Source organism: Triticum aestivum, chromosome 6D (genome assembly GCF_018294505.1).
Source record: "Triticum aestivum cultivar Chinese Spring chromosome 6D, IWGSC CS RefSeq v2.1, whole genome shotgun sequence".
In the NCBI taxonomy this organism is placed as follows: domain Eukaryota; kingdom Viridiplantae; phylum Streptophyta; class Magnoliopsida; order Poales; family Poaceae; genus Triticum; species Triticum aestivum.
The window spans coordinates 40,420,847-40,492,103 of NC_057811.1; the positions used below are offsets into that span (position 1 = coordinate 40,420,847).

Sequence of the window (71,257 nt, forward strand, 5' to 3'; positions counted from 1 at the left end):
TCCCATTCGTTTGTTTCGAAGAGTTTTGTTTCACAACACGGTTTTCTGATACTTCCCTTGGAAAAATCTATGATCATCAAGTCCCCCGGAAATAAGCAAATTGCTCAGGGTTACTGCCAAGGAGTGGTCATTGAGTTCGAAGGACTACCATTCCACGCGAATCTCATCGTGTTGGAAAGTAAAGGACTGGATGTCATTTTAGGAATGGACTGGTTAACCACCAACAAAGGATTCATCGACTGTTTCAATCGGACAGTGATTCTCACTCACCATCACGGCAAGACTATAAGAGTTTCCGCTCAAGAAAGGCCATGATCACAGAAACCAAAACTGAACAAGATGGACATCGCAGAATTAAGAAAAGTACCAGTGGTATGCGAGTTCCCTGATGTGTTCCCGGAAGAACTACCAGGCATGCCACCAGACCGAGAGATCGAATTCAGCATCGAACTAGCACCTGGCACCGCTCCCATTTATAAGAAGCCGTATAGAATGGCACCCTCAGAATTGGTGGAGTTAAAGAAGCAGATAAAGGAATTGTTGGACAAAGGATTTATTCGAGCCAGCTCCTCACCATGGGGTTCGCCTGTGTTGTTCGCCAAAAAGAAGGATGGGACTTTAAGGCTGTGCATAGACTATCGAGCCCTCAATATGGTCACCATCAAAAACAAATATCCGATGCCACGAATAAATGATTTATTTGACCAGCTCGCACAGGCCAAGGTATTCTCGAAAATTGATTTGAGATCGGGATATCACCAATTGAAGGTACGGATGGAAGATATTCCCAAGACAGCTTTCACTTCCAGATATGGGTTATACGAGTTTAAAGTGATGCCTTTTGGACTAACAAACGCACCCGCATATTTCGTCCACCTCATGAACAAAGTATTCATGAAATTCATGGACAAATTTGTGGTGGTATTCATTGACGACATTCTGGTTTACTCAAGGACACCAGAAGAACATGCTGAGCACCTCAGAATTGTTTTGGGAGAATTGAGGAAACATCAGTTGTACGCCAAATTTAGCAAATGCGAATTTTGGCTAAGACAAGTTGGTTTCTTGGGCCATATATTGAACCAAGAAGGCGTGGCCGTAGACCCAGAAAAAGTCAAGGCCATACTGGACTGGAAGCCACCCGCGAATGTTACAGATGTGCGGAGTTTCCTAGGAATGGCCGGATATTACAGGAGGTTTATTGAAGGATTCTCCACTGTGGCAAAACCTATAACACAGTTACTCAAGAAGGACAAGAAATTTGTATGGACAGAAGCATGCGAGCAGAGCTTCCAAGAACTCAAGAAAAAGCTGACAACTGCACCAGTCTTAACTGTGATAGACATACACAAGAGCTTTGAGGTGTATTGTGACGCGTCCCGAAAAGGTCTTGGATGTGTGCTAATGCAAGATGGCAAAGTTGTCGCATATGCCTCCAGGCAGCTGCGAAAACATGAGGAAAATTACCCAACACATGACCCGGAGCTAGCAGCAGTTATACATGCACTCAAGGAGTGGAGGCACTTTCTGTTGGGAAATCGCTGTGAAATATATACAGACCATAAGAGCCTCAAATATATTTTCACACAGCCAGAGCTGAATTTACGCCAACGACACTGGTTGGAACTGGTCAAGGACTATGACGTCGGTATTCACTACCACCCAGGGAAAGCAAATGTAGTGGCCGATGCCCTTAGTCGAAACCCCAGCCCGGACAGTGACGGTCAGCAAAGTTTGAGGCCTGAGTTTCAGCGAGAGTTCACTCGGCTCAACATGATATTAGTCTCTGAGGGCACCATATCGAACCTGGAGATACAACCCACCCTAGTGGAACAAATCAAGAAGGCTCAACAGGGACATCCCAGTATCGAAGGCATAAAGAAGAAAATGAACCTCAGCAAGACTTCAGAATTCGTCACGGACAGTGAAGGAACATTATGGTACCGGGACAGGCTTTGCGTACCTAACATTGAGGAACTCAAGCAACAGATCTTGACGGAAAGCCACACCGCCCCATACTCGATCCATCTTGGAGGAACCAAAATGTACAAGGACATCCAGGAAAGATTTTGGTGGCACGGTATGAAAAGAGATATAGCCACATCCATTGCTTGTTGCGATTCATGTCAGCGCATCAAGGCCGAGCACCAAAAGCCAGCAGGGCTACTCCAGCCTAACAGGATACCGGAGTGGAAATGGGATGAAATCGGAATGGACTTCATTGTCGGATTACCCCGATCACAGTGTGGAAATGACGCCATCTAGGTCATCACAGACCGACTAACCAAGGTTGCTCACTTCATTCCCGTGAGGACTACCTACTCCACACAAAGACTGGCAAAACTCTATCTCTCTCGTATAGTTTGCTTGCACGGAGTACCAAAGACTATAATATCAGACCGAGGCACCCAATTCGTCTCCAAATTTTGGGATCACCTACAACAAGCTCTGGGCACGCAACTAGCTTTCAGTACAGCATACCACCCTCAGACTGATGGACAGACGGAACGTGTGAACCAGATCCTAGAGGATATGCTAAGAGCCTGCGTACTCACCTATGGATCCAGTTGGGAAGAGAGTTTGCCGTATGCCGAATTTGCTTACAACAACAGTTACCAAGCCAGCTTGAAAATGGCACCCTTTGAAGCGTTGTACGGGCGAAGGTGTCGTACCCCATTGAATTGGTCAGAAACCGGTGACAGCCGTATCTTCGGCCCAGACATGCTCAAAGAGGCCGAGGAGAAAGTTAAGCAAATCAGGGACAGACTCAAGACAGCACAGAGCCGCCAAAAGAGCTACTATGATCAGAAGCACTGTGAGGTCAGCTTCGAACCCAGTGATTCCGTATACCTCCGAGTATCTCCTATGAGGGGTCTGCAACGGTTCAAAATTAAGGGGAAGCTAGCCCCAAGGTTTATTGGACCATTTTGTGTAAAGGCATGAAGAGGCACGGTGGCCTACCAACTAGACCTCCCCAAGGAGCTGTCAGACGTCCATGACGTGTTCCACGTCTCACAGTTAAGAAAATGTGTGAGCAATCCAGAAAAACATGTACCTCATGAGGACATTGATATGCAACCAGATCTCACCTACAGAGAAAGGCCAGTAAAGGTTTTAGAAGAGTCTGAACGGAGGACCCGTCAGAAAACGACAAGATTTTTCAGGGTTCAGTGGAGCAACCACACTGAGAATGAAGCCACATGGGAGAGGGAAGATTTCCTCCGAGCAGAGTATCCATATCTATTTGAGGATCAGCCGAAATCTCGAGGACGAGATTTTTCCTAAGGGGGTAGGTGTTGTGACACCCAAGTTTTATTTGGATTTTTCAAAAAAAAAGATTTCTATTTGACTTGAGGGGAGCAATTGAAATTTTTCTTTAAGAGAACTCTCCCTCTCATATATGTTTCCTTATGGCAAAAGTTTTGTTTGGATTCACCCAAGATCTGCCTTTGGTCTTGGAAGTTCCTACTTTTCATTTGGACTCAAAACAAAATGTTTTTTCATTTGGGAAAATAACTTCTAAAAATCTTTTTAAATTTGCACTATGGCTTTTGGAAAGTCCTTTACCACTTTCAACTTCCCCTTCTTACCATGACATTTGTACAAATCCTCTCCCCAAATCCTTCCCTCACCTTTGGATCATGTTTTACACCTAATCCAGCAAGTTGAACCTCCCCATGTGATTATTCCCATTCAAATTTCATTCAAACAAATTTCTGCCTTCTATTCTACCACTTGGAGATTTACAAAGGAAATCCATTTTCTGTTTGGACTTTTACCACCAAACTTCTTTCCCCTCCTAGTCCTTTGAACCCTCAACCTGGAACCATGAAGATCCACTAGTCTTCAGTTCAAAAATTTCAAACTACACCTGCTGCAAGTTTGGACCAGATTTGGCAAATTTGGTGAAATTCATTCAAAACCTTCTCCAAAAATTCCAAGTAAATTCAGGCAGCCCCTGGGTGCTTTGAGTGATCATCTCACCAAGTTACAGCTCTAGAAAAATTTATCTCATAGCCAAAACCTTCTGTCGAACACCTGCAGTGCACTGTCTTTGTCAAAGTTCAGAAAATTCAGAGATTCAGTCCAGTGCTCACTGTCGTTTTCTTCAGAGATGGACATCGATCTCGCCAGTGCCAGCGCGTCGCCTTGCTCCTCGTCCTCGCCCCCTTGTTCCTGCACCGCACGAGTGCCTGGCACCTTGCGGGCGTCGGCGACGAGCAGCAGAAGGTGCGCCACCCCGTGACCAACGCCGGCGGCGGCTTTGCGGGCGCCAGCGGGAGACACGGCACCGACGACGCCACCCAGCGCCGCCCAAACCACCGGAGCTCGCCGCGTGGCCTTCCACTCCCCCGAACGCGCTGCCGCTCTTGTCGTGAACCGCAGGGCGCGGAGCGCGCTCTCTGCCGCCGTTGAGCCCGTGCGGTCACCTCACCGTGGACCGACGCCATTACGCCAAGACCGACCCCGTTTAGCTGCAAATCTAGTCCAGTAACATCCACTGATGCTGCTCGACCGCTCAAACCCCCTGCCAACCCACTGCTTCGCCGTAATCGCTCGCCGGAGATTCACCGTTCACGGCCATCCCGTCGATCTGCCTATAAATAGGGGGCCCAAGCTTCAACACGAGCACCCACCAGCCCTGCACTCCCCCTAGAGCACGCCTAGCCACTGGAAGAGCCCCGAGGAGGTCTCCTCCCTCGACTCCGGCCGCCGCGACCCGCCACGGGATCCAGCCCGATTCGCCCCCGTGTGTGCTCCTCCGCCTCCATTCTCTTGCCAGTAGCTTCACCATGCATCCCTCTTTCTGACCCGTGCCTCAATTTGTAGCTTGCAGCCCTCCACCGGAGTTCCCCATCCTCACCCGAGCCACCGTCCGCCGGAGAAAGTGTCGCCGTCGACATAGTGCTCCCCATTGGACGAGTCCACCACCCACCGACGCGGAAGAGGACGCTGAAGCTCTTGGTACCCTCCATTTCTCCTAACTCGCCGTGGTTCGACGCCGGCGTCCACCGCAGTCTTCGGGCGCCGGCGAGCTTTTCAAACCTGACATGTGGACCCCGCATGTCAGCCTCTGTTCTTTTATTCGCGAACCGTTTTCTATTGGCGCCTTCGGGCAAAATACGTTTCCTCCTTTGCGCTTGCGCATTCCCAGCCGAAGCGTTTTCTGTTTTCTCAGTTAAAACCCTGGAACTTTTCTGTTTCATTACAGATAAGTCCCTGGACAGAAACCTTTATAACTTTTTAATAAAAAGGTATTTTTGAGTGATTCTTTTTCTGACAATCTTCAAATTTTGTCTAGTTTTTTATTGCATTTATTTGAAAAATAATTGGAAAAGTTTCTGTGTATGTGTTGGTTTTCACGTTAGTGCCCGTTTCGTGATTTGCCGTAGGTTCCGGGAGGGGTGACGGAGCCGCGTACTTCGCCGAGCTAGACTCCGACTTCTCCGAACCAGGAAAGCATGTTCATGTGAAAGTTCGTGCGTGGCATATGAGTGTCGGTAAGATGTCTCGTTGCTTGTAAGGCGACGACCTTCTTGTTCCAAAGTTTCGATGATCTCTGATGAGAGATGGCCTAATCATGTGGTGACATGAAGGGCAGCAAGGTGGTACTGTTGTAGCATGCCAGCCTTGCGTCATCCGACTTTCTTCGACGTTAACGTGGTTGGAGCCACGTTATCGATCTTTTCCCGCATGTTCCAAAGTTGCGATGATCTCTGATGAGAGATGGCCTAATCATGTGGTGACATGAAGGGCAGCAAGGTGGTACTGTTGCAGCATGCCAGCCTTGCGTCATCCGACTTTTCCGACGTTAACATGGTTGGAGCCGTGTTACTGTCCCTTCCCCTTTCCGTGCTACCACATGTCTCATTGCCAGGATGCGGTTTAGTAAGTTGGTAACCTCTTTCCGTGTACACACCAAACAGAGAGGCCGGGATGATGGTACCTTGGCCCAGGATTAAAGCCAGTCATTCGGTCAGGGGGCATGGGTGTTTCCGGTTGGGACCGAGAGGGGGGCACCCCCTTAGAGCGCGCGTATATAAATTTGATCCCATGCTACACGAGGTTGTAGCCTCCCCGTCTCAAGGTTTTTCTTGAACGTCGCCGAGGGTGATCCCTGGCTTCGGATGGTTGAATTGGGTGTGTACTGGTTAGACGTGTTTCCTCCAAAACACCGCAGATGGAACTAGTCCCCGTGACTACTGAAATCTGTTGGCTGTGGTTAAGTACAAACTCTGCAGAGTCAATTCTTTCCAAATCATCGTATCCATGATCAGTAGTGTAAACATTACATCCATATCTATCCGTGTGAAAAAAACTTGTCCCCGGTGAGCAAGCTCAAGTGGAAAAATTTCAGATTTTATTGTTATTCCAGTGGATGGACTAACTTTATTTTGTGTCTCATGCTTGTGAGAATTTATGTCTCCGAACTGTTGTAATAATGAGATGTGATATAAGCCCTTTAGGTGACGTCGCGCAGACGTCCGGCTGTGGCGTGTACTCGTTTCTCACTTTCGATATAAGCCCTTTATGTGATGTCGCTCAGACGTCCGACTGCGGCATGCACTGTCTTTACTTTCTGTTATAAGCCCTTTATGTGGTGTCGCCCCGACGCCCGACTGTGGCATTACTATTCTGCATTTTCCTCTCGAGGAGTCTTTTAGACACTCATTTGGCACCCGCGTTATTATTCCGCATTTTCCGCTCGAGGAGTCTTTCAGACACTCGTTTGGCACCAGTATTACTATTCTGCAGTTTCCGCTCGAGGCGTCATTCAGACCCTCGCTTGGCACCCAGTATTTATTTATGCCTAATCGCACTGGTTAACTTATTCATGTGTTTCATGTTTACATTTGTTATACCTTATGTCCGAACTGTCTTGCGAGTACTTTCATAGTACTCACCTGGCTTGTTGATTTGGCCAGATGTTGACGAAGGCGATCTCTTGGATGAAGAGTTTGATAGCGCGTCCGATGCCTAGAGGAGTCCCATTCAGTCCTGCGCGATCCCGGATATTGGTCACTTATGTTGTTTACGCTTCCGCCACCCGCAATAAGTCTCCTCGAGCCTCACTCCGACGCTAGATGAGTTGTAGTCTTCTGGAATCATATCACTCGCTTCGCGATGATATTTCCACCACCGTTATTATCGTGAGTTAGAAGTTTGCCACCCTATCCGCCGTATTGTTTTATCGGCGTGCCTGTAATAAATTATTGGGCAGTCTCTGCTCAACCTTGTGTTATATTTAGTACTCCTGGTATTTTTCTTCTGTGACCAAGATTATTGTCTACCAGTGAGAAGGAATTCTTCTTCGCTGGTCCGTAAAAGGGATTGGTCTCTCAATAATTATTTTATTGAAAAACCGGTCGTGACAAGTGGCATCTTCTTAACCACATCATATAAATGAAACTCTACTGAAGGAGGTGATTCCTTAGGATAATAGTAGAAGTTTTGCACAAAAGTATTGGTGAGTAAGAGATACTGTTTGTGTTGGTCGCGGAGGAAGTCGGTGAGGCCTGCATTCTCAGCCAATTCATAAAAATCATCATAAATCCCGGCTACTCTCAAGAAATCATTGGAAGGCCATTCACACGGCCGAACCTCCGCGGTGCGAGGCAAATTATATTTGGGCCTCTGTGCCTCTTCACTTTGCTTTTCCTTCGAGCTTCGGCTCGATGAACCCCTCAAAAATCTCTTCATTGTTTTCTGAAAATTTCTGAAATTTTTAGTAACTTCAAATAAAAGTGAACCAAACTCAACAAAATTGATAGCAAGTACTCCTACAAGTGCCTAGAGACTATATCATGCATTAGAACTACTTGGAACCATATAAATTTGACATGCAAGCTCAAGAACATGGTCACCTTGGCAGCACAAATTTACAATGAATAAAGCACTAGAACAAAAACTAATTGGACCAATGGAGGACTCACATACCAAGGAACAATCTCCCCAAGCAGTTTTCTGAGAGGTGCTTTGAGCAAGGAGATCGAAAATCGCAGCAAAATGAGCTAGAACTCATGCTTGAGCTGGATGGTGATTTTTTTGGGAGGAAGAAGAAGTGTGTGGGTGCAGGAATAAGTGGAGGGGAGCCACCATGGGCCCACGAGGCAGGGGGCGCGCCCTGTAGGGGTGGGCGCGCCCTGGACCCTCGTGGCCAGGTGCTTGCTCCCCCTGATGTGTTCTCAGTGCCAGATATTCTCAAATATTCCAGAAAATATCATATTCCATTTTCAGGGCATTTGGAGAACTTTTATTTTCGGGGTATTTTTATATTGCACGGATAATTCAGAAAATAGACAGGAAAATACTATTTTTACTTTATTTCAACTAAATAACAGAAAGTAAAAGGAGGGTACAGAAGGTTGTGCTTCTAACTTCATCCATCTCATGCTCATCAAAAGGAATCCACTAACAAGGTTGATCAAGTCTTGTTAACAAACTCATTCTGAATAACATGGAACCGGAGAAATTTTGAATAACACTGTGTTACCTCAACGGGGATCGATGGAATTTTTCCAATAGAGTTGATACTATGAACTTGAGGTTGTTTCCTCGGAAAGTGTACCGTATGCTCATTACCATTAACATGAAAAGTGACATTGCCTTTGTTGCAATCAATAACAGCCCCTGCAGTATTCAAAAAAGGTCTTCCAAGAATAATAGACATACTATCGTCCTCGGGAATATCAAGAATAACAAAGTCCGTTAAAATAGTAACGTTTGCAACCACAATAGGCACATCCTCACAAATACCGACAGGTATGGTAGTTGATTTATCAGCCATTTGCAAAGATATTTCAGTAGGTGTCAACTTATTCAAATCAAGTCTACGATATAAAGAGAGAGGCATAACACTAACAACGGCTCCAAGATCACATAAAGCAGTTTTAACATAGTTTCTTTTAATGGAGCATGGTAAAGTTGGTACTCCTGGATCTCCAAGTTTCTTAGGTATTCCACCCCTAAAAGTATAATTAGCAAGCATGGTGGAAATTTCAGCTTCCGGTATCTTTCTCTTATTAGTAACAATTTCTTTCATATACTTAGCATAAGGATTCATTTTGAGCATATCAGTTAATCGCATACACAAAAAGATAGGTCTAATCATTTCAGCAAAGCGCTCAAAATCCTCATCATCCTTTTTCTTGGATGGTTTGGGAGGAAAAGGCATGGGTTTCTGAACCCATGGTTCTCTTTCTTTACCATGTTTCCTAGCAACAAAGTCTCTCTTATCATAACGTTGATTCTTTGATTGTGGGTTATCAAGATCAACAGCAGGTTCAATCTCTACATCATTATCATTACTAGGTTCAGCATCATCATGAACATCTTCATTAATATTATCACTAGATTCATGTTCGTTACCAGATTGTGTTCAGCATCAGAGATAGAAATATCATTTGGATTCTCAGGTGTTTCAGCAATAGGTTCACTAGAAGTATGCGAAGTCCTATCATTTTTCTTTTTCTTCTTTTTAGAAGGACTAGGTGCATCAATATTATTTCTCTGAGAATCTTGCTCAATTCTCTTAGGATGGCCTTCAGGATACAAAGGTTCCTGAGTCATTTTACCAGTTCTAGTAGCCACTCTAACAGCATAATCATTATTCTTACTATTTAATTCATTGAGCAAATCATTATGAGCTTTAAGTACTTGTTCTACTTGAGTGGTGACCATAGAAGCATGTTTAGTAATGAGTTTAAGTTCACCTAACTCTAGACATATAATCACCCAAGTGTTCAATCATATAAGCATTTTGTTTTAATTGTCTACCAAAATAAGCATTAAAATCTTCTTGCTTAACCATAAAGTTATCAAACTCATCCAGACATTGGCTAGCAAACTTAGTAGGAGGGATTTCAGCTTTATCATATCTATAGAGAGAATTTACCTTTACTACCTGTGTCGGGTTATCAAGACCATGAGTTTCTTCAATAGGTGATGGATTAAGATCATATGTTTCTTCAACAGGCGGTAAATTAAGACCATGTATTTCTTCAATAGGAGGTAAATTCTTAACATCTTCAGCTTTAATATCCTTTTCTTTCATAGATTTCTTTGCCTCTTGCATATCTTCAGGACTGAGAAATAGAACACCTCTTTTCTTCGGAGTTGGTTTAGGAATAGGCTCAGGAATTGGCTCAGGAAGTGTCCAATTATTTTCATTTGTCAACATATTATTCAATAGAATTTCAGCTTCATCTGGTGTTCTTTCCCTGAAAACAGAACCAGCACAACTATCCAGGTAATCTCTGGAAGCATCGGTTAGTCCATTATAAAAGATATCGAGTATTTCAGTTTTTTAAGAGGATGACCAAGCAAAGCATTAAGCAATTGGAGAAGCCTCCCCCAAGCTTGTGGGAGACTCTCTTCTTCAATTTGCACAAAATTATATATTTCCCTTAAAGTAGCTTGTTTCTTATGAGCGGGGAAATATTTAGCAGAGAAGTAATAAATCATATCCTGGGGACTACGCACACAACCAGGATCACGAGAATTAAACCATATCTTAGCATCACCCTTTGATGAGAACGGAAATATTTTAAGGATATAAAGGTAGCGGGTTCTCTCATCATTAGTGAACAGGGTGGCTATATCATTTAATTTAGTAAGATGTGCCACAACAGTTTCAGATTCATAGCCATAAAAAGGATCAGATTCAACCAAAGTAATTATATCAGGATCAACAGAGAATTCATAATCCTTATCAGTAACACAGATAGGTGAAGTAGCAAAAGCAGGGTCAGGTTTCATTCTAGCATTAAGAGATCGCTGCTTCCATTTAGCTAATAATTTCTTAAGATCACTTCTATCATTGCAAGCAAGAATGGCTCTAGCAGATTCTTCATCCAAAACATAACCCTTGGGAACAACAGGCAATTCATATTTATTAGGGGGAGAGTCTTTATCATCACTATCTTCAATATTATCGGTTTCAATAATTTCATTCTCTCTAGCCCTAGCAAGTTGTTCATCAAGAAATTCACCAAGTGGCACAGTAGTATCAAGCATAGAAGTAGTTTCATCATAAGTATCATGCATAACAGAAGTGGCATCATCAATAACATGCGACATATCAGAATGAATAGCAGAAGCAGGTTTAGGTGTCGCAAGCTTACTCAAAACAGAAGGTGAACAATAGCAAAAGTAATATTTTTGGGTTTTGTAGTGATTGTAACAGTAGCAACGGAAAAGTAAATAAGCGAAGAACAATATGTGAAAAGCTCGTAGGCATTGGATCGGTGATGGAAAATTATGCCGGATGCGGTTCATCATGTAACAGTCATAACATAGGGTGACACAGAACTAGCTCCAATTCATCAATGTAATGTAGGCATGTATTCCGAATATAGTCATACGTGCTTATGGAAAAGAACTTGCATGACATCTTTTGTCCTACCCTCCCGTGGCAGCAGGGTCCTAATGGAAACTAAGGGATATTAAGGCCTCCTTTTAATAGAGTACCGGACCAAAGCATTAACACATAGTGAATACATGAACTCCTCAAACTACGGTCATCACCGGGAGTGGTCCCGATTATTGTCACTTCGGGGTTGCCGGATCATAACACATAGTAGGTGACTATAGACTTGCAAGATAGGATCAAGAACTCACATATATTCATGAAAACATAATAGGTTCAGATCTGAAATCATGGCACTCGGGCCCTAGTGACAAGCATTAAGCATAGCAAAGTCATAGCAACATCAATCTCAGAACATAGTGGATACTAGGGATCAAACCCTAACAAAACTAACTCGATTACATGATAGATCTCATCCAACCCATCACCGTCCAGCAAGCCTATGATGGAATTACTCACGCACGGCGGTGAGCATCATGAAATTGGTGATGGAGGATGGTCGATGTTTATGACGGCGACGGATTCCCCTCTCCGGAGCCCCGAACGGACTCCAGATCAACCCTCCCGAGAGGTTTTAGGGCTTGGCGGCGGCTCCGTATTGTGAAACGTGATGAATCCTTCTCTCTGATTTTTTTTCTCCCCGAAAGTGAATATATGGAGTTGGAGTTGAGGTCGGTGGAGCGTCAGGGGGCCCACGAGGCAGGGGGCGCGCCCCCCACCCTCGTGGACAGGGTGTGGGCCCCCTGACGTGGATTTTTCTTCCAGTATTTTTAATATTTTCCAAAAAGATATTCCGTGGAGTTTCAGGTCATTCCGAGAACTTTTGTTTCTGCACATAAATAACACCATGGAAAGTCTGCTGAAAACAGCGTCAGACCAGGTTAGTTCCATTCAAATCATGCAAGTTAGAGTCCAAAACAAGGGCAAAAGTGTTTGGAAAAGTAGATACGACGGAGACGTATCACTCTTAATCTCAGTCCTGAATCCTTCCTGATCCTCATATCTTCTGCAACAGGGTGTGCATCATTATGGTCAGGGATCTTGGGCTTCAAATTTCTTAAAACAAGTGAATCATCTTCCTCATCATCAGCAGCTTCAGGCACTGGGGCCTTGTTCTTCTCCTCAGCAGGGATGTTCCTGGTGCTCCTCTTGGGTGCAGACTTTTGAGCTGGAGCTTTGGGAGCAGACTTGGGCTTAGATGGAGCAGCCCGTGACCTGATTGCATCTCCCATAAGATTTTGAGCTTTGGGTGCTGGTGCAGCATCCTCTTCCTCTTCATCATCATCTCTCATCATGGAGGGCTTCCCAATAACTCTGGCAATGGTCTTCTTGACCCTTTCTTTCCTCTTCTTGCCTTCACCTCCTTCTTTGGGTTCAAGAGTGAAGTCCATTGTCTCTTGAGTAGAGGCTCTGGCCTTAGACATAGGAACTCTTCTTGCTGGAGCCTTTGTTTTCATTTCAGGCTTTGTTGCAGCAGTTGTGCCATACTCCTTGTTTAGCACTTTTTTCCTTGAAGTGGCCTCATCCTCAACAGCCACATAATCCTCATCCTCAGAATCTGAGGTTCTCTTCTTCCTTGTCCTGGTGGCTGCCTTTGGCAAGTTACTAGGTGTGCTCCTACTGCCCTCATCATAGCTGCTGGAGGGACTAGTGCCCTCACTCAACTGAACCTGCTCTTAAGACTTGTTCTGGCTGTCACTTTGATCAGACATCTCTTCTAACTAACTGACAGCAGACCATGTGAACAGATGTAGATGAGGTAGAGTGGATGAGTATCACAAAGTGTAGAGTTTTTGCAAAACAGATGACTTAAAAACTTAGTTTTAGTTCTTCACAGAAAGCATTTCGGATCTACCGATTTGTAAACTCGGTGATACCGAAGCAGCTTTTGGAACCTAAACTAGTGAGCTCGGTCAGACCGAGTCACAGTTCGGTGGCACCGAGACTGCTAGGGTTTCACACAGAATCGAACTCGGTCACACCGATTTGCAATTTTTGGTCAGACCGAAAACGCATGTGCAATGGCCTAAGCCGAATCGGTGAGACCGATTTCTACCACTCGGTCGGTCTGAGATGAGTTCGGCGGAAACCTAACCCTAAATTTCCAAATCTAATCTAATCTATGGGATGTTTTTAGTGGATAGAGTGATTTCATACGTGGCAAGAATCATGGCAAAGCAATGTGCTAAGAATTAGAGTTAAGGAATAGCACAAAGATCAAGTTCGTACCCTAGTTCGGCGGTGAACTTGCTACAGCGGCAATGGCGGGGCAGATTGCCGTTGACGACGGTGGAGACCAGCGGCAGGAGGTTGCTGGCGGCGAGAGGACGATCCGGAGACCCGAGGAGGCAGTGCAGGTCACGCGCGGGTGAAAGGTTTTGGAAAAAATTACAAAATTTGACCCGTGAGTATATATAACCTGACCCTATCCGTGTGACCGAGTGGAACAACTCGGTGGCACCGAGATGCAAAACTGCGAGCAGTTACTGCAACTCGGTGTGACTGAAGAGTTCTAATCGGTTGCACCGAGATTGAAAACCTAGATCAACTTAGTGATCTTGGTATGACCGAAAAGGATGAATGGGTCAGACCGAAATGCACAAAGAGGTTTTGCAAGTTTAAATCTATGACGAATCGGGGACTCCGAGTGCTCCTCACATAGAGTGGTTCGAATCTGACTTGATCAAACTTTGTGATGTAGAATGAATAGAGTTTGAGACGAGGAAAGCATAGATAGCTAGAGGGAGTTCTTAGGCATTCTTGTCCATCCATTTGGCAAAAGAGAAAAAGCCAATCAATCAAAGCAACAAATGGATGTCCTCGAATGAGTAAAATATGCATTCAACATGACAATAAAATGACAAATGAAATATGTGACAAAGCATGAACAAACACTCTAGCATCTATCAAGCAATTTGGCGATGACTAGGTCATCTATATATGAGTATATTGACTTAGGAGTCAAATGAGAACATTTGATCATAGGTCATACTCATCGTTTAAACACAAGTGGGGTTACCACTTTTACATAAAGCATTGTTGTGCTCACACCATTAGAGTTGCTTTAGCTCAATTCTTAGAGTAAAGCACCCCCTAGATGTGATACCCCTAAGACGGATGAACTAACCTTGGGTTTTGTCGATGATGAATTCATGTAGGTGTTGAAGATGTGGACGCTCAATGTTGACGTAGATCATTCGGAGCAATCCATTGGAGTGAGTTGCACTTTCAATACCTACACGGGTTAGCCCCACTAGGAACAAACAAGGATATCCATAGACATAGAGTGATGTACACACAAGATGATGTCCATGAAAGCATTAGGTTACCTTGTCCCTTGTCTTACCAACAAGAGGGTTTGTGACTCCTTGAACTAGTGCAAGAGATGGAAGTTGTTTGCACTTGTCCTTGCCAAAATGATAAGAGTGAAATATGTTGCCAGAGTCACCCTCAAGAACTCTCTAGTTCTTCTTCTTCGGGATCCCCACCATCTTGATGTAAATCCTTGGAGTTGTAGTCGTACTTGATGAAGTGGAACTCGATGTAGTCTTGAGAACCCACTTGACCAAGGCCTTAGGTGCTTCTTCAAATGCATCAATCTCCTCTTGAAGCTTGTCCTTGCCTTTTTGCTTCTGGTCTTGTGGTGGAAGATCATCTTGAGCTTGTGTTCCTAGGAAAGAAGTAGGATCATACTTCTCTTGTTGAGGAACAAACTTCGTCTTGGGGTATTGATCTTCTTCCCACTCAACTCCATTGGCATTGAACTTTCATTCAAAACCAACACCTTGATTCTTCCGGTGTGTTCCTTGCTTGCGTACAATTTCCTCAAATTGCTTACTTCCGGCAAGACTCTTGTAAACACCCTTCTCTATAATTCCCTTCAATAAGCTATTTTCTTTCTCAAGTGTAACTTGGCTAAGATAATCATTAGTGGAATCAAGAGAACTACTAGAACCAACAATATTGGATTTTGCATGATTGTTGTTACTACTAAAGGAAGAACCATTCTTGTTCTTGTTGCTAGATTTAACTTGTGGCATGTAAGTAGACAAGAGTAAACGCTTGGCTGTAAGAAGAACTTTTCTTGCGAAGATCATCATTGATTGCCTTTAAAAACTCATGCTCTTGCTCAAGGTTGAGCTTTTCAAAGCGTAGCTTCTCATGAGTCTTTAAAAGTTCTCGATGATCTTCCAAGGTAGTTTCATGAGCTAACTTAAGAGTGTTTAGTTCTTTAGTTAGATGCTCAATCTCCTTCTTATCATCATCATTTGTTTTATCTTGATCATCATGATTAATAGCAAGTTCATCATAGTTTTCATTACTAGAGTTGTCGACAAGTAAATCATCATCTCCTAGCAAATCATCTTCATCACTATTGAAATCAACATACTCGGGGTGTGTTACCTTTGGACCTTTGGCCATGAAGCATCTCTCAATTCCTTCATTTGGTGAGTCAGATATGTCGTAGGAGTTGGTTGACACAAGTGCTAGACTGGCAACACCTTCATCTGGAGTATATTCGGAGTCGGAGTGATAACTTCTTTCGGAGTGATGGTCGGATTCGGAACCGGATACCCATTCACCAACATGAGCTTGATGTCTTCTTTTTGTGTAGCTCCTTGATGACTTGTCCTTCCTTTCCGAATCATTTCTTCTCCGAGAGGGTCTTCGTTCATAACGATCATCTCTACTCCTTCTCTCTCTTGGTGGTGATTCTTCTCTCCTACTCCTTCTTTTGGGAGAATCTTCTCTTCTTTTGTAGGGAGCCGTACACTCATTGGAATAGTGTCCGGGTCTTCCACAAATGTAGCAATTACGCTCATGACTAGAGGATCTTTTGTCATTGTAGGACCTGGACTTGGAGCTTCTTTCCTTGCTTCTACTCTTGTAGAATTTGTTGAAGTTCTTCACCATTAGACTCAACTCTTCATTGAAGGTTTGCTTCTCACTTGATGATGTGGGAGCTTCACATGAGGCTTTGTAAGCACCACTTGACTTGTTGTGGAGCTCTTCCTTATCCTTGAGTGACATCTCATGAGCAACAATTCTTCCAATGACTTCCGTTGGCTTGAGATCTTTGTAGTTGCGCATCATTTGGATCAATGTGCACACGGTATCATATTTTCCATCCAAGGCTCTTAGGATCTTCTTGATGATGAATCTATTGGTCATCTCTTCACTTCCTAAGCCGACAATCTCATTTGTGATGAGAGCAAGCCTAGAGTACATTTCAGTGACACCTTCACCATCCTTCATTTTGAACTTGTCAAGTTGACTTTGAAGCACATCCAATTTGGATTCCTTGACGGAGTCGGTACCTTCGTGCATATCAATCAAAGTATCCCAAATTTCCTTTGCATTCTCAAGACGGCTGATTTTATTGAATTCTTCGGGACACAATCCGTTGAAGAGAATATCACACGCTTGAGCATTGTATTGCAGCATCTTCAACTCTTCTGCGGTAGCTTCACGGTTCGGTTCTCTCCCATCAAAGAATTCACTTTGCAAGCCAATACACACAATAGCCCAAACGGCGGGGTTATGTCCAAGAATATGCATTTTCATCTTATGCTTCCAACTAGCAAAATTTGTACCATCAAAGTAAGGACCTCTATGGTGGTAATTTCCCTCGCTAGACGCCATACTCTCCTAGGTTGTGAAACCAAGGCTATGACCACCAAAAGCTATGGAAATCAAAGCAAATGGAGACCAAAGCTCTGATACCACTTGTAGGATCGGAAGTATGTCTAGAGGGGGGTGATTAGACTACTTGACCAAATAAAAATCTAGCCTTTTCCCAATTTTAAGTCTTGGTGGATTTTAGCAACTTTGCACAAGTCAAGTAATCAACCTACACATGCAATTCTAAGATTATAGCAGCGGAATGTAAAACAATTGCATATGAAGGTAAAGGGATGAGTTTGGAGGGAGCAAACGCAATGTAGACACGGAGATTTTTTATCCGTGGTTTCGATAGGTGGTGCTATCGTACATCCACGTTGATGGAGACTTCAACCCACGAAGGGTAACGGTTGCGCGAGTCCACAGAGGGCTCCACCCACGAAGGGTCCACGAAGAAGCAACCTTGTCTATCCCACCATGGCCGTCGCCCACGAAGGACTTGCCTCACTCGAGTAGATCTTCACGAAGTAGGCGATCTCCTTGCCCTTACAAACTCCTTGGTTCAACTCCACAATCTTGACGGAGGCTCCCAAGTGACACCTAGCCAATCTAGGAGACACCACTCTCCAAAAGGTAATGAATGGTGTGTTGATGATGAACTCCTTGCTCTTGTGCTTTAAATGATAGTCTCCCCAACACTCAACTCTCTCTCATAGGTTTGGATTTTGTGGAAAGATGATTTGAGTGGAAAGTAACTTGGGGAAGGCTAGAGATCAAGATTTATGTGGTTGGAGTGGAATATCTTGACCTCAACACAAGTGTAGGTGGTTCTCTCTCAGAAAATGTATGTTGGAAGTGTAGGCATGTTCTGATGGCTATCTCCACGAATGAAGAGTGGGTGGAGGGGTATATATAGCCTCCACACAAAATCTAACCGTTACACACAATTTACCAAACTCGATGGGACCGATTCAGAGAACTCGGTCAGACCGATTCAGTTCAAAATGTGAACGTTAGGATTTTCGGTGGGACCGACATGTCAACTCGGTGGGACCGATTTCGTTAGGGTTAGGGCATAACGTAATCTCGGTGAGACCGATTACACAAACTCGGTGAGACCGATTTTGGTAATAGACTAACCAGAGAGTTGGTCAGGCACTACTAGGAAAATGGCTATAGCTAATATGGACATTAATGGCGCACCATGTATGTGGTGCGCCACTGCTATATAGGTGAGACCGATTACACAAACTCGGTGAGACCGATTTTGGTAATAGACTAACCAGAGAGTTGGTCAGACACTACTAGGAAAAGGGCATATAGCAGTGGTGCACCAGATACAGGTGCGCCATTAATGTCCTCATTACTAATGGCGCACCTGGTGGCCGGTGCGCCATTACTAGTTTTGAAAAAAAAAAGATAAAAAAATTGTTAGCAGTGGCGCACCAAGGGATAGTGCGCCACTAGTTTTAACTAGTAATGGCGCACTATCCACTGGTGCGCCACACACTACTAACCACTACTAACATGTTTTTATATTTTTTTCAAAACTAGTAATGGCGCACCACACACTAGGTGCGTCATTAGTAACCCTCGTTACTAATGGCGCATTCTTAGGTGGTGCGCCATTACTAACTTTCTGAGTCCTACAAAAAATTCACCAAATGCACCCCCCCCCCCCGTGGACCGCCTTTTCAGTTTCAAAAAAAATAAAAGAAAATGATAGAAATGTCAAAAAATAAAAGAAAATAAGATTCCCATGTGATATGTGGTCTAGTTGTTAGCAAAATTTACAAACATGAATTTTCGACTTTTTTGCAAAATCTCTCGAGAATTTGTAAAATGGGCATAACTTTTGCATACGACCTCCGATGAAAAAGTTTTTTATATGAAAAATCATCTACTCGAAAAGTTATATCCGAATTCAATCGGGGGAACCCCGTTGAAGATTTTTAGAATCCTCAAAAACCTAACAGAAAAAAGTTACGGGGCTTTCAAGATCTGGAGAGGCAAAAAAATTCAAAAAAACAAACTCAGTAATGGCACACCTGCCCATGGTGCGCCATTACTATCTTCCCACCTTCAAAATTCAAACTATATCAAAAAAATATAAAAAAGTTAGTAATGGCGCACCTGCCCAAGGTGCGCCATTACTATCTTCCCGCCTTCAAAATTCAAAATTAATTAAAAAAAATTAAAAAAATTAGTAATGGCGCACGTGCCCACGGTGCGCCATTACTATGCCGTATATATGGCTGGGCGGGGTCCTCTCCTCCTTACCTCTTCATTTTTCTCCTCCACTCCACCTCTCCTCCACTCCATCTCCTCCTCTCCTCCACTCCATCCCCCCTCCTCTCCTCCACCATACTCCCCTCCTCCTCTCCGGCGACCTCCTCCTCCTCTCCGGCGACCTCCTCCTCCCTCCTCTCCTCCCCTCCCCTCACGGTTTCTCCTCCCTCCTCTCTAGTGAGCTCCTCCTCCCTCCTCTCCGGTGATCTCCTCCTCCCTCCTCTCCGGTGATCTCCTCCTCCCTCCTCTCCGGTGACCTCCTCCTTCTCCTCTCCGACGATGTAGGCGAGCTCCTCTCCGATGACCTCCTCCTCCTCCCTCCTCTCCTCCTCGCGGTCTCACCTCGGCCCTCCTCTCCGGCGAACTCCACTCCGGCAAAAGAACGTACAAGATCCAAAAACGAGAACAAAATTTGAAAAAATATCGTGCAAAATAAATGAGAAAAAAAACAAGCAAAGAAAAGGGCAAAAAAATCGCGATCCAAATTCAAAATTCAGAAATAGCAATGGCACACGATGGGGGTTAGACGGTGCGCCACTACTATTTCCCCGCCTTCAAAATTCAAAAAAAAATCAAAAAATTTCAAAAAAAAAGTTACCAGTGGCGCACCTGTAGCAATAGTAATGGCGCACTCCAAGGTGCGCCACTGTTACCTGCAGTACTAATGGCGCACCAGAGGTGTGCCATTAGTACTTGTTACTAGTGGCGTGGTGATAGTGGCACACCTATAGTGCGCCATTAATGGCAAAAACAGGTGCACCACGAATTAGCCTTTTCCTAGTAGTGAGGCAAACTCGGTGGGACCGATTCGCTCATCTTAGTTGGACCGAAACGTTACGAAAGGGAAACAGAGAGTTTGCATTGCAATCTCAGTGGGACCGATCGCTCACCTCGGTTTTACCGAAACATTACGAAGGGAAACAGAGAGATTACAATCCCATCTCGGTGAGACCGAGATCCCTATCGGTGAGACCGAAAAGACTAGGGTTTGTGGCAGTGGCTATGTCAAGTGAACTCGGTGGCGCCGGATAGATCAAATCGTTGGGGCCGAGTTTGACTTTTGGTTTGGGACATAAATGGATATGAGAAAGTAGTTGAGGGCTTTGGAGCATATCACTAAGCATTTTGAGCAAGAAACTCATTAAGCAACACCTCACCCCCTCTTAATAGTATTGGCTTTTCCTATGGACTCAATGTGATCTTGGATCACTAAAAGTAAAATGTAGAGTCTTGTGCTTTGAGCTTGAGCCAATCCTTTTGTCCTTCGCATTTTGAGGGGTCCACTTTCTTAACCCATGCCATGCCAATCATTGAGCTTTCCTGAAATGTTTATCTTGAAATAGCATTAGCTCAATGAGCTATATGTTGTTGGGAATTACCAACCCAGGGATAGTTGCACTTTCGACTGCTTTCTCCTACTCTTGTTCGAAGGCCTCCCAACTTTGTTTTCATAGACAGGTGGTTTGATTTCACAAGCATTCATCTTCTGCCACTCACTCCTATCTCTGCAAGGCTTGATAATTGGCTTGTATGCTAACTTGAATGCTTCTATACTGTACCAGGAGTGCACCAAACTCTCTGGGTCAATTCTGTCATGTCAACAGCATGCAATTGTATGGTGGCATGGAACTCCACTAAGATCCCACCTTTTGCATGTACAACTCTCTTCCTTGAGGTCAACAATGTATGTCTTGCTCCTGTTGTCAACCTGGAAGATGCCATCACCAGCCCCTGAAACCATGCATGTAGCTGCCAGCTCAATATTCCTTTCAATTCTTTTTCTTATTTTTGGGCATACAGAACCAGGCCAGTTCTCTGCCTCTTTTCTTTTGTTGTAGAATCTGACCATGAGCTGGTGTAGCGCTCCGACCTCAGACGGTCAAATCTCTATGCATAAGTGTCATCCCTGGATCAGTAATAGTTACACACACAGTACTTGAAGGCTTTATAACAGAGTGCAATCACACACTTATTACATCGAATGTCTCAAAAGAGAACTTATTACAATAATATGGCTTAAGGCCTTCTAAATATGATAACAGCGGAAGGCTTGGAAGATAAAGCGAGTCCATCAACTCCAACGACATAGCTGAGTGCGCGACAAATGACCTAGCGCACCTTACTCTTCGTCTGAAAAGTCTACAACATGGTATGTTGCAGCCCGAAACGGGTCAGCACATGGAATATGCTGGCAAAATAACACAATAGAGCAACGAACAGAATAAATGCTATCACTACATGCATATATGGCTGGTGGAGGCTCCATGGTTATAATGTTTTTGCGTAAAGCCAATTTTTTCCTACAACAAAGGAATAATATTTTGTTTAACTATCATGGTAGTTGATAAACATTGAGAATGGTAACCCCATCTCAATCCCAATTAAACAGTAGTTAACAACCCAACAAATTAATTTAGAGTTGATGAGATCAACATGATAATTCAAGAACCAGATACTCAAGATGTCCATAACCGGGGACACGGCTAATCATGATTAGTTTGTACACTCTGCAGAGGTTTGCGCACTTTTCCCCACAAGACTCGATCTCCTCCGTTGGATCTCTTGCACTACATGGTGTTTGAGAAACGGATGACCGAGACATAGTCTTTCAGAGGCATTAACTCTTTACTCTGGGTAGACAGTTACACCTACTTTCCCCTACATCTGCAAGCCTACCACTGAAAGAGGTCATGCAACATACTCAACTATGCTAGAGCCCATAATAGCTTGTGGCTGCACACAGAAGTTTCTAGCATGAATAATCTTATGATCCCTTTGACCCTGGGTGGCGAACCATAGGATGCTCACACGGGTACCCCGGGATCTCCTAGGACAACACTGGTATAACCCCAGGTGCCCGAAACCAATCCACCCAGATGTGTATTTAAGTAGCCACCTTAAGTTAACCATTAATTAACAATCTCACATCTGTCATGGATCACTCAACCAAACCACGTCTACGAGCATAGCATAGCAATATAGGCATAACGTATAAGTAACTCCCAAGGTTTGGTATAAAAGGGCAATAGGTTCTACCTCATCATCTACTTCCCAATACCCACAAGTTAATCACATCCTAATCATGCAGTGTTTGAGGATTGTAACTAATGCATAAAAACTGGGTAATAAAGGGTATGATCAATGTGTTACTTGCCTTGCTTGCGATCCACAAACCCTAGAGACTCGTAGTAGCACGCTTCGCACTCCAGAAATTCTATCGCAAACAAACAATAGCATACATAAGCACTCAAGCATAGATGCAAGGGTAAAACTCAAATAAGAAGATCCAATCTAAAAGTTCAACTGAAGAGTTTCGATTTGCAAAAAGAATCAATCAAATCAGAGCTACGGAACTGAAACTACGGTCAAAAGAAAATCGAATTCAAATCTACTTGAAACCAAATTTTAAATTGTCAAAACCCTGTTCAAGTTGATTAGCTAGAAAAAGGGGCTCGAGACGAAGATTTTGGCGTTGGTTTCACTGGATTTGGACGAACGGTTAAAAAGTTGCGAGGGTTTGAAGATCAGGGGCTAATCTGCGATAAAAATAATCGCGGATAGGTCCCTGGCTGGAAAAAAACTACGGCGTGAACGTTCTCTACAGAGGCAAACGAACGAATTCGTTCATTAAAATGAACTAACGAACGAACGTTCATAAAATAATCTAAACCGAGAAAACCGAACCGATCTAATAAAAAACCGATCTAGTGTCTTTAAAAAAATCCGAACGGTTATACCTAAAACCGAAAAAATGGCGGCGACGAAGTCAACGGCGGCGGCTCCGGCGCGGGTCAGCGGGGCGACGGGCGATGGCGTGGGCGTCGACGGCGCGGCGCGGGGGCGGCGGTGGCAGCGGGCGGCGCGCGGCGGCGGCGGCGGCTTGGGACGAGGAGGAGAGGGCGGCGGTATTTAAGGGGAGGGGGCGCGCGGTGGCTTGGGGCAGGGGGCGCGCGGCGCAGCTCGGAGCTGGACTCCGGCCGATGTCCGACGCGAGCACGGCAGCGGAGGCGGTGGCGCAGCGGGCCGGCTGGGCCTTCGGCCTAGTGCGGGCCGGGAAACCTTTTTTAAAAAAAAATTCCGCCGAAAGAAAAATCCTAAATAAATATAAAAAAATTCTAAAATGTCAAAAATAATTTTCACCATCTAAATAAAATATTTAGAACAAAGTGAACATTATTCTGGCCCAAAAAATGCAACTTTGAAAAATGCATAATTTTTTTCTAATTCAAATAAAATAGCAATAAAACCATTTATTTGATTTTAATATTTTTCCTCCAATATTTCTTTTTATTTTGGAGAAGTCATTTTATCTCCTCTCTTTTATTTTAATATTGGAAATATTTTGGAGAGAAAAATAATTAAAACCAAAATGATCCTCTTTTTTCAAATTTGAGAAAATTCAAACATGAAAATAAACGAAATCCCCAACTCTCTCCGTGGGTCCTTGAGTTGCTTAGGATTTCTAGGATCACAAACGAAATGCAAATAAAATATGATATGCATCAAATTGAAAATTTGGGATGTTACAGCTGGGTTTTGATTTTCTCAATCATTGATCTGAGATGCATCTTGTCGGTGTCAAAACCGGCGGATCTCGGGTAGGGGGTCCCGAACTGTGCGTCTAAGGCTGATGGTAACAGCAGGCGGGGGACACAATGTTTACCCAGGTTTAGGCCCTCTCGATGGAGGTAATACCCTACTTCCTGCTTGATTGATCTTGATGATATGAGTATTACAAGAGTTGATCTACCACGAGATCGTAGAGGCTAAACCCTAGAAGCTAGCCTATGATTATGATCGTTGTTCTTGTCCTACGGACTAAACCCTCCAATTTATATAGACACCGGAGGGGGCTAGGGTTACACAGAGTCGGTTACAAGGGAGGAGATCAACATATCCATATTGCCAAGCTTGCCTTCCACGCCAAGGAGAGTCCCACCCGGACACGGGACGAAGTCTTCAATCTTGTATCTTAATTGTCCAACAATCCGGCCAAAGTACATAGTCCGGCAGTCTGAGGACCCCCTAATCCAGGACTCCCTCAGTAGCCCCTGAACCAGGCTTCAATGACGATGAGTCCGGCGTGCAGATTGTCTTCGGCATTGCAAGGCGGGTTCTTCTCCAAATTCTGAGTACATGTCGAGCAGTGTCCGGCTTCCCATGAATGCTGCACTCCTTGGCTTCTGCGCCTAATAATGGCTATCCTCCACGTGTCGAGCGAATGCGAGAAGTCGGGGCATTTTTACACTTGCCACCCTAACCATGTAAATAAATCGTCTATTTAAAGAGACGGGGATCCTCATATCCAGATCACACCATCCTCCCACAGCGACTATCCATCGGAGCGCGCCCGGAAAAGTCCATCCCATCATGGCCGGCCATCGCAGCTCCTCCTCTCGCTCCCGTGGCCCTAAGCCAAGCAATTGGAAGAAGTGTTCCATCCCTCACAGCCAATTAGTAGAGTTACAGACCCAGGGGTTTCTCCCTCCAGCGTATATGGTCCCCGTTCGAGCCGGACTAGCCATTTACAACGGCGGGGAGCAAGCGGAGAGCCTTCCCAACCCCTCCATGGGGGAGCGGGTATGCCTTGTCCCTTACTTACTAAGGGGGCTTGGATTTCCCATCCATCCGTTCCTCCGCGGGCTCCTGGAGTTCTACGGCCTCCAGCTGCATAACTTTACTCCCGCCTCCATATTACACATCACTGGCTACGTCGCCCTTTGCGAGCTGTTTTTGGGCTGTGGAGCTCACTTCGAGCTATGGAAGAGGCTATTCTGCCTCGTACCCCGTACACAGGAGGGGTCAATATATCAAGTGGGCGGAGCCGAGATATGGCGCATCGCCGGGACCGGATACCTGTCCGGTACTCCGAAGAAGACATCCGAAGACTGGCCTTTGGAGTGGTTTTATATGGAGGACGTCCCCCTTCCGGACCCTATTCGGATGGGCCTTCTTGAGTTCAACAACGCCCCATTGAAGAAACGCCGCAGCTGGCGCCCTCGGAGCCCCCAGGAGGAAGATAATGGAGAAGTCCTTTACCTGATGGGCCGGATAAAAACGCTGGCCAAATCAGGATTGACAATAATCGAGGTTATGTCAATATGCATAATGCGAGGGGTGCAGCCACTTCAATATCGGGAGACAACCCATGTGGCACTTCAATGGAGAAGACGATGCCACCCGCTGCGGTCGTAAGGGACCGGACTCCGTCGCTGCTCTAGCGAAAATACTGTCCGATTTATATAAAGGAGAGGAAGAGGAGTTCATCCGCATTAAGCCACGGGATGGATTCTCCATGTACAACCCACCAAACTGGGTGAGCTGCTACTTTTTACTCCGAACCTTCCCGCATTCTTCGTCATAAGTATTTACCTTGCTATTTCATAGCAGGAACTGCGAAAAGCTGTGAGGGAGGTCCACAGCCCGCCTGCACAACCAGAGGACCCTGACCGGGCCCTCGACCCCGGACTCGAAGAAGATCCGGACACATTTGTGGAGCTCATCGACAGGACGTTCTATCAATTAATCTGTGACGGTGCCTTGGTGGCCATCATAACCGATTATCCTGGACTACTCCCTGCATCGCATGTAAGTAAAACCGGAGTCCCAACTTCCGAGAAGGATCCCCTTTTTTTCACTTCACCTACCGCACACATATGGTGTCTTACAGGGAAAGTCCTCGGGACGCCATGCCGAACCCGCAGTGACTCACCAACAAGGGGCACCGAAACCGGGTAGGCTTAAAAGGAAGGCGGTCAGGACTGAGACGCCATCGCAGAGGTATGAAAAAGAACCCCGCTCCGTGGTTGTCGTCTTTTAAAATATAATCACGTCCGTGTTTCCTAGTAGGAAAAACGCTCGCCGGACCATATCCGGAGAGCCTGCCGGCCACACCTCCACCAGCCGGGCTCCAGAGCCGGACTTAGAGGCAGACGCTAATGTGGGGCCAACACCGGATGTTCCTCCTACAGAGGATGCGGATAGGCTTTCTGCTACGAATTCCGAAGTGGAGAGTGCCATGAATCACAGGAGTCGCTGGGCCGTACTCCGCGACGCTTGTTTCTCTCAAGAGGCGTTCGATGCCTTCAACTCAGGAGATGCGTACATCCGAGCTGCTCAAAATGGTCTTGCCAGAGCCACAGACCAGTATGTAAAGGATATACGGGTAAGAAAATCTAATAATTATGTATATCAGTAGCCCCTGAGACTTGAAACAGTTGGCACAACTGATTTAAGGATCGTTGTTTTCATAGGTTCTTACGGAGAAGAATACCCAGTTGTCTCGAGAGCTGGAGGAGTGCAAAGCCCAGCTACGGGCCGCAGTTGCCGCAATGAAGGAGTCCGAGAAGGCCCCATCTGGTAACACTTGTTTCTATCAAAAAGAATTTCATGTACCAGTTAGTATTCGGCATGCACTCAAATCTAACAATAGATTCTGCAGATGACCCCGGAGTGAATCCGGAGGTCATACGAGGGGATGAGCAACATGCTCAACGACAGCTAAAGGCTGGCGAGCGTGTGCTTACGAAGGTTAGGCGGGAGAAAAACGATCTCCAAGATGCCAATACCCGGCTGGGCGTTGTACTTAAAGATGTTCGAGCCCAGCTTGCTGACTCAAGCACTTACTAAAAATGCCGAACGAACTGCACGAACTTAACAATAGATTTTTAGTAAGTGCTTGAACGAACTTTCATAGAGTTCGGCGAAGAAACCGGCTAACAGAGTTGTATCTGTAGGTATGCTGATGGGTCGTCCCGCGGAGGAGATGCCCGGGTCTGCGGGTGATCTTCTACCAGAGCTCTCACAACTGCACGAACAAGTACTGCAGGAGGCATGGGGGAGCTTGTAGAGATGCTCCAGGGAGCGCGGCGGCGCTTCTGATTACGGAAGATATCAGCCTGCCGACAAGGTGCAAGGGAAGCCTGGGCCATGGTGAAGACGCGATAGACCAAGGCTGACCCGAACCACATGGCCGAGGTCGGACCTGTGGGGTCTAATGGGAAAGAGATCCCCGTCAGTTTGGTGTATGACCAGGTGAAATTAGCCGCAAAGTATTCCCAACAGGATTGTAGGCTAGACAGCCTGTTGGATGGTATAGAAGAAGAATTTAGTCAGTCTAAGTGACTGTGTACTTCAAGTGACATATATTGTCCCTAGCCGGATTGTAAATCATTTGTCATGGCGGACCTTTTCGCTTCGACCTCTGGACCCGCCAGTCCGGAGTGTATCCGAATACCCGCTCAGTTATATAAAAACCGGGGTACGCGTGGAAACCAGGCGTAGGGGTCATAAGTGCTTGAACAGACAAGTACCCAACTAGCTATGTTATATTACATGGATAGTAAGAAACATCTTCCAGGGAGAATAGTTCTGTTAAGGGTTCCTTTCCCTGGGTACGCATGCATTAATGTGCATGTCCGAACTGCGAAAAGAGACGCAGGATATAAACATCTGGGGGCATGTATTACAATAAATAAAAGTCATCTTTTGTTCACTGACCGAATATTCCCTTAAGAACACTGGCTTTCGGCTTCACCCAGTCTGAGGTACACATCCGGCTGACCCGGCTGTGACAATCGCAGAGGTGCTCCCCTTATGCCCTAGCTGAATTAACGGGAACGTAGGGCATAAACACAAGAGCCAGGCAACCCAGCTTGGCCAAAACTTAAGTCATATCGATGCATATAATGGCGAAGAAAAGGTACATGTGGAAAAGTAACACATGTGCGGGGGGCATAAAGCCCGGAACATAATTATATTAAGCTTCTGTAGAAGAAGCCCCCGGGTATAATGAGCACGCCTAGCGCGTCAAGATTGTGAAGTCAAGACACATTTTAACCTTTTAAGGCTGTGAAGAAAAAGGGAAGAAAGAAAGAAAGAAAAGACAGATAACGGATATATAAAAAATTGACGGAGGTAAGGAGACGGACACATAGTCCGGCACTAGGTGTAGAACCTTCGGAGTCTGGCTGCGTTCCATGGGTTTGGCTCGAGTCGATTGCCCGATGCATCCCGCAGATGGTACGCTCCACCGGTCAAAACTTGATCAATAACGAAGGGACCTTCCCATTTGGTTTTGAGGTTGTTCTTTTTCTTCTCCGATAGGCATAGAACGAGTTCGCCAACGTTATAAGTTTTGGCCCATACTTCTCTGCTTTGATAGCATCGAGCCTGTTGCTGATAGAATGCGGAGCGGGCTTTTGCCACGTCACGCTCCTCCTCCAGGGCGTCCAAACTGTCCTGCCGATCAAGCTCGGCTTCTTTCTCTTCGTACATGCGCACTCAAGGTGAGTCATGAATTATGTCGTAGGGCAGTACCGCCTCTGCGCCGTACACCATAAAGAACGGTGTGTATCCGGTAGTGCGATTCGGCATGGTCCGCAGCCCCCATAGTACAGAGTCGAGCTCCTCGACCCAGTGCGTATCTGATTCCTTCAAGGATCGCACTAATCTGGGTTTAATGCCGCTCATGATAAGACCATTTGCTGGCTCGACTTGACCGTTAGTTTGCGGGTGATAGACGGAGGCATAATCGAGCTTAATGCCCATGTTGCTGCACCAAGTTTTTACCTCGTCGGCTGTAAAGTTCGAGCCGTTATCGGTGATGATGCTGTGGGGGACGCCGTAACGGTGTACAACCCCGGATATGAAGTCTATCACTGGTCCGGATTCGGCCGTTTTAACTGGTTTGGCTTCTATCCATTTGGTGAATTTATCCACCATGACCAATAGGTATTTTTTCTTATGGCTTCCCCCTTTAAGGGGTCCGACCATATCAAGCCCCCAGACCGCAAAGGGCCAAGTAATGGGGATTGTTTGGAGAGCGGTAGGTGGCATATGGCTTTGGTTTGCAAAAAACTGGCAACCGACGGAACGTTGAACGAGGTCCTGTGCGTCTGCTCGGGCCGTCGGCCAGTAAAAACCTGTGCGGAAGGCCTTGCTTACAAGGGCCCGGGCTGCGGCGTGGTGGCCGCCAAGTCCAGCATGAATTTCTGCCAAAAGATGTCGTCCTTTCTCTTCGGAGATGCACCTTTGAAGTACTCCGGTAGTGCTTTTCTTATAAAGCTCTCCCTCGTGGACCTTGTAGGCTTTAGACCACCGCACAATGCAACGTGCCTCGTTTGGGTCCTCAGGGAGTTCTTGCCTAGTTAGGTAGGCTAAGAAGGGTTCTGTCCACGGGGCGATGACAGCCATAATTACGTGGGCCGAAGGTGTTATTTCGGTGGCGGAGCCTCCGATTACGTCAGAGTGTTCGGCATCTAGTGTTGTGGCCAGGTCCGGACTGTTGTTGCCGGTCTCTCCTTCCCATACCACGGATGGCTTAAACAGCCTTTCCAAGAAGATATTAGGTGGGACAGGGTCGCGCTTAGCGCCGATGCGGGCGAGGATATCCGCCGCTTGATTGTTTTCTCGGACCACATGGTGGAATTCAAGCCCCTCGAACCGAGCTGACATTTTGAGGACGGCATTGCGGTAAGCCACCATTTTTGGGTCCTTGGCGTCAAAGTCTCCATTTATTTGAGATATTGCGAGGTTCGAATCCCCACGCACCTCTAGGCGTTGAATGCCCATGGAGACTGACATCCGAAGACCATGCAACAGGGCCTCCTATTCTGCTGCATTGTTGGAGTCTATGTATAATATTTGAAGTACGTATTGGACTGTATCTCCGGTGGGGGATGTCAGGACAACGCCTGCCCCCAGACCAGCCAGCATCTTAGAGCCGTCAAAGTGCATGATCCAATTGGATTACGCGCCGTACTCTTTAGGGAGTTCGACTTCTGTCCATTCAGCGACGAAATCAGCCAGTACTTGTGACTTAATGGCTCGCCGTGGTTTGCATGTTATGTCGAACGGGAGGAGCTCAATAGCCCATTTAGCAATCCGGCCCGTGGCATCGCGGTTATTTATTATGTCGTTGAGTGGTACTTCAGAGGCCACCATGATTGAACACTCTTGAAAGTAGTGTCGTAATTTCCGGGATGCCATGAAGACCGCGTATGATATCTTTGATAATGTGGGTACCGTGATTTGCATGGAGTGAGGATAGTGGATACATAGTATACCGGCTTTTGAAGCGGGAACTTATGTCCGTCCGTCTCTCGTTCGACGACGAGCACTGCGCTTACAACTTGGTGTGTTGCCGCTATATATAACAGCATTGGTTTGCCGACATTTAGCACGGCCAAGATTGGGTTGGTGGCCAAAACGGCTTTTATTTCTTCCAATCCGGCCGTGGCCGCATCCGTCCACTCGAAGTGTTCGGTGCGTCGGAGAAGACGATAAAGAGGTAGTGCCTTTTCTCCTAATCGGGAGATAAAGCGGCTTAAGGCAGCCACGCATCCGGTTAATTTCTGGATTTGCTTGAGGTCTGTTGGGATAGCCAACTGTGACAGAGCTCGGATTTTGGCCGGATTTGCTTCAATTCCTCTACTGGAGATGATGAAGCCCAAGAGCTTTCCGGCGGGCACGCCGAAAACGCATTTTTCCGGGTTGAGCTTGATGTCATATGTTCGGAGATTGTCGAACGTGAGCCTCAAGTCGTCTATTAAGGATTCGACGTGTCTGGTTTTAATGACCACGTCGTCTACGTATGCCTCCACTGTTTTGCCAATTTGTGTTTCCAGGCATGTCTGAATCATGTGTTGATAGGTTGCACCGGCGTTTTTGAGCCCGAAAGGCATGGTGTTAAAACAGAAGGGGTCGTATGGAGTGATAAATGCCGTTGCGGCTTGATCGGACTCTGCCATCTTAATTTGATGGTATCCGTAGTATGCGTCAAGGAAGCACAATGAGTCGTGTCCTGCGGTAGCGTCGATAATTTGATCGATGCAGGGGAGGGGGAAGGTGTAGGAGATATGCCCTAGAGGCAGTAATAACAGTTATTTTGTATCTCCAAAGTTTGTAATGAATGTTTAGCTTCCATGCTATAACTGCAATGATTCTCCAGTCTGCAATATCCACGAGGCTCGGAGGGAAACTCATGTGCACGTGTGGTATACTAAACGGTAAAATGTATTCCTAGTCTTGCCTCTAAGACTGGCTCATGTATTGCATGATGATCCTGTTTTCCTGATCATGGGCATGTCTATGCTGGCATTCTGAGGGCGCGATGTTGGTAGAACACTTGTGTTGAATCGACCCAAATTGATGTTATGCTATGAGATTCTTTTCGTCACAAGTTTATGGTTAATAACACAGAGATAGTTAATGTTTGCATAATTCCTTAGACCATGAAAGTATCGAGTTCCTTCATACTTGCTTCGTGAACTTTGGGGTTTGTTAAACGTCATCCGTAACTGGGTGGCTATTACGGCGGCTTATGGGTTCACGGAAAAGTATGGCAAGTAACGAGATAGCTCAAGATTGGGATTTGCTCCTCCGACGATGGAGAGATATTCTCGGGCCCTCTCGGTGTTACGGTATCCATAATCGTCTGGCCAGACACCTTGTGATTTGATCACTGGGATGCCGGAACACGGAAACGAGAAAAGAGAACAGAACCGGTAACGAGGTAACTTGCATTGTGGACAAATTGTTCGTCCACGGGGATGCAATAAATCTCACCTCGGGTGTTTGTGACATATCGTGAAGCAATAGGAATAGCTCACTACAACTGGAGGTTCACTCGAATATTCATTCGTGTGGGTATAGGGGTCAATATGGGTGTCCACGGCTCCGATGTTGATCATTGATCGGAAGGGGTTCCGGGTCATGTCTATACTTCAACGAACCTATAGGGTCACACGCTTAAGGGTCATCTATCTGCTGAATACTAGACAGGGAGTATGAGAGAAAATCACCGAAAAAGTTTCGGACACCGGAAAGGTTTCGGACAGCGGAATCGTACCGCAGAGAGAGGTCATCGGATAAGTTTCGATGGTACCGAAAAGTTGTTTCGGGATATACCATTAAGTCAGATTGGTTTCGGCAAATGCCTGATAATTCTTGGAGGGTGACAGAATCATTCTGGAAGCTTTTTGGAATTTTCTGAGATAAAAACCGGAAATGTTCCGGAGCTGTCGGAGCCACTTCAGATGCGTTTCGCAGATGAAAATCACTAAAACCGGAATTGTTTCGGAACGCGTTGAAAATTATTTTAGTGGGTACTGGAAATGTTCTAAGGCCACATAAATATTTTCAGTTCGAACGGACGCTGAAAAATGTCGTCGTGAATAGTGAAAGTGCTTTTTGGGATAATTATGGAGAGCCACCTTTTTGACTTGGTCAAAGTTCTAGAAGGAAGTGGCTTACAAGGGAAGGAACCCCATTTGGGGGGGCCCCTAGGGGTGGCCGGCCATGGGTGGTGGTGCTCCTTGGAGCTCCACATGGCATCCCATTTTGTCCTTAACACCCTCATGTGTGACCTAATGCATGGGGTTTTTTGGTAATTTGTGGAGGCACACTACCCCTTGGTTTTCCTATAAATAGAGGAGGTGAGGGCTGCCATCTCTTCATCCCTTGCTCTCATACACATGCCATGCATTATCTGGCTTCTTCTCTCCCTCCCACGAAAAGAGTTTCGTAGAGCCGTAAGGCTGTCTGGGTTCCGGCAGGAACTAGTTCTGGACGGCGAAGCCCTGCCGGATAGCTGACACCGTATGTGTGCAACCCCGTAGAGAGATTGTAGTTTCGATCTTTTGCCCGAGGGGCTGTTCGAGTGTCCTCCCGAAGGGCTGTCCGAGTCTCCATCCGAGTTTCGAGGGTCCTCCTGAAGGGCTGTCCGCGACATCGTCCGAGGGACTGTCCGACTGCCTCCCGAAGAGCTGTCCGGAGAGGGAGTACATCCTCGTGGTTGGGAGGTTGTAAATCCTAGCTGTGGGGATCTGCACCGACGATCTACACCGACTCTTCTTCCACTGCGCTTCGAGTTGGTACGGATCAGATCAAACCTTGTATGCAGTCTCCATAGTTGTCCTGGGCGTGCTTGCTATACCGGAAATTTTCGTTTTCTGTTGCGTTCCCCTACAGTGGCATCAAGAGCCGTGCTATGCGTAGATGCAGGTTTCGATCTAGAATACATGGAGATGTATGGGTATTGCATAAAATAATTAGGTAGTAGATGAGATCTATTGCTGAAATTATTTATGCGGGTGACAGATGAAATCTGTTACCCGACGTTCTTGTTGCTTCCCTAGAATTTGTGTTTGCTCAATCTCGAGACAGCATGGTGGAATTTGACAAAGTTCTGGCAATCCGTGATCCTGATTGATCATGGAAGTGCTATCAGTTCTTTGGGTTCTGCCATAGTCAAAAGAAAGATGAAATTCGCAGATGAAAGGGCATTGCAGATATGATCTGCACGGGGGTCATGCGTATGACGAAGTTTAGTATGGGGCTCGAGATTTAATTATCTCGTGTTTCATACACCCCGAGATGTTAATCTAGCAACTTGAATAATCATACTTGATGATAAAACGTTGGTAGCTGCGGTTTAAGTCAAAACCTTAGAAGCCACGTAGAATAAAATTTTGCATAAACCGATTAGAGGCGTCTAACTTGGTTTTGCAGGATGTGCATGTGATGTGGTATAGCAATGCTCATATTTGATTGTGTATGAGATGACTATATGATGTAATTAACATGACCTGCGTGTCATGATTCGGCATGATGGCTGGAGCCATATGATTGCACTTTAATGACCTGCATGTCAACCTTAAGTAATGCATTTATTTTATCTGCTATGGAGATAGTGATATTATCTGGTGCATCGACAAGGTGGTGGCAATCTTCGCGAAGGTGAACACCGACGCGAATGCCGAAGACGAAGAAATACTTAACTTCTCCGTCAGAAGAGGCTATACCATATCATGCTATTATGAATTGCCTGAGATGTTTATCCCTCTTGATACACCCTTCTTGATTGCGCGGTAGTCGCTTTTATTAGGGTGATCTCTCAAACTTAAAATATCAAAGTAGTTAGTGTTCACCCAAGTGTAGCACTATCTGAAATTCGTATCTTTTCGGGGTGCGCCATGTACACATGAGCACGAACGAATCGAGAGGAATGAGGCGAGTGAGGTCAGACCTCGCAGCAAGATCACTTGGTTGTCTTTAACGTTCAGGCAGGAGAGTCCTGAGCTCGGAACACGCCCATCGAAAGATGAACAAGAATCACATAGAGATGTGATCGGCAAGTTGGCCTACCGATTGAAATTCGTGTCATCAGTGATGAACCCGTCAATGGCATCGAATAGAAATATGGATCTTGAATCACCCTAAATCAATTATGAGAGATATTGATTTGAGTGGGAGCGCACTTTAGAATAAAATGTTTATTCACTAGTGCAAATTTCATTATAAACAAAAGTCTAAGTGAAACTTGTGTTTTCCGTTGTAGATCAAATGGCTCGCAACACCGCATTCAACTTAGGCCCGATGTTAGAGAAAGAGAAGTTAGCTATGACTGGAAACAACTATGCGGACTGGGTCCGTAACCTGAGGATTGTCCTCAGGAGCACTAAGAAATTGTACGTGCTTGAAACTGCTCTTCCAGCTAAACCGGCGGCAGATGCACCGGAAGACGAACAAAATGTCTGGGCCACTAAGGATGATGATCACAACTTAGTGCAGTGCCTCATGCTAGCTTGCATGAGTCCAGGGCTTCAAAAACGTTTTGAATTCCATAAAGCCCGTGATATGATCCAGGAATTGGATGCTCTGTACAAGGAAACCGCAAAGTCTGAACGATTTGATATCATGAAGGCTTTGATGGAATGAAAGATGGCTGAGGGTAGTTCAGTTGGTGAACACGTGGTCAAAATGATTGGCTATTCTGAAAGGCTTAAAGCCCTAGAATTTCCACTTCCACCTGGCCATATGATGGACATGTTGCTTTCTTCACTCCCCCCGTCTTACGACGGTTTTGTCATGAACTACAACATGACAGGGATGGAGAAGACACCGGAAGAGGTGCTCGCCATGCTGAAAACTACAGAAGGAGGACTGCGGAAAAATCGCAAGCAAGTGTTGCTTGTGAATAAAACCGCCAGTTTCAAAAAGAAGAAAGGCAAGCCAAAGAAGGGCAAGGGCACCGGTAAGACCGGCTCCCAAAGCAACTCTAAAGGCGGAGCCAAGAATGAAACTGAGTGCTTCTATTGCAAGGGCACAGGACACTGGAAGAGAAACTGCAAGAAGTATCTGGAAGATAAGAAGACCGGGAAAACCGGAAAAGGTATAATTGTTATACAAGTTAATGTCATTGACGTTTTGCTTGCTAGCGAAAATTCTAAGTCTTGGTTATTTGATACCAGATCGGTTGCTCACATTTGCAATTCGATACAGGGGCTTCAGAAGGTGCGCAAGCTGGCAAAGAATGAAGTCATGATGCGCGTCGGGAACGGCGCTGGGATCGCCGCTCAAGCCGTCGGCATTATGCCTCTACGTCTCCCTTCAGGATTTATCTTAGAACTAAGTAATTGTTATTTTGTTCCACTGTTGTGTAGAAACATTATCTCCGGATCATGTTTGGTACACGATGGGTATTCGTACAAGTCTGAGAACAATGGTTGTTCACTTTATTGTAAGGATATGTTTTATGGATTTGCACCCATTGTTGGGGGCCTTTTCATACTAAATCTTGAATGTGGAAATGATGTCTTTAACGTGAATGCTAAACGCCTTAAGAAGGCTGATACCACCACCACTTTCATGTGGCACTGTCGGCTTGGCCACATCGGAAAGAAACGCATGCAAAAACTCCATAAAGATGGAGTTTTACCGTCTTTTGATTTTGAGTCATTTGACACATGTGAAGCTTGCCTGATGGGGAAAATGACCAAGACGCCGTTCACGGGTCATCCTAAACGGGCGGGTGAATTATTGGAAATAATACATAGTGATGTATGTGGTCCAATGAACACAGGCGCACGGGGTGGGTATTTCTACTTCGTGACTTTTACTGATGATTTGACTAGGTATGGCTATATCTACTTAATGAAGCATAAGTCGGAAACCTTTGAAAAGTTCAAAGAATTTCAGAATAAGGTAGAAAATCATCGTAACAAAAAGATTAAGTTTCTGCGGTCTGATCGCGGAGGCGAATATCTTAGTCATGAGTTTGGCCAACATCTGAGTGACCGTGGAATCGTTTCACAGCTTACGCCTCCCGGAACTCCACAAAGAAATGGAGTATCGGAACGACGTAACCGAACCTTGTTGGACATGGTAAGGTCGATGATGTCTCTTACAAATCTTCCGATATCTTTTTGGGGTCACGCACTGGAAACTGCTGCTCACACACTTAACAGAGCACCGTCTAAATCAGTTGAGACGACACCATACGAGTTATGGAACGGGAAGAAACCCGGTTTGTCGCATCTCAGGATTTGGGGTTGTGAGGTATACGTAAAACGTTTACAACCTATCAAACTAGATCCCAGATCAGACAAATGTTACTTTGTAGGTTATCCCAAGGAAACAATTGGGTATTCCTTCTACCACCCGTCCGATAACAAAGTGTTTGTTGCTAGAAATGGACAATTTCTTGAGAAAGAGTTTCTCGCCAAAGAATTAAGTGGGAGGACAGTACAACTTGATGAGATTAGTGAATCTTCGGCAACAGTTGATATGGCTAAGGAACCGGAAGAAATTCCGCTAATTATCCCTGCAACTGAGCCTGAAGTTGTCGCATATGATGCGGAGACTTCAGACAATGTTGTAACTGAACCGCGCAGATCAGGTAGGGCTATCCAGCCACCTGAGTGGTTTCATAATGAAATCTTCATTCTTGAAGACGATGAACCTGCGCACTACAAGGAAGCGATGGCGGGGCCCAGCTCAAAGGAATGGCACAAGGCCATGAAATCCGAAATGGAATCCATGTACGAAAACCAAGTTTGGAACTTGGAAGAACTTCCTGAAGGCGTAAAGCCGATTGGTTGTAAATGGATTTTCAAAAGGAAGACACACGCGGATGGTAACATTACTATCCACAAAGCTAGACTTGTCGCGAAAGGGTTCACACAAGTTCCAGGAGTGGACTACGACGAGACTTTCTCGCCCGTAGCTATGCTTAGGTCTGTTCGGATATTACTAGCAATTGCTACTTATTTCGATTACGAAATATGGCAGATGGATGTCAAAATGGCTTTCCTAAATGGAAACCTCAAAGAGGATGTATACATGATACAGCCAGAAGGTTTTGTCGTTCATAAGGATGCTGGAAAGGTATGCAAACTTCAGAAAGCCATTTATGGTCTGAAGCAAGCATCAAGGAGCTGGAACATTCGTTTTGATGAAGTGGTCAAAGAATTTGGCTTCATCAGGAATGACGAAGAATCTTGTGTTTACAAGAAGTTTAGTGGGAGCGCAAAAGCATTTCTAATCTTGTATGTGGATGACATATTATTAATTGGAAATGACGTAAATTTTCTTAGCGAAATAAAAGACTCATTGAAGAAAAGTTTTTCAATGAAAGACTTAGGCGAAGCGGCATATGTATTAGGCATCAGAATCTATAGAGATAGATCAAAACGCCTGTTAGCGCTTAGCCAAAGCACGTACATTGACAAGGTGTTGAAAAGGTTCAACATGGAGAACTCCAAGAAAGGCCTACTCCCCATGTCACCTGGCACAGTGCTTTGCAAGAATCAGAGTCCTCGGACTCTCGATGAGCGAGTGCAAATGAATGATGTTCCATATGCCTCGGCAGTTGGTTCTATTATGTATGCCATGCTATGTACAAGACCGGACGTTTCCTACGCGCTAAGTGTTAGCAGCCAGTACCAAAGTGATCCAGGGTTGGAACACTGGGCCGCAGTCAAGGGTATTCTTAAGTACCTCAGAAGGACCAAGGATTTACTCCTTGTGTACGGAGGTGATGAAGAGCTCATTGTAAGTGGTTACGCTGATGCAGGCTTCATGACTGACCCAGATGACTTCAAATCTCAATCAGGCTATGTTTTCATATTGAACGGCGGCGCAGTTGATTGGAAAAGTTCCAAACAAAAGACGGTGGCGGATTCTACGACGGAGGCGGAATATGTTGCTGCTTCAGAAGCCTCCAAGGAGGCGGTATGGATCAAGCAATTTCTTGAAGACCTTGGTGTGGTTCCTAGTGCCCAGGACCCGGTGGAGATCTATTGTGATAATAGTGGTGCCGTGGCTCAGGCAAGGGAGCCAAGTTCGCACCATAAGACAAGACATATTCAACGCAAATATAAACTCATTCGACATCATGTCAAAGAGGGTTTAGTGAAAGTACGCAAAGTTCACACGGATCTAAATGTGTCAGACCCGATGACAAAGCCTCTACCACGAGCAAAGCATGAGCAGCACCGGATAGCCATTGGTGTTAGGGAAGCCATGTAACTAGATTATGACTCTAGTGCAAGTGGGAGTCTGTAGGAGATATGCCCTAGAGGCAGTAATAACAGTTATTTTGTATCTCCAAAGTTTGTAATGAATGTTTAGCTTCCATGCTATAACTGCAATGATTCTCGAGTCTGCAATATCCACGAGGCTCGGAGGGAAACTCATGTGCACGTGTGGTATACTAAACGGTAAAATGTATTCCTAGTCTTGCCTCTAAGACTGGCTCATGTATTGCATGATGATCCTATTTTCCTTATCATGGGCATGTCTATGCTGGCAATTCTGAGGGCGCGATGTTGGTAGAACACTTGTGTTGAATCGACCCAAATTGATGTTATGCTATGAGATTCTTTTCGTCACAAGTTTATGGTTAATAACACAGAGATAGTTAATGTTTGCATAATTCCTTAGACCATGAGAATATCGAGTTCCTTCGTACTTGCTTCGTGAACTTTGGGGTTTGTTAAACGTCATCCGTAACTGGGTGGCTATTACGGCGGCTTACGGGTTCACGGAAAAGTATGGCAAGTAACGAGATAGCTCAAGATTGGGATTTGCTCCTCCGACGATGGAGAGATATTCTCGGGCCCTCTCGGTGTTACGGTATCCATAATCATCTGGCCAGACACCTTGTGATTTGATCACTGGGATGCCGGAACACGGAAACGAGAAAAGAGAACAGAACCGGTAACGAGGTAACTTGCATTGTGGACAAATTGTTCGTCCACGGGGATGCAATAAATCTCACCTCGGGTGTTTGTGACATATCGTGAAGCAATAGGAATAGCTCACTACAACTGGAGGTTCACTCGAATATTCATTCGTGTGGGTATAGGGGTCAATATGGCTGTCCACGGCTCCGATGTTGATCATTGATCGGAAGGGGTTCCGGGTCATGTCTATACTTCACCGAACCTATAGGGTCACACACTTAAGGGTCATCTATCTGCTGAATACTAGACAGGGAGTATGAGAGAAAATCACCGAAAAAGTTTCGGACACCGGAAAGGTTTCGGACAGCGGAATCGTACCGCAGAGAGAGGTCATCGGATAAGTTTCGATGGTACCGAAAAGTTGTTTCGGGATATACCATTAAGTCAGATTGGTTTCGGCAAATGCCTGATAATTCTTGGAGGGTGACAGAATCATTCTGGAAGCTTTTTGGAATTTTCTGAGATAAAAACCGGAAATGTTCCGGAGCTGTCGGAGCCACTTCAGATGCGTTTCGCAGATGAAAATCACTAAAACCGGAATTGTTTCGGAACGCGTTGAAAATTATTTTAGTGGGTACTGGAAATGTTCTAAGGCCACATAAATATTTTCAGTTCGAACGGACGCTGAAAAATGTCGTCTTGAATAGTGAAAGTGCTTTTTGGGATAATTATGGAGAGCCACCTTTTTGACTTGGTCAAAGTTCTAGAAGGAAGTGGCTTACAAGGGAAGGAACCCCATTTGGGGGGGGGCTAGGGGTGGCCGGCCATGGGTGGTGGAGCTCCTTGGAGCTCCACATGGCATCCCATTTTGTCCTTAACACCCTCATGTGTGACCTAATGCATGGGGTTTTTTGGTAATTTGTGGAGGCACACTACCCCTTGGTTTTCCTATAAATAGAGGAGGTGAGGGCTGCCATCTCTTCATCCCTTGCTCTCATACACATGCCATGCATTATCTGGCTTCTTCTCTCCCTCCCACGAAAAGAGTTTCGTAGAGCCGTAAGGCTGTCTGGGTTCCGGCAGGAACTAGTTCTGGACGGCGAAGCCCTGCCGGATAGCTGACACCGTATGTGTGCAACCCCGTAGAGAGATTGTAGTTTCGATCTTTTGCCCGAGGGGTTGTTCGAGTGTCCTCCCGAAGGGCTGTCCGAGTCTTCGTCCGAGTTTAGAGGGTGCTCCCGAAGGGCTGTCCACGACATCGTCCGGGGGACTGTCTGACCGCCTCCCGAAGAGCTGTCCAGAGAGGGAGTACATCCTCGCGGTTGGGAGGTTGTAAATCCTAGCTGCGGGGATCTCCACCGACTCTTCTTCCGCTGTGCTTCGAGTCGGTACGGATCAGATCAAACCTTGTATGCAGTCTCCATAGTGGTCCTGGGCGTGCTCGCTATACCGGAAATTTTCGTTTTCTGTTGCGTTCCCCTACAGAAGGGATCCTTGGGGCAGGCCTTGTTAAGGTCCTTGAAATCGACACATAGGCGCCAGGATTTTTCCTTCTTTGGTACCATCACCAGGTTTGCTAGCCAGTCCGGATGTTTTATTTCTCTAATGAATCCGGCCTCGAGTAACTTGGCTAGCTCCTCTCCCATGGCTTGTCGCTTAGGCTCAGAGAAACGCTGAAGAGTCTGCTTGACCGGCTTAAACCCCTTTAGAATGTTAAGGCTATGCTCGGCCAGCCTGTGTGGGATTCCTGGCATGTCTGAAGGATGCCAGGCGAAGATGTTCCAATTTTCGCGCAAGAACTCCCGCAGAGCGGCGTCTACTGTGGGGTTTAACTGTGCCCCGATGGATGCTATTTTTGTAGGGTCCGTTGGGTGGACCTGGAATTTGACTATTTCGTCTACTGGTTTAAAAGAGGTGGACTTGGGTCTTTTGTCGAGTATCACGTCGTCCTTGTCCACTGTTGAGCGCAGCGTAGTTAGTTCTTCGGCCGCAAGGGCTTCGGATAACGCTTCGAGGGCTAGTGCGGCGGTTTTATTTTCGGCGCGGAGTGCTATGTCCGGATCACTAGCTAGAGTGATGATTCCATTGGGCCCGGGCATTTTGAGCTTCATGTACCCGTAATGGGGTATAGCTTGGAAGATCGTGAATGCCTCTTGCCCTAAAAGGGCGTGGTATCCGCTATTGAACGGGGCCACTTGGAATGTGATTTCTTTGGACCTATGATTCTCCGGCGTGCTGAATACCACATCTAGTGTGATTTTTCCCGCACATCGTGCCTCCCGACTAGGGATGATTCCTCTGAAGGTTGTGCTGCTTTGTTCAATGCGGCTCTTTTCTATTTCCATTTTTTGAAGAGTCTCCTCATAGATGAGGTTTAATCCGCTGCCACCGTCTATGAGCACTTTAGTAAGCCGGAAATCGTCCACAATTGGACTAAGGACCAAGGCGGTTGGTGCTCGGGTTGTTCGGAATTTAGGTTCGTCACTGGCATTGAAGGTTATAGCTGTATCGCTCCATGGATTTATTGTTGCCACGTGGCAGACTTCGGCAAGGCTGCAGAGTGCTCTCTTGCGCCTATTATTTGAGGCGAAGGTCTCGAAGACTGTTAATACTGTATTGTTATTTTCGACGGGATGGTGCTCTGTTGTATTGTTGATGAGGATATCCTCGCCGCTCTTGGCCACCTGCCAGATTATCATGCTCTAAGGCTATGTGTTGGCATGGTATCCGCTGTACTATGAATTTTGCATGGCCCATTGAGCCATCCCTCCAATACGGTTCCACGCCCTGTAGTGGGCTTTTGTTTCTTTGTAATTGGATCGGGTGACTTACGAGAGTACACCCTTTTAGTTCGGACGGGGGTTTTAGTGAGGGCCGGAGGATCCCAGAATTTTGTTTGGGTTTTCCAGGCGCTTTCCATCGCACAGTACTTCTGTACTATGGCCGCCAAGTCAGCAAAGTGTGCTATGTCACGGCGACTTATGGCGTTGAGGATTCCCTTGTCCGTGCAATTTTTGCAAAAGAATGAAATTGCGTCTTCCTCACGACAGTCCTTGACCTTGCTCATTACAAGGAGGAATCTGGCCCAATAGTGATGTACTGTCTCTTGGGGCTCTTGTCTAATGTGGGAAAGATCACTTATATCTGGGTGGGTGGGTAGATTTAGGTCTGAACCCTGACCCGATCTGAGACCCAAGGGCGGAGGAGTTTCCGAGCTTGGCAGTTCGGGCTCCGGGATGTTGCCCAGTAGATCTGGCCCGCTGTCTGATTCTAGGTTCAAAGCTTGGGCCATGTCCTTCCATAGACGGGTATCCGGCTCGGAGAGCTCGGGAATCCGAACATAGTTCGTCCTCAAGATAGAGGAAGAATCGCTGCGTTGCTCCTCCACCACTGCTATCTGATGGGTGACTGGCGGAGAGTTAATCTCCCTTTTGTCGGGTTTAAGCCCGATCCGATCATAGTCCGTAGCGACTCCCAGGGCGGCGATGCGATCCAAGAGCTCGTTCAAGGAAGAGAGCTCCATTGGATCCATCTACTCGGCGAGTCCGAGCCGACGTGGAGGCTGTTTTTGATGACCCGAGAAGTCATCGTCGGCGCAACGGTCGAACGGGCGGTCATGACGAAGCCGCCTAGTCGGATAGTTTGGCCTACAGCCAGGGCTCCCCCAGAGGTGATGTTGTCCTTGACAACAAGACGAGCCATCAAGCCTTATGGTGACGGCACAGTGGAACTCTCAATGAAAGCACCAATGTCGGTGTCAAAACCGGCGGATCTCGGGTAGGGGGTCCCGAACTGTGCGTCTAAGGCGGATGGTAACAGGAGGCGGGGGACACAATGTTTACCCAGGTTCGGGCCTCTCGATGGAGGTAATACCCTACTTCCTGCTTGATTGATCTTGATGATATGAGTATTACAAGAGTTGATCTACCACGAGATCGTAGAGGCTAAACCCTAGAAGCTAGCCTATGATTATGATCGTTGTTCTTGTCCTACGGACTAAACCCTCCGGTTTATATAGACACCGGAGGGGGCTAGGGTTACACAGAGTCGGTTACAAGGGAGGAGATCTACATATCCGTATTGCCAAGCTTGCCTTCCACGCCAAGGAGAGTCCCACCCGGACACGGGACGAAGTCTTCAATCTTGTATCTTCATAGTTCAACAGTCCGGCCAAAGTACATAGTCCGCCAGTCCGAGGACCCCCTAATCCAGGACTCCCTCACATCTCCCTGGCCTCAAGAATATATTTGTTTAAAACCTCACAGTTGTTGTTCAGAAGGATATCACACTTGACCAAGTCTCTTTGGAAGCCCCTAACCCAAGTGTTGGGTGGTAGCTGCTCAAGCCATTTGTATGCTTCTAGGCTGATGACCTTCATTTCCTCCATGCTTGCAGCCCACAGCTCTGGTGTTGTGCTCCTTGCACACTTCCATAACTGGTTCTTAAGAACATCTTCTTTGTGTGTTTACTGAAAATTCTGCCATATATGCCTAACACAGTGTCTGTGCTCTGCATCAGGAAAGTGCTGCCTCACTCCCTTGATCAGCCCCTTTTGCTTGTCTGACATTATAGTCCATGGCTCTGTGTTCAGAATTCCCAAGTCACTCTTCAGGTTTGACAGAAACCATTTCCATATGTCAGTGTTCTCTACCTCAACAACTGCAAAAGCTAGAGGGTAAATGCAGTCATTAGGATCCATGCCAACAGCACACAGCATAACACCTCCATACTTTGTCTTCAGGTGGCATCCATCCAAACAAATGACAGGCCTACAGGCTTGCATGAAACCCCTTTTGCAGGCATCCAGAGAGAAATAACAACTTCCAAATATGCCATCATTGACACCTACATAGAAAGAGCTGCCTGGGTTTGATCTTTTGAATTCTGCTGCATAATCCCACGTACTGTTATACTGCCCTAACTCATCTCCTTCAATGACTTTCTTCACTAGTCTCCTGGCCCTTCTAAGTTTGCTCCTTGTTGTTGTCATGTTCCAGTCCTTCTGAACAACCCTTGAAAAATTCTTCATGTTCATGTTTTCATCTGCTCTGAATGAATCAAGATACTTTCCTGCCATCAAGGGAGCAGTGAATGACTTGACACTCCATTTCTTTATGCAGGTATGATTTGGGTTATACTTCTTGATCATGAAGCAGATGATTCTCCCATCAAATAATACATACAAATACCATGGACGCCCATCTTCACAAATGCCTTTAACTCTTTTCCTATCATTTCTAGGGCACTTGATGTCAACCCTTTCATGACAGCTGTACTCCTTGATAGCCCTCCTCAGTAACTCAACACTAGCAAATGTTTGACCCACTTTGAACTCTGGTCTAGCCAGGTCCTCTTCTCTGAAACTTTTGAAATTCATCTTAACCTTATCTTCATCAGATGAAGGCAAGCACATGTCCACATCTTCAGTAGGATCATCAGCTTCTTCTTGGACTGCTTTACCTTTGCCTTTGTCACAATCAACACTTTTGTCAAACAAGTCATCATCCTCTTGCAGATCAATGTCTGAATCAACAATATGTGGAATGTAATCTTCATCTGAATCCTGCATTACTAAACAACCAACTGTGTCTGCTGCATCCATGTTCAAACACCTAGAGGATTTCCTGGCCCTAAACCCAAACTGAGATGAAAGGTAAGTAGTTCCTGGCTGGGGTGGACTTGGTATGAAATCTTCTTCTTCTGACTCTGCTCCACTTTCTGACTCTGTTTCATCTTGCTCATGCTCTTGATCAGGCTCATGCTCTTGATCATGCTGAGGCAGCTCCTGTTCCACTTGAGGGAGCTCAGCCTGCTCCTGTTCCACTAGAGTGAGCTCAGCCTGCTCCTCTTGCTGATGTTGTGTCTGCTCTTATTGGTCCTCATGCTCTTGATCAGCCTTCTTCTTTGGCCTAATGCCACTAAACCTGACAATTGGAGGATCCTCATCATCGGAGTGAACTTGAACAAGAGAAATATATGATCTCATGCTCTCATCGTGATCAAGGAAAATATGTTAGAAGTGGTTGCCATTCAGAACACAATCCTTCATGTTTTCTGTCATAGTGTTGTCCCATATCTTAATCTCTCTTAATCCATTCCTATACACTATCAATCCAGGAACACACCAATAAGCCCTGATCCTGCCCTCAAACTCATATCCAATTTCCTCAACCAGACTAGCAACAACAGTAGGTGTCCGGTTATCTATGTCACAGTGGCCTTTGTGGTAACCCCTATGCTTGCCTGCACAAAGGAAATAGCCACCATGTATGATCTCAACAGAGAAATGGTTGCTTAGGGGTCCTGCAAAACATTCAAAGTTGCAATGTTCAGACAAGATAAACAGAGACATTTATGAATGTTCAGTCAAGCTGAAAATATTCAGTTAACTCCAAAAGTTCAGTTATTGTATCAAACCACCAGTAGCTCAGTTAACTGATTAAGCAGGACCTAACCAAGGGTACTGAGCAAGCAGTAAAGTAATGTAATTGGACCAAAACAAGCAAAGTGGCAATGCTCAGTGTCAATGTTCAGTTATTGTACTAAATCAAGTTCAGACATTTCAATATTCAGACAGGTTAACACATATAAATTCGGTTATCTTACAGAGCAAATTTCATACATGTTGCAGAAACAAAGCACGAATTCATGGCCTCCACTGACCAAATATATGATCTTTCATGGGCAAAATGATCATCTCATGCGCAAAACGATCATCTCATATCATGATCAACAACCAGGCCATATAAAGCAAAGAAACAGGGGAGAAGCGAGCATGGCCTCCCCCTAACATGCTCCAAAATCAAACCCTAATTTTGCTATGCAAACCCTAGACCATCTCTAAATACAAGATCCATAGCACATTAGAAACCCTAGCTTTGATCTGTGGCCCTGCTAAACGTCCCCTGCTAAAACCCTAAACCCTACACCATCCGTGGCAAAAAGGGAGAGAAATAGCCCAAACCCTAGCACCTGTGTGCAATTGACTCGCACGTAAGCTCTTCCCCGGAGCTTTCATGGACAGATCGAGCACAGAACCTGCCGGCGACGGTGACGTACCATAGAGGGGCGACGAGGCATGGTCGTCACGACGCGACGGTGCGAGAGGGACGTCACGCAGGCCCCTCCCAAATGGCGCGGAAGGCGGCGGCGCAGCGTCCGACGACGAGCTCATGGTGTCGTCGCCACGCTTGCCGACGCCGGAGACGATGAACCACCTCAGCAGCGACGACGAACCAGGGGAGAAGGGAGAAGCAGGGAGTGGCTCGGTTCGGCAGCGGGTGGGCTCGGTCGGAGCGGGTGGGCTCGATCCGACCAGGTGGCTCGATCCGACCAGGTGGGGGATCTTTTCATAACTGCCAGTTTTGCAACAACAAAAAAACCTGCGTGCATGCGTATTCGAGCGAGCTGGGCACATGTGGCAGTCAATGCACACTCGGCATCGGTTGACTCGAGCCAGCTCATCGCATACGTACACAAAACCGTATAATGAACCGTAGATGACCCCCTAGAGCAAGTTGAGTGACTGTATTTCGGGTATTTGTAACCACAGGGACTAAAGCTAACGCCACGCAAGTAAATGGACCTTTAGTGAATTTTTCTCTTTCTGAAATTGCCACTGGCTCAGCTTCCTCAGACCGATCCGCTCCGCCAGTCCAGCTCCAGTTAACACATCTCGACGGCGGCGGCGGTGCCCCAAGGTTGCGGCCGTGATGCTTCCGAGGCGTCTTCTCGCCGTCAGCCTCCTGCGCTCAATCTCCACCTCCTCCACCGTTTACCCAAGGGCAGAGGTGAGACGATACTGCTCCTCATAGCTCATGATTTGGTCAACCTTTCATCTGTTCATCATGCTGAACGATCTGGATCTGCAGTTCCGGTTGCTACCTAGCACTATGCTGTTTTTAATGTGAAATTAAACCTGTTATTTGCTACCTAGTTCTAGACCTGCTTTTCTGCTTATTAAACTATGCCTCTAGAATTTGTCACTTCTGTGCTGCAGATCACGCTGCTGTTAACTTGTGATTCGTTTTCTTCACAATGCCCTTTGATTTCGTGCTTGAATCTACTCACATGTATGCGTGCACTCTTGGATTTCTTTCTAGGTGTAATGATGTTTCTAGGTGTCACAAAAATCATTAACTCCGTGTATAGCATAATGCGCTGAAATCGCCTTCTTGCTTCACAGAATGTCAGAGAAAGGTTCCTTTCAAGTTCATGTTATTCTGACAGCATTAGGCATCAGACTTGTGGAGGAGCAGGGTCAACGGCTAAGGTAGAGATAAACAAACTCTTGGATTGAAATATGAAGGATTTTTATCCTATTGAGCATTATTATGAACATGAAGACAGTTCATGCATATTTTCACAAAACTCTGTTCTCCTAACAGAAACCTCTTCTTTTTCTGCATAAGAGGAGATGCTAGATCCCTTTGCACTGGTTAAAGATGAAGTGTCCGAAGTCTCGAACTGACTGCGTTTGACGGTGGTATCGGAGGTGCATGCCCTAAACTGCACCCTTATCCTGAATTACACCGTGTGTGTTTTGTGCTTTGTTAACCTTAACATATATTTGTGGCTGCAGGTACCTGAATTGACAGCAGCAGCTTGATATTTCTTCAGAGCTGGAGCTGAAGGGAAAAGAACATGCCCCACTGTAAGTCCAGACCTCAGGGTGGTATTGAATATCCTGTCATTACATCAAGACACGTGTTGCTCATTTCTTGGAGTATATATGATGTATGTACCTGTCCTTATTGCATCATCTTAAGTTATTGATAATTGTCATGTCAGGTTCTACTATTGATGGCCTCGGCTATAAGAACAGACACTCCTGACTCGGTTGTCGGTTCAAGGAACGAGCTTCGTGCAAGACAGATGCGCATTGCTGAGATAACTGAAATGATTCATGTACACATCATAATCCTTTCTTATTTCCTTGAGCTCTCTATAAGATAACATGATTATTTATTTCAGTGACTTGTCTTCTTCTTTCCCATTTTAGGTAGCAAGCCTTATCCATGATGATGTTCTGGATGCTGCTGATACCAGACGTGGTATGGACTCCCTGAACTCTGCGGTGGGAAACAAGGTAACCAAGCATTTTATGTATTATTAGTAAGGTGCCCGTGCGTTGCCACGGAGCTGTGGGATAGAAGAAAAATAATGCACTATCATTCATTGTATCGTCACTCTGCTCCATGGGTCGAGCAATTTGTCTCCTATAAAACACGTACTCGCCGTATGGTCTATAGATATTCCGATCAAGTTTTACCGGGAATGGTATGGCAATAAATCGGCTACTTTTTGCTGTTGTTCAAAGGAGTAAGAAATCTGAAAGTTGCCTTATTATGGGCGAGTAATCAGGTGGGACCGTGGGAATTAAACTTGATAAGGCTGATGTTCAGTAGCTTTGATTGAACTACTTCATTTTAGCTACCTAGCAGTTCTCAAAATACAAAAACATTGTAGCAATCTCTTTTAGTCTTACATATGTTCAGCTTATGTTCATAAATACAGACTCTGTGCTTAAATATACTATTTGAACGATACAGAGCCAGCCTGTCTACTTTGTGGCCTGCAACTGAAATTATGTTTATTTCTCATATCTACGGTGCCTTCCAAACAATTAGGAAAACTGATGCTATCTTGCAGCTTGCGGCATTGGCTGGTGATTTCCTACTTTTCAGGGCATTTTCTGCTGCCGGATCTCTAGAGAATACAGAGGTGTGATGTTTATCCATTTTTTTCATATCCCAATAATTCCTTGCTTAATTCTGTTAACGATGTTAGATAGGATAAAGTGAACTGTGAATGCTAATGCAATCAAGGACATCCACAAAGGAGAAAAGGAAGTTTTCTTTTAGCATGTCACCTCTCATGACATCCTGTGACTTTCTCCACCTCTACCGAGTTTCAACAACAGACTTTATCAGTTGTTTTTCACAATGGATATTTCAAAGCTTCATAGAATTATAATACCTATGATCTTCCTCTTTTTTTACGCTGCAGGTTGTATCTTTACTAGCAACAGCTCTAAATAACCTTGTGACAGGTGAGCTTATGCAGATGACCGTAACTCCAGCACAACGCTGCAGGTAGCTGCCCAGTCCAATTTTATTTGTTATCTAGCATCAACATATTCCTTAAGAGCTGTTTTTCTAGCAAGAATGAGAACGCTGCTTATGAACGCCAAACGTCAATATGAGTGCCTAACTTCTTTGTAGTATTATCTATATGTATCAGACACAAGCAAATTCAAAAGAGAGTGGAATAATTTCTCATACCTGTAACATTCATATTTTAAATGGATCACTGGTGCTAAAGTATTTACTTAAGTTGGGTCCATCCAACACTCATATCTGGTCTCTTAGTTAATTTGACACCTGACGTCTTGTTCACCTGCACGCACAGCATGGATTACTATTTGCAGAAGACATACTACAAGACAGCTGCACTCATTTCAAATAGCTGCAAAGCCGTTGCAGTTCTTTCTGGCCAAACAGCAGAGGTTGCAGGCCTTGCTTATCAGTATGGCAGGCACTTGGTTAGTTGAATTTTCGGTGCCCGGAATACTTTATCTTGCTTGCTAACCATGAGCTACTAAGTCAACCTATCTTCTACCATCCCGTCACTGTCAGGGTATAGCATATCAGCTGACTACTATCCCCTGTCACTCTGACAGGGTATAGCATATCAGCTGATCGACGACATCCTTGATTTCACGGGCACATCCGCTTCACTAGGCAAAGGCTCCTTGTCTGATATCCATCAAGTAACAGCATTTCTCTTGGCCACTTCCACACTGAAATTTGCTTAACTTTCTAATTACTGAGTGACTATTCCACCTGAGCTATCATGTTATTACTAGAGTGGGCTCATGGAAGCACAGGTCTTGAGCTGTTTTGCTGGTGTTCCTCAAAGCATTATTGTTTAGTTAGCACAAACGAAACTGCCAACTGTTTCGAGTTTTGAATTTCAGATGTCTCCTTTTTAGGATGTTTTTTTCCAGATATGAACATGCAAAAGATGATAGATATGCCTTTATATGTACAGGGAATCGTGACCGCTCCTGTGTTGTTCGCAATGGAAGAGTTCCCTGAGCTACGTGGGAGTGTAGAGCATGGATTCAATGACCCTTCAGATGTTGCTACTGTCAGTGTTAAAACTCCTTTTTTTTTCTTTCAATGAAGACATTTGGCTCTGAAATGATCAATGCCAGGAGTGCTCACTTTTACATTTCAGGCCCTTGAATACCTTGCGAAAAGCCAGGGAATCGAGAGGACAAGGTTGCTTGCTACTGAACACGCAAAACTGGCAGCGCGCGCGATCGATGCGCTTCCTGAGGTTGGGAACAAAGTTGCACTGGTGTCGAGACAAGCACTCAAAGACCTTGCTCAAAAGCTCATCAGGAGAACAAAGTGAAGCGAAAATATACGATACGTTGATAAAGATACCAATTGGTAGCTTTGATACATGTTTATGTCCCTGGCGATATCTTTTACTGATGGAGTACAGCAGACGTGGATAGGAGAATTATCTCTCTCTTGCTCCCATATTGTCAGCAACTATTTATCACTAGTCCAAAAGATAAGGTGCTTCACGGATCTGCGCCCTTAAACAGGTTAGATGGGTTGACTTGTCAGAATTAATTCAGTGATTGATTGAGGAAGAAAGCTATTCCATCTGCGGAACATTGAGTTGAGGGCTTCTGAAGTTTTTTTGAAACTGTTAACAAAAGAATAGTAGCTGTGGGTACTGTTATGACATGAACACATCCAATTTTCACCCAAAAGCATCACAACTTATGCCTTTTTTATTTGACAAACAGTCAAGCTGTAGCATGTCCAACCCCCACAAAATGTTCAATACTTTTATCTAACATTTAGAGTGCAAAACTGTTAGAAAAGAATGCATAGATCTACATCGTAATATTGCTCGAAGTAGTGACCGGAAGCAGCACTGCAAGGAGCCATGGCCAGATAGAGAGTGAACTTATTTCAAAAAAAATGTCAAATGATATTTCCAAGTTTTTTAAAAATAAAAAATCCTGTGAAAAGTTATACTACATATTCGCGACGGATTTGCAATTTTTTGTCAGAAAATGTTATGATTTGCAAGCTATGGAAAAAGATCCTGGCCCAACAACAAAAAAAAGTTGGCCCATTTTCATGTATGTATTTGACTTTTTGTCTAGGCTACGTATGAACTTATATTGCAAAAAAATCAAATGTGTTATATATGTATTTGTGTATGTACAAAAAAAAGTTCAATTTCTTCTGCACTGTCGAAAATTGTATTTTAAATACAAGCTATATTGGCAATTTTTGTGGCCAGATACCCTAAGGAAAAGGCTAAAAACCGAGGAAGGCGTTTAGTGTTGGGGAGCTCGGATCCTGCTGATGAACAGTAAAATCAAGAGAAATAGAAAAATATTTAAAACATTTCGAAATTTTTTGGCACAAAAGTTGCACAAGTTTTCTAGGTGTATGCAAAAAATGGTGGCGATATGACATCATAGGAGCTCAGGACAAAAAAAACATAGTATTGAGAAAGGTTCAATTTTCTTGATTTGGTGCACTAATTTTGTTTTTTCGCCGAGCACCTCCCATGTCACATTGCCATGAAACTTTGCACGCCCACAGAAAACTTGTTCATCTTCGATGTATAAAATTTTCAGATTTTTTACTATTATTTTATTTTTAGATATTCTCGTGTCTAGCTATGGATTTTCACTACAAAACCCTAGTGGGCAAGATTTCCCTATTGTATACTCCAGGGGATTTGCCCTAGGATGATGGGGAAATCTTTGTTTCCCTTGGATTTCAGGAGAATACCCCCTAGCTAACGAATAATTTCACATGGGTTTGGAGATTCTAGAAGTCATGGTATGGTCCTCAACGTGCATCCGATGGTTTCTCCAGCGGTGTGGAAGAGCCCTCGACTCTCTCAAGTCTCATCGCTAGAATCCAGTTAGCGTTACGTCATCAGCCGGTAGAGAGGTTGATGACAATGATGGATCCGGGTGAATCGAATGGTTTGCGTGCAAGGCAATCATACGGCTCTTGAGGCCGCTTGCATCGGTCGACTGGCGCCTAGTGTCGGCCTATTATGACTGTCTGTATCCTTTGATGCTTCATTCTGTATCCATAAAATCTACTCCCTCCATAAAAATTATAAGAACGTTTAGATCACTGACGTACTCTTTATATCATACAATGTTCATACTACTAATACCAAATTGGTGTAGAAGGGTGAGACAGCGAGGCGAAACTCAAAAAGGAACGAAGAGGAGCGTCTAAGGAAGGGATTCGCGCGACTGAGCTGGGCGAGCACCATGGCGCCGTAGACTGTAGACCGACCAGTCCTAAAACGTGTCAGTCCCACGCACCACTCGCTTCCCCGTCGGCTCGATCGGCCCCGAAAAGCCCAACGGACAGCGACGCCTTGATACGACGATACCCGTCGCCGTCGGCCCGGAAGACGCCGGAAACCAGGCCCAGCCAAAAGCGCTGGCCGCGCGCGTGGACGCCACGCCGCCTGTCGTCTCTCTCCCCCAACCAACACCGAGCTCACGCTCGCTCAGCTCTCGCCAGCTCGTCCGTCCGTTCGTTTCCTTATCTCCTCTCCTGCTCCTCCACCCTCCACCCCCACCACCAGTCCAGGACGCACGCACGCACGCAGCTCGAACGCCCATGGCCGCGCCCATGGCCTCGCCGCTCACGGCCGTCGCCCGCGCCGCCCGCGTCCACCCCGTCTCCTGCTCCGCCTCCTCCTCCTCTGCCAAGAACCCCAAGCAGTCGTCGTCGTCGTCGTCTTCGCCGCCTGCTGTGCCGTCGCTGAGGTCCACGGCGGTGGCGTTGGCGGGGGCGGTGCCGCTGCTGGCGGCGCTCCCGCCGCCGGACGCGATGGCGGTGGGCGGCGAGCTGGGGATCATCGAGGGCCGCACCGTCGCGCTGCTGCACCCGGCCATCATGGGCGGCCTCTTCGCCTACACGCTCTGGGCGGGCTACCTCGGCTGGCAGTGGCGCCGCGTCCGCACCGTCCAGGACGAGATCACCGAGCTCAAGAAGCAGGTCCGCCCCGCCGCCGCCGCCACCCCGGCCGCGGTCGGCGCCGGGGACTCCGCCCCGCCCCCGCCCCCCGCCGCCAAGTCCCCCACCGAGATCAAGATCAACGAGCTCACCGAGGTAAGTGACCAGCATAACAATCGCCTTCCAGCTCATCTCCTTCGACTTGTCATTCTCGCAATGGCGCCATGTGGGTTAGCTATTTGATTGCTCTGATGTGCTCTGCTCCGGCGAACGCAGGAGAGGAAGAAGCTGGTGAAGGGCGGGTTCCGGGACCGGCACTTCAACGCGGGGTCGATCCTGCTGGGCCTGGGCGTGACGGAGTCCGTCGGCGGCGCGCTCAACACCTGGCTCCGCACCGGCAAGCTCTTCCCGGGCCCGCACCTGTTCGCGGGGGCGGCCATCACCGTGCTCTGGGCGGCGGCCGCGGCGCTGGTGCCGGCGATGCAGAAGGGGAACGAGACGGCCAGGAGCCTGCACATCGCGCTCAACACCATCAACGTCCTGCTCTTCATCTGGCAGATCCCCACGGGGCTCGAGATCGTCGGCAAGGTCTTCGAGTTCACCAACTGGCCATGAGCTCCACCTAAGCAGGCCATGATCGTCGTAAGGTCTTCGAGCTCTGGGTTGTCTGATTCGTCTCTCTCTGTCCATAAGATCGTAGCTGACTTTGGAGTGTGAAGTTTTGCTGTCACGAGTAAATAAAAAACGAATTTGCAGGGTTTTTGTGTTCATTTGCCGGCAAAACGAAATAGCTATTGCTCAGAGCTCCATCTTATACCAGCGTGTTAAATGCACAGAACCACCACGCGACATCCGAAAACCACCACTATATGTTTCACGACATTTTACACTGAATCAAAAATTTGACAGTGGCAAAACAACATTGAGCCAAAAAATTGAGCTCGTTTTGACGTGGCTGATCGCGAGCAAGCGGGCAGTGATGACAGCACTGGACAAAGCTGCTAGGTCGGGCCCGGCGCGTTCGCTCGTTTCCGTTTACTGGGATGGGTTGTTTGTAAACTGGGTCGGCGCGTTCGCTCTGCTCGTTCAATTCTTCTAAAAAAAATCAAGCAGTCGTTCGATCAATTGACCGCGCCCGTTCGGTTTCTCCTTCCATAAAACACCACTCTTCACGTTGCATTCATTCACCCTCCTCTCGCACAGATAACCACCGGGCTCTCCATCCAACTTCCCTCTTCCACAGAAATCACAACCAACAAGAAAACCTCCATCGCGCCATGCCGTTTGTCGTTGATGGGACCAGGCTCTGCAGGAGATCTTCGACGGCGTCATCACCGAGCTCTCCTACGCGTCTGAGGTGAGCACCCGTTACAACAGCGTTGCAATCCTAAAGAATCATGCGCGCGGTGAGGGCCAGCGCCACGGATGAGGAGAGGTCACTAATGCCAGACCTCTACCGCCCACTCATCAACCGAGAACTTGGTCTAGGCGGAGAAGGAGGTCGGGGATTCGCCGGATCCATTCTAGCGGTCATGCCGGTACATGTACCAGAACCGCGGCCAACTCTGCCTGGACTACGAGCTCGATAGGGTGGTGCCAGTGCTGCCCATCGCTCTGATGAAGATGGAGCTGTCGCGGATGGAGCAGCAGGTGGAGCAGCAGCAGATGGAGGTAGAGACTGGCACAAGCACCAGGAGGAAGAGAAGCAGCTCCGCATCATGGGCCCAGTTCGTCAATCACTCTTGTTCTGAAGCTGCAGCAAGAGTGAGTTTGATACAGCGCCTAGGTCTTAGTTAGTTTCTGCAAAATCTGAGCCAATATATGGGTTCAGTTAGTTTCTAAACTTAATAGTGCGCTTGTGCCTGAAGAACTATGTGTGATTTCTATCTAAATGGTGCATCTATCTATCTAGGGAACTCATCTATTTATGATATCTATTTATCTATCTATCTGAATGTTTGTGCTCGTATTATCTGAATGACATTGCTCATATTAACTGAACATCGTTGCTCATATTATCCATTATAAATGTCAAACTTTGGTGCTCATATTATCTAAGTGTCAAACTTTGGTGCTCTAGGTTTCAATGCAAAGAACATGTCTAGATTTTTTTTCCAGTCAGCTTACTATGGAACTATAGGTGTGCTCTAGGTGTTAATGCAAAGATAAAATGTTATGAAACATAGAATTCTTCTATTTTGTAATATAGTTTGATTGAATAAAGTCTGAACATTGCAGTCTGACTTTTGCAAGTTATCTCCTAGTTAGGTACACTTGTTGCCTTTAATCAACACAACTTTGAAACCAGTTTGAACATTAAATTGAGCACACATATTAACACTTCACATTAGTCAAATCACTTAAACCCATGTACACTGACTCACTCCTTCTGTGGTCAACTTGTTCACTGCATCACTCAAACCAAATTTCACTCATGTATCCACGGCACAACACCCCTCAAATTTCAGTAGTGACATTTAGTGTCAGTTGCATTCAGTGCACAAGGATAATTCAAATTCAAATGCAAACTATATCACTGCAAAGTAACTAACCCTAGAATAATTAACCATTTGAGGGCATCCAGTTAGATGAGTACTCTAGTTTTAGACTGAAACTCCATTTTAGAACCCTAAAATTCACTCAAACATGATAGGTTTTAGTTAATTCAGAGTCCTAAAATTCAGTCAAATAGGACATGAATATTCAGTTAATTCAGAGTCCTGAAATTCAGGGAAACATGATATGAACCTTCAATCACAAACAACAACAGCAAGATTCAGTTAACTAGGTCCAGCAACGAAATTTGCTAGAATTCCAGCAAACCCTAGTTTCTAAATCTGGAACCCTAGAATTCCACCAACGACATTTGCTAATAGAGAGAAGCAGGCAGCTTGCCTAGGGGCTCGACCACCACCGTGAGGGCGCGGCGGCAGATGGCGACGATGAAATACTCTGAAATGAATATGTTGTGGGTGCATCAATCTTCCTCCTCGTGGCGGGCGCCCCTGCCATGCCGGCCAGCCATGGTGACCGGCTCTGCCCACCACGCCTTGTCCCCACCACTCCTTCGCCGATGGATCTGGAGCCGCCCCCGTAACCATGCCCACGATAGAGAGAGGAGAGGGAGGGAGAGCAAGGGAGGAGAGCGAGGGAGCATTCGGGTTCGGCCGGCCCAGTCAATTCGGACAGAGCCATTAATGGCCGTTGACGGCACGCCGTCACCGCTGTCGGACCGCGAGGGATCAGACACGTCAAAACGTACTAAAAAAATGGCCCAGTGTTTTTGGCCACTGTCAAATTTTCTGTTCGGTGCAAAATGTCACGAAATGCAAAGTGATGATTTTACACTAATCGTGACAAGAAAGTAATGGTTCTATGCATTTAATTCTCCACGAGGCCGGGATGAGGGATTGTGTCCTGTTGTGAATTAGATGTTCTAGTTCACAGGTAGAGGAAGTAACACGGTGGCTCATAAGTTAGATGCGCTGGCTAAATCATCAGGTCCTAGGGCCTGTTCGGAGTCCCTCCACTCCAAGACTCCACTCTCGGAGCAGGTCGAGTTGCAATTAAAAATAATGGAGTGGACAAACAGATGCTTTGCAGATTCTTGTATTTTCCGGAGCTATGGATTGCCGCACAGGAGCTAGTATTGTACGAAATCATGCACCTGTGGATTACGAAACTATATTCAAAATAACTGTACTAAATCATGCACTTGTCGATTACAAAAATGTATTCAAAATAACTGTACTAAATCATGCACTATGACCCGTCTGTAACCGTGTGTGTCATTGGGTCGGTCGTTTTTTCCGGTGTGGGAAGGTATTCCTTGATTTCTTAATGTGTTGTCCAATGTTTTAATATTTTTTTTTGCTTTTTTCATGCTTTTTCTTTCTCTGTTTGTTTTCTCTTTTTCTTCTCTTTTCATTTTATTGTTTCACATGCTAATTCATGAATGTTTATTAAAAGCAATGAACATTTTAAAAGGCTATACACATTCTTTAGATTTATATTTTTTTAATTCATGAACATTTTTTAATTTGAAATCCAAAAATAATTTTAAATTCTTAAAGTTTTTTTATTTCATGTTTTTTAATTCAGAACATTTTTTAAAATACAAGATTTTAAAAATCCATGAGCTTTTTTATTTAATAAATTTCTTCAAATAATAATACAAATGGTCGGTTTTTTCTAAGCTAGCAATGGAGCGAGCAAGGAAAAGCTAAGCGAGCAAGCGAAGCAGGAGCTGAGCTGAGCCAGCGAGAGTTTCATGGACCAGCACAAATGAGCGTTATAACAACAATTTCATGGTTTCAACCTGAAATAAGATCTCACACAATCACCACATGCTGACACCGAAGCCAAAACGTGCAAGAACTCCGCAACCACACACCTAATAACTTCACTCTCCTTGTTAGATCATTTCCAATAGCAACCCTATTTTAGGCACGACATGACAAAAATCAGCCTCAACAACTGCCCAATTCTAAAAATTTGAGGAAAAAATTGGGCAACCCCAAAAAGGGGCTCCAAGTGTAGCAAATATAGGGCAGCCGGGCGGCTGCCGCAAAAATGCGAGGCTGCATCCGGACGCGCGCGGGTCTTTGTCTCCTGCCCGAAGCCGGAAACCCTGGGATCATTTGTCGACCGGCCGCACGCGCCATGGCCGGCTCCTATGACCCCGCCGTCGACCCCGATACGCTTGCCGCCGCTCCCGCCCTCCTCTCGACGGCCGGCGGAGGCCCTGCCTTTGCCGCCCACGGCTGCAGTGCGGGGTTTGAAGCCCCCTGACCGGCTACCACAGCCGAAAAAGAAGGCGGCCGGCCGAAGTAGCCCAATGCCGCTGTCACCAAAGCTCCATCTGCCATCGCCGCCACCCATGGCCGCAGTATTGGGTTTGAAGCCCCCTGACCGGCTACCGCAGCCAGAAAGGAAGGCGGCCGGTCGAAGAAGCCCACTACTGCCACCCCCAAGCCTCGAGGAGGTGGCGTCAAGCGGTTGAGAGACCATGTTTCTTTTCTCTATGTTGGTCTTATGCACATTTATTTATGTTGGTTATCACTATGATTACGACTTGCATTTTAATTTCACCTGCGGATTTGAAGTTGAATTTCTTTTGTCCGTGCCAAAAAAATAAATTCAGTTTTCATGTCTAACTTTTTTATACTTCACTAACTTTGCGTACTAACAAATAGGGCTGCTATTGAAGATGCTCTAACAGATATCGTCTTCAACGGCAGCCCAACATGTTTTGATGCAAATTGCCTAAAAAAATGTCCATCATGATATGGGAATGAACATAATTAAAACTCAAGCCAGTGTAGATAAAGCCAAAGTGATACAACCGATCGCAATAATCTACTACTAGTAGAGACAAAAGATTAATCCTAGAAATGAAGAACGGCGTGACGAAGCGCGCGTTTAGCCTCAGTTCCACAGCTATTTCACGTGAGCCTTGCAATGTGTAAAAAGAGCTCAGGGCCTTCAATATCAGTCACCTCAGTGGATCCGAACTACGGTGTGGTGCTACCCAACAAGGACAGGCACAAGACAACGACACAGGCAGGCCGCGGGGCGCACGCCGCTGTCTCTCCCCTTCTAAACCCCCTCTCTCCCCGCGGCCCCGCCGCCGCCGCCGGCAATGGAGGGCCTCCACAACCTCCTCGCGCGCCCCAACTCCGCGCCACTCGCCTTCTCCCTCCCGCGCCCGCGCCGCAGGCCGCCTCCGCCCGCCTCCGCCCTCGCCTGCCGCGCCGCCAGCCGCTGGGCCGACCGCCTCTTCGCCGACTTCCACCTCCTCCCCGCCGCCGCCGCCGCGCCCGACCCGCCGGCCGCGGCCCCAGCCGGCGTCTCCGCGGCGCCCTGCGTCCCGCTCTTCCCCGACGCCGCCGACCGGTCCCTTCCCGTCCAGGTCGACTTCTACAAGGTACGTATCTCGCGTGATTTAACTGAACCTAGCAATATCCATCTGACAGAGGGGAAATGCATTGTCCTTGAAATGTTACCATACTTTGTCGTACAACACCTGTATCATCCAGCATTGTGCTTAGGGTGTCCATTTTAAAGAATTTTCTCTAGTCTATACTCAAGTCAATCCCACAAAAACAATTCCCATTTTTACCTGATGAATGAACTACGGATGAATTTTCTGGAACATTTGATTTGTTTGGAATATGATTGCTTGGCTTGGCTTGCCATGCCATGAAAGTATGACCTGTTTTATCTGAGAAGTGAACTGGGGATGTGATGTTTCTATTAGTGTGGTAAATGATTGCTTGGCTTGCTCTGCTCAGGTTCTCGGGGCAGAGCCGCATTTCCTCAGCGACGGTGTCAGGCGGGCATTCGAGGCGCGGGCGGCCAAGCCACCGCAGTACGGCTACAGCACAGATACCCTTGTTGGCCGTCGGCAAATACTGCAGCTTGCACATGATACTCTCACAAACCAGAGCTCCCGCACCGAGTATGACCGCGCGCTCTCTGAGGACCGTGACGCGGCGCTCACACTGGATGTTGCTTGGGACAAGGTAAGGCTGTAGGGGCAGTAAACGGTGCACTTGGATCCTGTAGGATTTCAGATAGCACTGGCATGTACTTATTGTCTCTATTGGATGTCTTGCCAAGCAGGTTCCGGGTGTGCTATGTGCCCTTCAGGAGGCTGGGGAGGCACAGGCAGTGCTTGCAATTGGAGAGCACTTACTGGAGGACCGCCCGCCCAAGCGGTTCAAGCAGGATGTGGTGCTGGCAATGGCGCTCGCTTATGTGGACATATCAAGGGATGCAATGGCGGCTAGCCCTCCAGATGTAATCCGCTGCTGTGAGGTGCTTGAAAGGGCTCTCAAGCTCTTGCAGGTCAGCTGTTTTTACCATCAGACAGTATTGCAGATTTAACATGTGTATGGTGACTTTACACAAACACCTATTTATTAATACAAGTGTTACATGTTGACTTAGGTTAAAACATTTTCTTCTTCTTCTTTTACTGCTGAATATACTATGTAGTCTTGATTGATCTAATTGGTATTAATGCTGAGTATTAATTATGATTTCATTTGGCTAAGTAAGTCCCCTTATGGTAAACCTAAGATGCAGCTCCTTTTCCTTTAGTATTGCCGTATGTGATTTCTTTTAGTTAAGATGTAGTGTCAAACTTCTGCTTCCATGTCTAATAGCAGGGACAGATCCTACTAACAAAGTTTTATAAGTAGTATAATAAAATGTACAAGTCTAGCTATACAAGATAAATGTATAAAAGGCGACTCCAATAAACAATGGTCTTTGCATTTATATTTTCACTGGGACGATATTCGAATTGGATAGATTTAGATAAATATGTGAAGACCAGCATGAATGCATGTGCTGTATGTTGCTAAGAAAGATCTTCTGGAAGCAGTACTAAGATATATGTTATTCTTTAGGAGGATGGGGCAATCAACCTTGCACCTGGTCTGCTTTCACAAATTGATGAAACTCTGGAGGAGATCACACCTCGTTGTGTTTTGGAGCTTCTTGCCCTTCCTCTTGATGAAAAACATCAGATTGAACGCCAAGAAGGTCTTCGTGGTGTGAGAAACATTTTGTGGAGTGTTGGTAGAGGAGGTATTGCTACTGTTGGAGGAGGATTTTCGCGTGAAGCCTACATGAATGAAGCCTTCCTGCAGATGACATCAGCGGAGCAGGTTTGTAATTATCACCAGTTTTCATGAGGCAGTAGCCTTTTCATGTTGCTGTAGCACATATTTTGAGAATGTGTTGATTCATTTGTATTACAAATCACAGATGGATTTCTTTTCAAAAACACCGAATAGCATACCGCCTGAATGGTTTGAAATCTATAGCGTGGCACTTGCAAATGTTGCTCAAGCAATTGTAAGTAAAAGGCCAGAGCTCATCATGATGGCAGATGATCTTTTCGAACAGCTCCAGAAGTTCAATATAGGTTCTCAATATGCTTATGATAATGAGATGGATCTTGCGCTGGAAAGGGCACTTTGCTCATTACTTGTGGGAGACATTAGCAACTGCAGAATTTGGCTTGCGATTGATAATGAATCCTCAGCACATAGAGACCCCAAAATTGTAGAGTTTATTGTGAACAACTCTACCATCGACCAGCAGGAGAATGATCTTCTTCCAGGCCTGTGTAAGCTTTTGGAGACATGGCTTGTCTCAGAGGTTTTCCCTAGGAGTAGAGATACTCGAGGCATGCAGTTTACACTTGGAGACTACTATGATGATCCGAAGGTTTTAAGCTACCTAGAAATGATGGAAGGTGGTGGTGCTTCTCATTTGGCTGCTGCTGCTGCTATAGCAAAACTCGGTGCTCAAGCTACAGCTGCTCTCGGTACCGTGAAATCAAGTGCTGTCCAAGCATTCAACAAGATTTTTCCATTGATAGAACAGCTAGATCGATCAGCCATGGAGAATCCTAATGATGGCCTTGAGGAACCTGTCAGTAAATTTGACCAGAAAAATATTATGGGATTTGATATCCACGATTCCAAAAACGCTGCCCTGAAGATTGTCTGTGCCAGTGCATTATTTGCTCTGTTGACAGTAATAGGCCTGAAGTACTTGCCTCGTAACAAGGTGCTCCCTGCTATCAGAAGCGAGCATGAGTCCATGACAGTTGCTAATGTTGTTGACCCAGTTGATGGTAAGTAGACACTCTTTTACTTCCAACTAGTAAAAAAAAAAGGAAAAAGCTCTGATCATGTGTTTACTACTGGGCATGCGTGATATCTAATGACATTACATTTTCGATATAGCAGCTTTGGATTGACGTTTTCAACAAAGCTGTACCAACTGTTTGATCCATATACAGAGTTATTTCTGGAATCATAGTACTTATATACTCCTTCCCTTCTAGAATATAAAGTGCATCAATTTTCATGAAAGTCAAACATTTGTATGTTTGACCAAGATTGTGGAGTAAAATATCAACATCTGTAATACCTAATAGATAAAATATGAAAATACTGGTGGATGTCTCGGACATCAGCACCACCTCTTACGGTCTCTCGACCATGTTACACACGTTGAAGTGTATATGTGGATTGCCTAGCCCTTTCCATTAGTTCGGGCTTTTAGTTGCGTTGGCTTGGGCATGAAGCTTAACATGGTATTAGAGGTTAAGGTCTTGAGTTCAAGTCCTGGCTTTCGCAATCTATCAAAAAATTGCTGCTGCCCCCCTATGTGTCCACGTATATGCCTCTTGAGCCATAACTCTGAGTCTATTCAAGTGTTGACTTCCCGCGTCACACGTGAGAGGGGGTGTTGAAGTTTATATGTGGATTGCCTAGCCCTTTCCATCAGTTCAAACTTTTGGTTGCGTTGGCTAGTGCATGAAGCTTAACAACACGTTCGTGGCACTGGCGTATGTTACAAGCTCACTTCGGTCTATGGGCCTACTGATCCTTCTTGCAAAGACGCTTTTTTGCCTAGCTTGTTGGCCAAAAACCGCCATGCAGGGTCATGTGGCTCGTCTTAGCCGATTTCAACCAAATACACTGTGCGTGGGACAAAACAAAAGAAACATCAATAGAAGCCGCATCAATCATTTTCGGGCTGCTCTTCATGATTGCGAGTTGTTCAAAATTCACCTTCAAAACCGGCGCTTCACTTGGAGCAACGAGAGGGTCAACCCTACTCTGTGCAAGCTTGATACTTTCTTCTGCAACTCCGAGTGGGATGCTCAATTCAACACTCATGTCCTTCATGCCTTTTCAACCTCGCCCTCCCACCATCGTCCCCTCTTGCTCGCCGATGATACGGATCCTAGAAGACCGCGGACTTTCAAGTTTGAAAAGTTTTGGGCTTCGCTTCCGGGCTTTCAAGAGGCCGTGCACAAAGCGTGGAATGAACCCTCCAACCATGTTGAGCCTTACCAAGTGTTGCACCACAAGCTCAAGTTGACCGGGACTAGGCTCTCCGAATGGAATCGAGTGCTCTTCTCCAAGGCAAAAGTCCATCTTCACGCCGCCCTCCTTGTCATCCTCCATCTTGACATTGCCCAAGAAGATAGCCAACTCTCCGATGAGGAGCATGACCTTCTTGCGAGTCTCAAAAGAAGGGTCATAAGCTTATCGATTCTTGAGAGGACAAGGAAAAAATAATGTGCAAGAATGTCCAACTTAAAGGATGGTGATGCTAACACCAAATTTTCCTACCAGCGGTTAAATGCTAGAAGAAGAAAAAAACCCACATCCGTAGGCTCAAACACAAGCATGGTTAGGTCACCGAGCATGAAAAAAGATATAATTCATGACTACTTCACGAGGTCATGGGAAAAGGGAGCCCAAGTGCGAAGGATTTTAATTGGGAGGAGCTCAACTTTGAGGCGCATGACTTTGAGTCGCTTGGAGGAGCTGATCACCGAGGAGGAGGTGAAGGCGGCCATTGATGATATGCCATGCGACAAGGCCCCCGACCCAGATTGCGTCACAGGTTTTTCTTTTCAAGAAGTGTTTGGCATCGTCAAGCATGACATCATGAGGGTCATCCACCTTTTTGGCAACTTGCACAATGCCAACTTTCATTGGCTCAATGCGACTAATGTTGCTATTGCCATTGAAGGAAGGGGCGGAGGGCATCTCGGACTATCGACCTATAAGCCTCATCCATGCGGTTGCAAAAATTATTCCAGAAATGCTTGCTACTCGACTTGGTCCTCACATGAATGACCTCATCTCCAACGCCCAAAGCGCTTTCATAAAGAGAAGTATACACGACAACTTCATGTATGTTCGGAATCTCACGCGTAAACTTCACAAGAGCAAGATATCGTCCCTCCTTTTCAAGCTTGATATCCGTAAAGCTTTCGATTCGGCGAAGTGGGAATACATCATTGACCTCCAAAAAAGAGGGTTCTTGAGCAAGTTCCGTGACTGGATCACCGCCTTGCTTTGCACCTCCTCGTCCAGGATTCTTTTGAATGGTGTGGCTAGCTCACACATTAAGCACGATTGAGGTCGTTAGCAAGGAGACCCTTTATCTCCACTCCTCTTCGTCATTGCTATCGACCCCCTCCAACAACTCCTCGAATTGGCAACTAGGAAAGGGCTTCTCCTCAAGATTAGGAGTCGGGGAGCCATGATGCAAACTTCTCTCTATGCGGATGATGCGGCGGTGCTTATGACACCCATCAAGAGAGACATTAATAATCTCTCCACCATCTTGAGATACTTTGGGGCCTTGCTACCAATTTCAACAAGAGCTCGGTGGTCCCCATTTGGTGCGGTCTTCTCAACCTTGAGCCTATGCTTCAAAATTTGTCAGCCATGGGAGCTTCCTTTCCGAGCTCGGTGGTCCCCATTTGGGTCCTCCGCTTTTGGTATTGCAACTCAAGTAAAAACCCCTAGTATATGAACCTTCAATTCCTTGAGGACAAGGTGGCGGCCAAATTAGTTCCTTGCGATGGAAACAACATCACTACCATCGGCCGCATTACCCTTGTCAAGTCGTGCTCTCCGCCCAAGCGGTTTACAACATCGCTCCCCTCATTGTTCCTCCAAGCACCCTCCACAACACAAACAAGCTCGAAAGGGTGTTGCTATGGATCGGATTTAACAAGACGCTGGGGCCAAGTGCAAGGTTAATTGGGATACCGTGGAGGCCTTGGGGTGCTCAACACCGACAAGTTTGCTAGGACACTAAGATTGCGGTGGGCATGGTACGAATGGAAAGATCCGACCAAATCGTTGGTTGGAATGAGCAATCCTTGTGATGAGATGGATCTTGACCTTTTCTATGCCTCCACAATTATCACAGTTGGCGATGGTGCGAGAACCCCTTTCTGGGATGCACCAAGACCGTAAGCCCAAGGAGATTGCACCGCTCATTTATGAGGCATCAACATGCAAGAATTGGAAGATGCGGGAGGTGCTACATGGGAACACTAGGGTTTCCAAAATCAAGATGTCTGGCATGCTCTCCATAGCTCACTTCCAGCAATTAATTGCTCTTTGGGCGCTCATTGGCGACTTCCATCTTGAAGAAAAGGCCCAAGACGACATCACATGGAAGCACACGACTAATGGCCACTACATGGCTCCCTCCGCCTACTCGGCGCAATTCTTGGGAATCATTTACTCCCCCATGGAGCACATGGCTTGGAAGGCTTGGGCGCCACCTGTAGTTAAATTCTTCCCGTTGTTGGCCATTCAAGACCGAATTTGGACCGCTGATAGTTTGGCTAAGTGTGGTTGGCCAAATTATGGCCTTTGTCCTGTATGTAAAAGAGAACAAGAGTCCGGGATGCATCTTTTCTTCAAATGCCACTTCACCGAACCTGGCGAATGAATGGGTTCACCTTGGGCAATTGGACACCACCTCTTGGCAACTGCAGCTCTCAATTAAGGACTGGTGGGTTAGCCTCTCCGCCAAGTGTGTGGCCAATAGAAAAGTGATGGCATCCCTAACCATGCTCATCAGTTGGACTATTTGGAACGAGAGGAACTGCCAGGGTATCTGTCACAAGAGTACTCCACCTCCAATCTTTCTCAAGATCATAAAGCTCGAGGCAAGGCTCTGGGTTACCGCGGCGCAAATAAATTAGGGAAAATAATAATGGGAGAGTATAACTTTTCGTATCGAGGGATCGTGTATCACAAACTATATTCTCTTCTTAATTAATAGATGAGGCAAATCTGATGCCTCCGTTTTGAAAAAAAGGATACAGATTTGGTATTGTAGATACTGATATTTATTTCTAAAAACTTGGTCAAACATGCACAAGTTTGACTTTGGAAAAAACTAATACACCTTATATTATATTTTGAAATGGAGGGAGTATTAATTTTATAATTCACGTCATACCCAATAAAATCCTTACATATTTGTTTATTGAAGATGATGCTCCAGATGAGCCAATACAGATTCCTAGAATGGATGCGAAGCTGGCAGAAGATATTGTTCGCAAGTGGCAGAGTATCAAAACCAAGGCCTTGGGATCAGATCATTCTGTGGAATCATTGCAAGAGGTGAGGTTCAAAACTTTGGCCGACTGTCCTCTGTTGCTGGTCTGTACTTCCACTCACGAGATACCTTATGCAGTCATAGGCACTTTTAGATAGTCAAATAGGTTCACTGTTCATAAGTATACTTGCCCTGCTTATCTGGGTTTGCATTTAACACTTCTATTGTTTCAGCATAATTTCTCGAGAGTTATTTCCACTGCCAACTTATCTCCCTTACGATGCTAACTGAAAACCGGCATTTCCTGATGCCCACAGGTTCTTGATGGCAACATGCTGAAGGTATGGACGGACCGAGCAGCGGAGATCGGGCGCAAAGGCTGGTTCTGGGACTACACACTGTCTGACGTGGCGATCGACAGCATCACGGTCTCCCTGGACGGACGGCGGGCGACCGTGGAGGCAACGATCGAGGAGGCAGGCCAGCTCATCGACGCAACCGACCCCAAGAACAACGACTCGTACGACACGAAGTACACCACCCGGTATGAGATGACCTTCACCGGACTAGGAGGGTGGAAGATAACGGAAGGCGCGGTCCTCAAGTCGTCTTAGGGTAGTTGGTGTGCGGTAACCTCATTAAGTTTGTTAATTCCTTCCAGTTTTCTTTTGGGGGTGTGTAAATAAGCAGGCAGTCTAGGCCCTTTTTAGTTTGGAAGACCGATAGTTGCGTTAGTCTGATGTGATCGACGAAGAGCTTTATTTTTCTTGTGTTGTATTTGGATTGTTGGTGCTAGGCTAGATCCTTGGAGATAAAGAGAAACATAGTGCTAGATTTGCAGATGAAATCATCTTGGTTCTTCTTCTGTGCTTGAGATTTTTCTTGCTATGTTATGTCTGAATGCACGCAATCCTCCTGCATGTGGTGATGAAGGCGGCACTATTCCTAGCTATGATCACAAGAATGGCATGACAAAGGATTTTATATGTCATGTTATGTTAGGAATAGTGAGCTTTGCACTGTTGCTTTGCACCTCACCCTAGTAATTCTTTTTTTGGAATCGAATCATCTCCTCCTAGTATTTTTATGCATTTGATCGATTGAAGAAGCCACGGGGCTATGCCCCTAGTATGACAATACGAAAAACAATTCACTAGATTGCAATGGCATATACCCTCTTGAATTCAATGGGGTTGTTGACAAGTGTAATTATTGATACCACCAAAATTTCCAAGCTCTTTTGAGGCAATCATAGGAGAGTGGAGGAGTTGTTCCCTACCTGAATATCATTAGTCAAAAGAACTACTATGTTACAATGGCGAAGTGAGTCGCACAAAGAGATTATCACGCCAAGACGCGTCATGTACTCAAAATACATCGCATCTTTTTTAGACCAGAAGGGCCTCGCCCCGATTCCATTGCATTGCCTGAAATCAACATCATCCCACCTGATTTATAGCACGCAGGAGCCAGCCAAGCGTTGGGACCAGCTAAAACATTCAACCCGAGACTAATACCAAAAGTACAGAGGCCTATAGATCAAATTCGAAGTCCCAGAGCACCTAACAACGATATTACTCCATACTACTACCTCCATCCTGATTTATTAGTCCTTCTTGTAGTTTGGGTCAAACTTTGACCTTTGGTTTAACTATAAAAAAATAAGTTATATACCCTAAAATAGTATCATTGAAAACATCTTTCAAACATGAATCCAACAATATAAGTTTTGTGACAAAAACTTATAATTTGTTAGTCAAATCTACGGTTAAAACAAAATACGAATGGGACCAATAAACCTGGACAGATACTACGTAGTAAAGGGGGCCACATCAGACTACCTCCGTCCGGGTTTATTGGTCCCCTTTGCCCCAAATCTTAACCAAACATTCAACTAATAAAATATTAATTCATGTCAACAAAAATTATATCATTGGATTAGTATTTGAATATAGTTTTCAATAATATAATATACATGTCTTGCTAGAGTTCACCACACACCTGTTTAGCCGGGGTCCGGCCAAAGCAACAAGGGCGGCTTGCGAGCTGGTGCTTCCAAATTTTCCACCACATCATCCAACGTCCCAACTTGGCCTTTCGGTCTGCATTTAGCAGGGTTTCCCACTGGTTTAAGGATGGGGCTTGCCTGCTTTCTCCCAGTGCTCCCATCCATGCTCCCCGCTCAGTCGATTAAATCCAACTGCCCATGTCCCCTTTTCAGAGAAAAGTTAAGAATAGTTGTATTTCCTTATCCTGCCATACATATAAACGGAAATGCAGGTCATTCGTTGTCTTGTCCACGGGTAGCAACGAGCCCGGCCACCGTCGCCGCGAGCATCGCTGCCCCCCCCCCCCCCCCCCCGCCCCCGAGCTCCACTCGCCTCCTCGCCAGCGCGCACGCACTCAGCCCCCGCAGAGTTTGGCGGATGGGGCGTCCACGACGTACGGCACAATGGCAACGACGTGAAGAACGTGTCAAAGAATCAATCTAGAACAAAGCTAGCTCCACCCAAGTCATGTACTCCCTCCGTTCCCAATTACTCGTCGTGGTTTTAGTTTAAATTTGAACTAAAACCACGACGAGTAATTTGGAACTGAGGGAGTACGTATCAGCAACATTTTGTCTTTTACAAAGATTGTCTTTAGTAAGTACTCCCTCCATTTCTAAATGCAACTCTTTGTAGAGATTCCACTAGGTGGACTACATACGGAGCAAAATGAATGAATTCACACTTAAAATACATCTATATACATCCGTATGTAGTTTATAGTGGAATCTATACAAAGACTTATATTTAGGAACGGAGGGAGTAGCTTGTTATGAGCTAACAGCCAGATGAAAACATGAATCATAGGAGGGACAGTGATCTTCCAAACAGCTGGGATATTGATTTGGAATATATAATTCGAAATTCTATATAAAGAACTAACAAGTAATACCGTAATAATTACCCACACCTTCCCTCGCTGCTCTCTCTCCCCTCTCTCATCTCTCCCACTCTCACACCGGCGACGACGATCAATGGATCAAAGAAACAACAACACCGGCATCACCAACATTCACCAGCAACACTTCTGCAATGGTGGTAAGCCCTATTTTCACCTCTTCGCTTACAATTTTGTATTCGATCTGCGTTTAGATTCAATCCGCGTATTCGATTAGCGTTCTAGGGGAATGGAAAACCGGGGTAAATAGTCATACTATTGATCAGCGCTTCTTCATGAGTACCAAGTAGAGTTGGATTTTAGGGTTCCGATCGGAATTGAGTACAAGGGGAATAAGAATTTGGGGCTAATCTTACGAAGTAGCGGTAAAATCTAGTCGCGACGACCCTGGAGGCGCTTGGAGGTGCGGGGGCCCTTGGCCTTGTAGTTGTCTTCCAGCTCGACCGTAGAATGCATTGCATCGTCTTGTCATCCTCGCCGTCGTCCATATTGATTGGTTTAAGTGTCGTACTATGTTGAAAACTGCTTGATTTGGTTTAAAACTATGTGTATATGCTATCTATTTGTGTGTTTTTGGTTTGTTTTGTCTACCTAGTGTGCCGTTAACCTCACCACCTGTCGGGGAAACGACACCTATAGGATCACTGGAATCCCTTCTACGGTTGGCGGGCGCGGGGTTGAGAGAAGAGCAGGTTTAAGAGCTAGCACAAAGATCGTTTACCCAGGTTCGGGCCGCAAGGATGCGTAATACCATAGTCCTGCTTTGGTGTCACTAGTAGAAAAAGGACCTAATGTGAGACACATTAGTCCCGGTTTGATTTTGGCCCGGTACTAATGGTGCCATTTGTTGGGGATCGTAGCAGAATTTTAAAATTTTCTACGCATCACCAAGATCCATCTATGGAGTTTACTAGCAACGAGAAGGAAGGAGTGCATCTACATACCCTTGTAGATCGTGAGCGGAAGCGTTCAAGTGAACGGGGTTGATGGAGTCGTACTCGTCGTGATCCAAATCATCGATGACCGAGCGCCGAACGGACGGCACCTCCACGTTCAACACACGTACGGAGCAGCGACGTCTCCTCCTTCTTGATCCAGCAAGGGGGAAGGAGAGGTTGATGGAGATCCAGCAGCACGACGGCGTGGTGGTGGAAGTAGCGGGGATCCCGGCAGGGCTTCGCCAAGCGCAAGCGGGAGGGAGAGGTGTCACGGGAGGGAGAGGGAGGCGCCAGGGGCTAGGGTCCTGCTGCCCTCCCTCCCCCCACTATATATAGGGGTCCTAGGGGGGGCGCCGGCCCCCTGGAGATCCCATCTGAGGGGGGGGCGGCCAAGGGGGGTGGCTTGCCCCCCAAGCCAAGTGGGGCGCCCCCCACCCCTAGGGTTTCCAACCCTAGGCGCAGGGGGAGGCCCAAGGGGGGCGCCCCAGCCCACTAGGGGCTGGTTCCCCTCCCACTTCAGCCCATGGGGCCCTCCGGGACAGGTGGCCCCACCCAGTGGACCGCCGGGACCCTTCCGGTGGTCCCGGTACAATACCGATAACCCCCGAAACTTTCCCGGTGGCCGAAACTGGACTTCCTATATATAATTCTTTACCTCCGGACCATTCCGGAACTCCTCGTGACGTCCGGGATCTCATCCGGGACTCCGAACAACTTTCGGGTTTCCGCATACTAATATCTCTACAACCCTAGCATCACCGAACCTTAAGTGTGTAGACCCTACGGGTTCGGGAGACATGCAGACATGACCGAGACGCCTCTCCGGTCAATAACCAACAGCGGGATCTGGATACCCATGTTGGCTCCCACATGTTCCACGATGATCTCATCGGATGAACCACGATGTCGAGGATTCAATCAATCCCGTATACAATTCCCTTTGTCAATCGGTACGTTACTTGCCCGAGATTCGATCGTCGGTATCCCAATACCTTGTTCAATCTCGTTACCGGCAAGTCACTTTACTCGTACCGTAATGCATGATCCCGTGGCTAACTCCTTAGTCACATTGAGCTCATTATGATGATGCATTACCGAGTGGGCCCAGAGATACCTCTCCGTCATACGGAGTGACAAATCCCAGTCTCGATCCGTGCCAACTCAACAGACACTTTCGGAGATACC

At 46.1% G+C, this 71,257-nt stretch overlaps 3 protein-coding genes across 7 annotated transcripts; all 3 read left to right on the forward strand.

Annotated features, from left to right (window-relative positions):
* The first annotated feature begins 46,844 nt into the window (after positions 1–46,844).
* LOC123143368 (solanesyl diphosphate synthase 3, chloroplastic/mitochondrial) lies at positions 46,845–50,938 on the forward strand. Of its 4 annotated transcripts, none has more exons than XM_044562283.1 (12): positions 46,845–47,036; positions 47,432–47,518; positions 47,658–47,740; positions 47,828–47,899; positions 48,037–48,153; positions 48,248–48,334; positions 48,898–48,969; positions 49,255–49,340; positions 49,657–49,789; positions 49,928–50,017; positions 50,299–50,397; positions 50,488–50,938. In XM_044562283.1, the coding sequence occupies exons 5-12, from the start codon at positions 48,049–48,051 to the stop codon at positions 50,665–50,667; spliced, it is 852 nt and encodes a 283-aa protein (XP_044418218.1). In that variant the 5' UTR covers positions 46,845–47,036; positions 47,432–47,518; positions 47,658–47,740; positions 47,828–47,899; positions 48,037–48,048; the 3' UTR covers positions 50,668–50,938. The 4 variants fall into 4 exon arrangements, with proteins under 4 accessions (XP_044418218.1, XP_044418221.1, XP_044418219.1 ...); XM_044562284.1 differs by having other exon boundaries at positions 46,853–47,036; positions 47,634–47,740; XM_044562285.1 differs by having other exon boundaries at positions 46,853–47,036; positions 47,663–47,740.
* A 1,842-nt stretch (positions 50,939–52,780) lies between these two features.
* LOC123143370 (uncharacterized) lies at positions 52,781–54,046 on the forward strand. The gene is made up of 2 exons (XM_044562287.1): positions 52,781–53,432; positions 53,553–54,046. The coding sequence occupies exons 1-2, from the start codon at positions 52,938–52,940 to the stop codon at positions 53,889–53,891; spliced, it is 834 nt and encodes a 277-aa protein (XP_044418222.1). The 5' UTR covers positions 52,781–52,937; the 3' UTR covers positions 53,892–54,046.
* A 4,733-nt stretch (positions 54,047–58,779) lies between these two features.
* LOC123143371 (protein ACCUMULATION AND REPLICATION OF CHLOROPLASTS 6, chloroplastic) lies at positions 58,780–67,059 on the forward strand. Of its 2 annotated transcripts, none has more exons than XM_044562290.1 (7): positions 58,780–59,202; positions 59,570–59,800; positions 59,901–60,125; positions 60,692–60,952; positions 61,053–61,929; positions 66,135–66,253; positions 66,506–67,059. In XM_044562290.1, exons 1-7 carry the CDS (start codon positions 58,918–58,920, stop codon positions 66,800–66,802), a joined length of 2,295 nt encoding a protein of 764 aa, XP_044418225.1. In that variant the 5' UTR covers positions 58,780–58,917; the 3' UTR covers positions 66,803–67,059. The 2 variants fall into 2 exon arrangements, with proteins under 2 accessions (XP_044418225.1, XP_044418223.1); XM_044562288.1 differs by having other exon boundaries at positions 58,781–59,202; positions 66,123–66,253.
* The last annotated feature ends 4,198 nt before the right edge of the window (positions 67,060–71,257 follow it).

Coding starts and splice junctions, on each gene's coding strand:
- LOC123143368 (XM_044562283.1), top strand. CDS start 48,049: ATGGCCTCGGCTATAAGAACAGACACTCCTGACTCGGTTGTCGGTTCA. Junction 48,970..49,254: donor GATCTCTAGAGAATACAGAG/GTGTGATGTTTA, acceptor TTTACGCTGCAG/GTTGTATCTTTACTAGCAAC. Junction 49,341..49,656: donor ACTCCAGCACAACGCTGCAG/GTAGCTGCCCAG, acceptor CTGCACGCACAG/CATGGATTACTATTTGCAGA.
- LOC123143371 (XM_044562288.1), top strand. CDS start 58,918: ATGGAGGGCCTCCACAACCTCCTCGCGCGCCCCAACTCCGCGCCACTC. Junction 59,801..59,900: donor TGGATGTTGCTTGGGACAAG/GTAAGGCTGTAG, acceptor CTTGCCAAGCAG/GTTCCGGGTGTGCTATGTGC. Junction 60,953..61,052: donor AGATGACATCAGCGGAGCAG/GTTTGTAATTAT, acceptor TACAAATCACAG/ATGGATTTCTTTTCAAAAAC.
- LOC123143370 (XM_044562287.1), top strand. CDS start 52,938: ATGGCCGCGCCCATGGCCTCGCCGCTCACGGCCGTCGCCCGCGCCGCC. Junction 53,433..53,552: donor AGATCAACGAGCTCACCGAG/GTAAGTGACCAG, acceptor CGGCGAACGCAG/GAGAGGAAGAAGCTGGTGAA.